Below are 72,089 nucleotides of genomic sequence, written 5' to 3'. Positions count from 1 at the left end.
TATTGCTTTATAAATGATTGAATTCTTTTAATCCTCATTACTTTATTTCCATGCAGGCAGTGAAATTTACAGTCCTTCATATATGTTCAGTAACAGAGACAGCATTAATGTGGAGAACCTGGCGCCTCCGTATAGTGGCCCGTTTTGTGGGAAAGCGAAGGTCCATACCGACTTCACCCCAAGTCCTTATGAAAAGGACTGCCTCAAACTTAGAGTAAGACTGATTCTTTACCTTAAAAACACCAATACTGAATAGATTCCTACAAAGATGTAAGGGTGTCATTAGGGCGCCGCCCTGGTGACTAATTTGAGGCACAGCAACAGTGGGAAAAATGTGCTCCTAACAACTTCTATACACGGGCTGAGCTTGTTGCTTCAACCAAGTGACAAGACCATCAAAGAATCTGACCGTACATGGGAATGACTAAATCAACCGAGATCCGGTCATTCGTCTATAGATTGGGCAGCTACTTAATTACAGAATGTAGACTAGCATCTGGTGATAGGACATAAGTAAGCATCTTATTACAGGGACTTGTATCAGAGATTTCTAGAGAGTCTTCTTAGATTTACATATTAGTCTATAATGAGATGCTTATAGAAGTAGAAACTTCATTGCCTCTATAAATTTTAATTTTTTTTTATTTGAAGAATACATTTTCAAAATAAACTGCAATTTCTTTTTAAGATTGAAATGTAAGTATCAGTGTTGATAATTTATGTTTTCCAACCATACAATTATAAATTGCTATTTATCCATTTAAATGGCAATCAGGTTAAGTGTTCTTTGCAGTCGCCAGATATATGAGAAATGGTCACATTTAAACGAAGATACAGTTAGCGGAAGATTTGTAAGTAGGAGCACAGTGCAGTGATTATTGGTGAAACCATCATTTGCATTGAATATTTCCATGTCCGTATAGAGAGCGTAAATAAATTGTTGCATTTGTCATTGATAAAATACTGTAACAGAATAATAGTTTAAGAAACAGTGAACAATCATTTCTAAAAATAGATCATACTCGGAGAGGGGGCCTTGGAGAAAAAAATGAATTGCAAAAGAGTTAATTTTGTATTACAAACTTTGTTTGAACTTGATCATACCTGTGGTTTACCTGAATACACCTATACGTACTTCTACTTGGATATCTTTCTTATGGAAGATAAAGCTGCTCCTTCTTCTTTAATTGTCTTCAGGTTGGAGACACCATTGACATCATCGAAAAACCACCGGTTGGAACGTGGACTGGAATGCTCAACAACAAGGTGGGATCGTTCAAGTTTATCTATGTTCATATTCTGCCCGAGGAGACAGAAGCCCCAAGAAAAGTCAGAACACATATGAGGAGCAAAAAATCCCAACCCAAGAGTCTGCAGGAGCTTCTGGAACGTATTAATATGCAGGTCAGACATTATTGCTGTTTCCGCTTACGTGATAGGATGTGGAGAAGCTTTTCTGTAATAGCTAATTAACATAAGCTAAGCAGTAGTTACAATTTAAATACTTTACTTTATTAACAGTTGCTTGTAGAGTGCTTACATATTACACATTGCTTTAATTCAAATCTAATCTGCTCTCTAGATAGAATCTGATGCAGATTAAAAAGTGGAGATAGATTTAGATACTTGCTTTGCAAAAATGAACTGTCATTCACATTTTGCCTGCTCAGCTAGAGAAGCACCTCCCTCCTAATATGGCGACCTGATTTGGAACTTAGAATCTATAACCCCTACCACACTGACACACACACTGCATTTCCAGCGCCCCCCACACCTGCCAGAGCTTGCCCATGCGCAGTGAAGCCCGTTGCACCAAGTGTGTAAGGTAAATATTATTATCATCATCATCCTTTGTTTATAAGGCGCCACAAAACCACCACATCCTCTTTTTGTCTATCAAAAGAAAACCCCAAATGTCCCAAAAAAAATAAAAAAAAGATATATAAATTTTCCTGGGTAGACTGGGAAGTAAAACAGTTATTACTGGTGACAGCATGTGCTTGGTTATTCTAGGAAGTAAAGTTTTAATCATGGGAAAATTGGTCATCAATTGGGTAAAACCTGCTTTGTATCAAGGTATAAGCAAAAAGACATATTTATTAATAGTAATCACCAGCCTTACTCTTGTGAATATAAGAATTGATCAAATAAGTTATGATTTCAAATGTTTATTTAATATTGCATTGCTGCTATTCTCTTGCGGGCATCATATGTAAAATATATTACCTGCTCCACTCATTAATGGACCTTTGCCTTATGAATTGGCAGTGAAGAGATTGTGACCTGATCGTGCTGCTCTATGGGATAATATTACAGATAAGCGCAAAAGTTTTTATTTCTGGTACGCATACACCCGTATAAATTTGGATTGGGTGACCTGCAATTTATGCAGAGGGGCCTATTATCTGCTATACCCTTGTTTTATGCTGTGAATTATCCACATGTTTGGTTCACTTGGGTGATGCATTGTGGTCTTTGGTTTCCTTCTCACCGGTGTTAAAGTCCCACTTTGGATTCGTGTATGATTCCATTTATATTATTGTACTACACTATTGTGCGCCTCCTCCTCCATCTTTTTTCTATAGGTATTTCCATGCCACACCGCTTGGCGAAAGGAGGATTGGCAGCCACCTGTACATGGGGAGTGTACTTTCTAAGAAGAACATAGACTTTCGTGTTGGACTGATATTTCTATACTGATTTATGCTTTAAGCGCCATACTTATATCTTATATTGTGATATATATATATATATATATATATATATATATTTTATTATTTATTTATTTAGTGGTTTAAAATGTTAATGGACACCGGTGTTAACCTGTGACAGATGTAAAATTACTGTATCATCATTATTTAAAGATTGGGAGGGAGAAGTATAAAAACATAATAAAGCGTTATAGTCTCTTGCAACAACTGTCAGATTATATGGACGTTTAGCTGCAAGAAACCAATGTTACAGTAAAGCGGAGACTAAGTGATCTATTTTGGACAGTGATTGGCCTGGAGATTTTTCAAAGGGCGTGATCTTCTATTGTATAGAGACCAGCATACGATAGGTTTGAGCCACTCAGAAACACCCTAACAGCTGAACTTCTCTTACAAAATTGTTCCAGTATATCCGTGTAAAAAACAACAGTCAGCATTTAAAACATGTGGTATACAATCCCTTTTAAAGGTAAACTATTACAGCAAATCATTTCTTGCAGTACATTCAAGCAGCAATCCCATGAAAAAGAAAGAGCAGCTGTGTTAAATAAAGCACGGTGGCAGGTTATAAGAAGAATGTTGGTATTTACCATTTTCCTTGTTGTTTCCCCTTCAGGCTGCTAGCAATGATTAATATTTCTGGACAACCATGGCAACTACAGTCACATGGCACAAGATGTAGTGAGCAGAGAGGTTTTGGAACGCCCCTCTGAGATCTGTCTGCACTATGAGATGTTGAGAGTAGTGAGCCTCTGTCTGTGTTGCAGACAGAATGTATCTGTGTCTGGCAGCCACTTTTGTTTGTCAACCAGAGAGTTTTTGGAAAGGATATAATGATTTGTAGGAGGCTCGCTTGATTAATACGTGCTGATTCTAATAATTTACTTTACAGTATATTGTAGATAATAGTATTACTGATTCCAAGGTTGGCATTTCCTAACTAGAATGCAGACCGCCAGGTTAGGACCATGTCATAGTTTATAATTGGGTTTTTTTTGTCCATAGGAACATATCGCGACCCTCATGCTGAACGGTTATGAGACCCTTGACGATTTTAAAGACCTGACTGAGAGCCACTTGGTGGAATTAAATATCACTGACCCACAGCACATTGTCAAACTCCTCACTGCGGCCGAATTCCTGCTGGATTATGGCAGTAAGAGAATCTTTATAACTGATATCGACCCAGAAATAGTGCACAATAGATTGCAAAAGATTCCCGTATCTACTGCTGTGAGCAGTAGATTTATATACATAGAGGTTAAGTTCTGTTTATTGTGATTAATACACTACTATGTGAACTATAAACACTAATATTATATTAAAGATAGTCTTGCAACATGAAATTGAACATTGCACTTTAAAAGTCTTTAAATCATATTTTGATATCTTCTTTTAACATATTAAATTTCTGTTTTCAGTAGTTTTGTAATTACAATTGTTCCAAAACCAAGAGTGAATATTTACAATAGCCCTTGGTGATCATCAACATAAGCACGGTGACTAAGTGGTTAGCACTTCTGCCTTACAGCACTGGGGTCATGGGTTCAATTCCCGACTATGTATGTTATCCCTGAGTTTGCGTGGGTTTCATCCAGGTGCTCCGGTTTCCTCCCATACTCCAAAAACATACTGCTAGGTTAATTGGCTGCTAACATATTGACCCGTGTCTGTGTTAAGGAATTTAGACTGTAAACTCAATGGGGCAGACACTGATGTGAGTGAGTTCTCTGTACAGCGCTGTGGAATTAGTGGCGCTATATAAATAAATGGCGATGATGATGATAATTATTGATGTCTTGCAGCTGGAAGCGAATCGGAAGAGGCGCCAGAGTCATCATCGAACCAAAACTCTCACCTTCCCCGAGACTCCGGCTGTTACGAGGGATCGGAGAATTTTGAAAACAGTCGGGATGAGACATATAGGAACAGCACCGAGGACACCTTCCAAAACTTATCCTTAGAAGACTCAAATATCAAGAAACATTCAGACAATGAGCAGTCTATAATGGCTAGAGAAGTAACAAACCAGGATGGATGATGACCACAATCTCCAGATTGTAAAATTAAAGACTAACTGGGTGGAAATCCAGGCATGCCATCAACAAACTAAAAAATAATGATGTCTCTGACATGGCAAAATTCTTGGATAAAAAGACCAAATACATCTCTCAATATCACAAAGTATTGTTAACTATTTTTATGTCAGTCTTAGTTTTTCAACTTTTTTCCCCCATTATTTTCTCTCATCTTTTTTGTTACTTTTTTTCTTTTTAGCTTTTGGATTCAGATGTTGCTAACATACAATGCGGTAATACAGTGCAAAATACAACTGCACAAAAACTGAAGTATTTATATCAAATACTTGGAACTTTTAATTATTTTTATATCACATTTACAAAAAAATGTCTCCGTTAGTAAAGTTTCTCCCAAGCTGAAATTGCAGCGACAATGCCTAATGGTTTTGATAAACATTCCTCTTATATTACTACTAGTTTGTTTTTCGTTAGGTTTTTAAAATTGTTGGCTTTTTTCTACATCATCTTTTTTTTTTTTTCTTTACCACCATTTGTTTGTGTGTGAATTTAAATGCAACTTCCCCTCCCACTACTAAAAATTATAATCAGGCTACCTACTGCCGAATAAGAGGATTAATAATACACATTTTACAACAGGTAATGAATGTCTGTAAGATGATTAAAACAATATTCTGAGATCAGAGATGCATCGTGATGGACAATAATACAGATATGTAGTATCAAAATGTAAACCACAGAGTAACAATTATTTCCATATTCTAGACCGCAGGGTCTAGGAACTTATTCCGTGGTTGCAACATATAATATTTTTTTAAAGCTTTAACGCATACCAAAAAAAATAAAAATTGATTTTTAGATTCTAGTATATTGCAAATCCTGAACCCCAAATGTTTAGGCCACGTTTCCCGCAGTCAACAATGTTTAGTAACAATTTATGAAACACTTGTGTCCTGCAGTAAAACATTCCTTGTTTTATTCAGTAAATCTACATTATACAAGGTTGACCTTAATTCATAGAGATATTACAACACATTGGCTGTAGCCAGCTTTGAAGTAAAGCAAGATGCCCATAGTAAGTTATATAGTTCCGTTAAGTTCCATCTGTCAGTAAGAATTACATAGACTCCGTACAAATAAGACCCCCTCCTGATACTACTACTGTAATACACTGAGAAGTAAGGATGGTCCAGGGATTTGACCACCTTGCTTACAATCTAGGACTATCCTTTTGTTGTATATGATGATTCTACCTTCAGGTCTGAATACATTTTCTACAGCATCATAGACTACCAGTAAAAAAAATATAGTAGTCAAAAAATATTTATAGAAGGATCAGGGAAAGAAAAAGGAGTTGGAAACCTGTTAATAAGTCAACAATAGTAAGTTCAGATGTAGCCCTAGCTGAGGTAGGGATGGGCAACATGCGGCCCTCCGCGTCTTCACCTGCAGCCCCAGCTCCTTCCTGCTTTATAGTCAATTTGTTTAGTACAGCTTGTAACACTTGTTTAAAATGGCTGCTGGCCCGTTATTACAGATAGGTGCCTCTTCATTTGATTAAATTTATTGTTTTATCATATTACTGAAAATAAGGGTAAAGTGTGGTCCTTTTGAAGGTTAGAGGGTCAATGCGGGCCATGAAGAGTATCAGGTTGCTTATCACTGGTCTACAGGATGAAAAGTAGAACGTAGAATATCCGTCAAAACCAGCTGCAGTGCTTGGCTGAAGAACTGACAGTCTGAGAAGTTTGAGTTAAACATAATTATGTCCTTCGCTATACGGCTTACGAATGAGAGCCATTGTGCTGGCTGGACCCTGCTAATAGATTTGTGTCCATGCAGATCTTAAAAGTGAATGTTTCTTCTCTAATAGACGCACATACATAAACAAATATGCATGTATTTCTACTAAATGTCTTCTGAATGTTTAATAAAATTGTACATAGTATGCCATTCATTGTATTTCTTCTTTCCACCGAAAACCACAAAATGAGACACAGAGAATAACATCAAGATGATCTACAAAGCTTCATAAGCAAAGACCTTGTTTCTTCTCTGTTTCAGCTGCATGCTGTTTAAATGTCTTGCATGGAACAGACTGCAGCTCATTCAGAACTTTAAAGAGGGATCATGGATCCATATGTGGATGACAAGGACCATTTATGCAGCCACGCGGGGTAAAGCAGGGTTTGTGCTTGATGGAGTATAGGCATAAGAAAATATAGCAAGATACTTACCTTCCTCGTTGAGCATATACTCTGCCTTGAGCCGGATATTGGTAGTATAGCTTTAAATTAAAATTGATAGATATTAGAAGTTGCCGATGATTTCTGCACCATAAAATGCAGACTGCAGTACTTCAAGGTGACTTCTAAATGTATCTGTTTACTAATGTAGGTGGGACATTATAATAATTCCACTAGAATAAAAATAGTATAAGAGTTATCTTGCAGAAAAGGGGTTGTACAGTTTAGAATTACTCCATCTCCAAAATACACTCAATACAGCCAATAAGAATGTTCAAATCAAATGGGGTCGATAGCAATAAATAATCTGAAAAAGAAAATACATGAAGCAAATTTAGGAGAAAGTGTTTACACCAACTTCAATGTAACAAGGAGACATGGCTTTGGGCTTATACTCTGCCTCAGCTGACTGTTACTTCATCAGTGCTGGTGGAAGAAGGTTCAAAACCTTATCAAAATGTCATCAAACATCCAATTGTAATAAATTGTACATCTTCTGACCCATACAGAGAAGGTTGAAATGGTCTTTGGTCAATCAATAAAAAAGCATGGGGTTGTGTACCCAATACCTTCTACCTTTGCCTTCTGGTCAAACCTCTACTGCAATTAAACTGATCTTCCACAGCTACAACCTGGAGCATCATATTGATAAGATCACATACTCCATTTTCTCTCAATAGTCACAAGATGTTGAATTAAGGGTAAATATCTAGGAGTTGGTAGTGTGGAAGAAATCATGGTCTGGAGGCTTCTAAAAAAAAAAAAGGAATGACCAGTATCACATTTATTTAGGAACCAAACATAAAAATCTACTTTCACATTCCCATCTTTTGAGCCTTATCCAGCTCAGGTTCATTATTAGTAGCAATTATGAAAACAACAACTAATTTATCACTTTCTTTTCACTATTATTTAAACCAAAGTACATCATTTTACTTTCATTACATAAAAGTTATACCTTCAGTCCTGTTCAGTAGGACATTTGTTAAACATCACAAATACATGAGAAAAACTCCAATATGAATATACCATATAATATATGTATCTAGAGCTTCTAAACAACCTCTATGATTCCTTAGATCATTGTGAGGCAATGTAGACAAAGTATTATATTTAAAATTACACCCCCCCCCCCCCCCCCCCTCCCTTTACTGTCCAGAATTTAGATTGGTTCCTACAGAGACATTACAGCCACTATTTACCATTGGGCGAGTTCCATTTTTTTTTTTTTTAAGCAAATCAAGCCAGAACCAGAAGTAGCCAGTTGTAAATACACAGTTATGCTAAAATATTTAGCTCAAGCTTATGATTGCTTTTCCAACATACTAGACTCATACTAGCTCCAGAGAACGGCAGAACATAAAAGAATACAATACATACTTGGAGGTTCTTGTGTCTATCAGGTATTCTACCATGTTCCACAGTATAGTAAAAGACTAATTAATATAAGGACTGCAGAAGTTGCAATATCTGTGAAAACAAACCCAGTAATTACAGAGATTAAAAGTCTTGGGGTACAGGACTGTTCTGATAGTAACCTATTTTGCCATTGTGATCTCCAATATGCACCCTGTGCACAGTAGTGGCAGGTATTAGAATCAAAAAGCTGAAATGCTCATCCAGGTACCTTACCTCAGATTTTACTCCATTCCCCATTCTGTCCTCTTCTTCCATCACCTCCCGAAAGATTTTGTAATTGTAAGTCATTAACTTGGTTTGTTTTTCTAGCCTTTTTGTGCTTGTGAAATAATTAGTAATATCCCTTAATTCTGCAAGTGGTTTTTATCTGTATTCCAACTGCAATTATGTGCAACTGGTTTTAGAAATTAGATAGTAGTCCCTATACAAAGACATTACTCATTACATCTGTAGCAGTTCCTTACGCATTCTGGATACCTGAATGCCATTCAAATGTTTTTAATTTGTTCTATGGGAAACTGTCTTAGTTGATGGATGCATCTCTTTGACCTCTAGTTTGTAATGGACTAAAATAATCAGTATACCCTATGTTCTGATTCTACAGTGTTTCTTGATTCTTCAATGGAGTTATGAAGGGGAGCAGGTGACTCCAAATCTGAGAGATACACCGTTGCGTGTTGTGGTGTAGTCAGAAATATTAATTATAATATGATGTAACTGGAGGGGGGAGATTTTGCCCAGAGGCCTCTAGACTATTTAGTCTTGCCTGTTCCTGTCTTTTAGTAGCTTCATGTAATCACTCAAAATAAGCTTTCCACTGAGAAGCAAAAATTTCAAACCACTTTTTCTCAATGACTAAAAGTACCTACCAGTCTTCTAACTACTTGCAAGTCTCAAGTAAATCATACTATACACACACACAGGCAGCTGGTGTGCCGGAGAGTGAATCTTATTACTTGTCTGCACTTCTTAATGCATAACATCAATCACACAAAAAAAATAGAAATTTCTTCAGTTGTTACTGAAGGATAACGGATAGATAAAACAGAAAGAATTTAGCCAATTGTGTAGAATTCAGATTTTACTACAAAAAAAAAAAGTTTAGAAAGTAGAAAAGCTTGAGACCTCAGCAACATGCCCCGAGCATGTAAGAATGCACATTCTTTGAGACTTATGAAAGGCCAAAACATACAGTTAGAAATATTTTGAAACTGCCATTCAATTTTTTTTCTAAATGACATATATACAAAACCGTGCCATTTATGAACATACGGTTTACATAATCAAACCACTATAAAAAAAATAAATGGACAAGTTTTACTTACCCCTCTTTCACTATATGTCTACATCCCACTTCTAACACCATGTAGTTGTGGAAGAAACCAACAGCTGGAGCCTTCTATAAAATTAGAATGATCAGAGCCACATTTATTTGCAGTCAGATATGTATCAGGGGCAACTCAGACTGCATAATTAACAGGATACATTTATCATGTTACGAATTAAGTATCATGCACACAGTTTACAAAACTTCAACTATAGGCTCAGCCCATTACAAATTCTTAAAAAAAAACAAAACAGAAAAACCCACAAAACATTGTTGTGTGTCCATTTATACTAATCTGAAGTGTATTTATATGCTATACGTAAGCAGATATTACACAATGTAGCTGGACAATTAAATCACATGTTGATACAATAATAGGATAATTCATCGCAATATAGTGTAATAAATAAAATAATTTGAGTGTTCACTCAAACTTGCAGTAGACTCAAAGAAATTGGATTGGTTTTTATGGGATTATAATATAACATTTTAGGACATTTAAACCATGCTAAAACACAGACAGACCAATGTTAAAGTATAGGCAACAATCTACTGTACTTTTCCTTATGTGGCTATGAAAATTACCACTGTGGTTCCACTCAACTTTATTAAAAGTTACTGTGTGTTACTGCATTTAAAGGAAAGAAATATTATAATGACCAAATTTTAGGCAATCCCCAGGACCTGGGCAGGTCCTTGCCACCTCCCCCTGGCCTCCTTACACTGCTAACTGCACATATTTTCAGGAGCCAAATAGTTCATTATATACTCTCCCGTGTTTTGATAAGTACATGGGAGATACATTGGGGAGATAAAGAGAATTGGGAAATATTAATCCCATTGTGGCTGGTGCCTGCTTCCATCCATGGTAAAGATTGTTAAATGTTCTTAAAGAGTAAGAAATTATTAAAATCCTCAGCAGAGTTCTGCATAAACAGATGTTTCAATGATGTGAGCTTATTTAAACCAGTAGACAAAAAAAAAAACAAGGATTCGAAGACATTACAAACAAAAGTAAAAAATACAAATTATTAGCAAAATAAAAATCTAAAATACAAAAAAAACAAAAAACCAACAACAACAAAAAACAAAACAAAACACATGAGTGAACCATACGAATATAAGTTATTTTCAATTGTCTGATGATCTTCATGGCAAAAATGAATTCATTTTTTCCATCAGTCCTTTAATGACAGCATTTAACCCACAGTAACTTATGTTTAATCAGAGCATTAAAGACACATCAATGCTATATGAATATGTTGAAAATCGGCAAAGTATCCAAATTGTCACACAGCATTAAATCTGGTCAATGTCAGTGAAGTAAACTACAACGTGCTTTCATTATTACATGAATAGCCCTCTCAATTACAATGCCCCAATAAATTTGTCTAGACATAACATAATTCTTATGGCATATATATTACACCCCCGTTAAATATTTGTAAAAATAACAAATTAATAATTAATTCTCCAAATACTAAATATTAATTTGATCTGCAAATATGTGAATCCCATACTGCTAACATAATTAAAAATATAGTGTGTACAATATATATATATATATATATATATATATGTTAAAATTATATTAATGTGAAATATTCAATACTCATTGCTGATAATATTTAATTTAGTTTACCTTTTCATATAAAATAAGGAGTGTTCTCTATTAATACTACTCTTATTAAATGTATTACAGTGTAGCAACATATTTATAGTTTAGTATGTTAACACGGAGGGGTTCAAATATTGTTCAAAGTCTCTGGCGTCATATGGACTTTCTACTAATACAACAGTGGCCTTTTATTTATTTTTTATATAGACTTTAAAATGTGATACTGTCAAGAAAAAAACCAAAACAAAAACACCCTTCTAATTAGTGATGAGTGTGTTTCCTCTAGTATTTAGTAGAGATGCTCAAACAGACCGTTTTGATTTTAGAACCATTTTAAGGAACTGGTTCTAAAAAAAAAATCACTGGAATTTCTCAAATTTTAGTGCCATTTAAAAAAATGAAAAAAATAAATAAAAAATAAATAAATCTGTTTGACAGTGGTCAATTTGAATGTGAAATATTTTATGGACTGCATTTTATAGACAGTAATGTTCTTAGACTAATAAAAATGTATTAAAAATGTTAGCTTTTAAAAAAAATAAATAAATTATAAAACACTCGCTTTAATGAAAACAGTGAATCTTGAACATTAATGGCAAACTTCAAGAATCACAGTTTAACCCTGGGTCTATCGACTATTGTGACGCAAACACATTCAGGGCCCTAAAACCTGTGAAATTAGATAGATTTTCAAAACTAGTCAACATTAATAGAGCATCTTCAGTATTTAGCAAGGATAGCATTAATTAAAAACCAATAACACTGGGAGTGTGGTGAGAAATAATAAAAAATAAATAAATAAACAGTGTTCACCTTAACAAGAGGAAAAAAAGGAGTCACTTAGACATCGCGTATTTGCTTATGGCTATTTTCTTTATTGAGTCAATAAAATAGCTTTATGTGGTTATTGTATGTTCATTTAAAGTGTTTGAAGACTACGGCCAGTAGCAGTTTTTGCAATAGATGAATATATGAACACAAAGGATTAATAGTTGTACAAAGCCCTTATCCTTTCAGGTCATGAGGAGTTTAGTGAACTGAGATGGTATATGGGAAGTATCCAATGCAGCTCATGACACATAGTCACCTCGCCCCTGGAGGTCAGGGGGGAGACACCTGAATTGCAACAAAAATGTTCCATAAATGTTCAATAATCAACTCATGGAACATAATACCTGAGAGAAAAGAACCAAAAATAATGCTTCCCAAAAGCAGGAATCCAAGTCTTGCAGGATCGTAGAGTCTCTTGTGTAAGCCACGTATATTTCTAGAAAGGTTTTAGTATTATCGCCATCATTATTTCAAAGTGTATACTCTAACTAGCATCTCCTATTAACGCATCACAGGAAGAAATAATGGCAGCCTAAATCATTATAGCATGTAGTATTATAGTATATATCTTTAATTTTCCATCATGAGTTGGAGAATAATGGTGCCTCAGCCATGAATGGTTCACAATTGCAGAGGAGTTGAATCTATTTGGAGTCTACAAGCCGCAAAGCTAATGATCCAAGTTAAATAAGGGAGGAACCACAGCCAATAACAAAAGATAATGATTCATGGATTCAACATACAGCAATATCTCTAATGGCGAGAGGATTTTATTATTGCAATGATTGATAACCCTTCTGGTTGAGTGTACGGAGGTTTGTAAAATGATATACCACATGTTTATACTCTTAATACTAACCTTGATCAAGAACTGAAATGATTTGGTGCCTTCATGAGAAAGTTTATGAGTGGTCTCATGTAGGCAAAAAAAATGGTTTTCCATACTATAGTATGGCAAACGGACTGTTACGGTTGACCTCAAAGTTATGAAGCCAATAAAAGAATAAAAGTAATTCAGGCAAATTCAACCTTCAGAATAAATACTTCATGGAGCACGTTTTAAACAAGTCTTCAAGGAATGAACAAACCAGAAGCAAGGATGATCACAGAAGAACCATTTTAATTGGCAACCCTAACTGGTTAATCTGTATGCAACAGAGGACCCAGATGCTGAGAATTAGCCTATTACTCATGTAATTTGAACCCTTCCACCTGGCTTCACAGAAGTCTATAGAATGTCAGGTATTTATTGACTAGAGGCCATGTGCGTTCATCCTTGAAAACAAGTTTGAAAACCAGGAGACTGCTGCAAATTCCATTTTACAGGGAAGATTAGAGGGAGACCTTTCAACTCTCCCAAAATTAAAAAAAAAAAATCCACAAATTTTATTTTTCAATCCAGGGAAATGTGCAAGCAACACAATTTAGCAACACTCTTAGTGTGTCCATATAGCTATACTACAGGGTGTTATGACAAAAAAAACAAAAAAACAAAAAAAACACTGTATGAACAAGTAATAAATTATAAAAAAAAAAAAAAACTTCCATTTTAAACACTCTGTATAGTCTTAAAATAGTAATGTAGAACAGCAGCAATAACTTATCTGCACTTCATTAGACATTCCAAAACATCCTCAAAAGAAACAACAAAAAAGAAAAAAACAGGAACTTGACAGGCCCCTACTGAGCCTACTGCTACCTATAGTTCTGTTAATTGCAAGACCACAATCTACATCTCGAGAATGATTGACTTGGGAATGAATAAAAAAATGACCTCACATCACATGAACGAACATCAACTTCATGATTAGTTGGTAAATGAAGTAAAAAGGGGGATATGAGCTAGAGAGCAAGATAATACAAGTCATCTTATTGTTGGCAGAGAGATAATTACAATGTGGACTAATCTTGTTCAAAATTACTTAAAACATTAGCCCTTCCCCTCGGGGAGGAAGTGGAGACAGATTTTGGGGCCAGAAGCGTTGTCCTTTCAGCCGATTGCTTATAGGCATGGCAAGTAGAATAAAAAGCAATGCATATTTTCATTTAAAGTGCCAGTCATGTGACACAGTTGCCCCTGTCAACAGTCCTTCATAGCACCCCCTCCTTTATCTGGAGAGAGATTGTCTGCATTCGCTGTTCATCAGGGGTTGGTGCAGAATACTACTGTAGTTACAATTTGAAGAACCAGCTCCCAAAAAGAAAACAAGACATGGTTACTACAGACCAGTAAGGCTGACTTCTTGCTTCGTAGCACTCTCCCAGGTAAGGTCATTGGCATACTTGACTAGCACCTGACGTCTTTCATTGAGCACTTTTCCATATTGATAAAGATGAATCTCCATCTCACAAGACATCACCTTTATAATTAACACAAGCAAATACTAAAGAAATACGGCATATAGGGCCAGCTGTCACGTTCCCGTTGTTCCATAAATCTGTCACATGATCCTCTTTGCATCGAGAACTCTTTGAATGCATTTACTTTTCTGTATCCGGTCTTCCATCAGAATCTTTGGGGACCTGAACAGACATTTCCAAAGCATTCGGTTCTTTGTGGTCATCTTGCACCGTAGGCTTTTCATGAGATTCGGTAGGCATTAGTGGGACAACAGCCACCTTTAAATGAAAACAAAATAAAAAAAAGTGATTTTCTCAAATGTTTGACAACGCCAAAACTTTTCTGAGTGGGTTAAAAGTTGTTATCAAGAAAAGAATAAGGATCGGTATTTGAATTGAGATTGTGGAGTATAAAATATACAAGCGATCTCCATTTTCACTCTGCGTTAATGCAACAAAAATACTTTAGTAGTTTAGGATACAAGAGGAATCTCGTTACAAATAACATAGGTGTCCAAAATATGAACAGTGAATCATTTTATCATTATAATCCATGAAAAATAAAAAGGTAGTATGAATATATAATCGTGCTAATTTTACAGGGTTGCTCCTATCTTTTAGAAGAGTATTTTTGAAGACTTTTGCACATGGGCACTTCTCTGTTCAACTGACCTTCATTGCATTCAGCCACCACAAAATGCAGCTAGAGCACAACCTCAAAATTGAAGACATTGTTATTTGTGGAGATGGCCGGTTTGTACCATTAGCTTTCAGGGCCCGTTCAGTAGTAGATCAATGCAGGAATTCTGTGCATACTCTGCACTGATCGGCCATTCAGCATGGACGTTCAGAGCTGGTGTGTGCAAACCACCTTTAATCCAGGGGGAACAATGTTTTCTATTTTGAGGATGTCCTAGTTGTATCTTGATTGCTTCTCAGACTGATAGAACACAAGTGCAGAGACAGCACTCACAGGCTATAAAAATGGATTCCATTAAGACTTGGTCCCATCTACCCTCTTACCATTTCTGAGATCAATTCCCCTTCACCACCCAAAAAAAGCCTCATTCAACCCAAGCATGCTTCAGTTAAGTTGAGAAGCCCATCCAAGCCAAGGCTGACATCTGGTTTATTTTCTCTATAGCAGTTCGGCTATCAATGCAAATAATTTTTTTTTCATAATGTTCTTATCCGACATGGTCTAATTTTACATACATTTATGAACTAAGACCACCAACATATTAAGTTTTACCCCAAAGCCTGTTGACCTTATTTTTAGTTGGTGGAGTTTTCCATCTGGCCGCTAGAGAATCATTTAGGCAAGTTCAAACTCCATTATCTGCAATCCCAGCTGCCCAAAGATTTGCACAAACCTTTTCCCCTTTCCAATTCATGAGCAGGACAACGATGCCCTCTGGGTCACAGCTGTGTTTAGAGATTCTTTAAAAAAGTGTGCACATTATATACTATTAGCAGCAGTTTACAAGAGGTGGAAAACCATGCAAGGAAAAAAAAAAAGAAAAAATAATAATAATATATATATATATATATATATATATATATATATATATATATATATATATATATATATATATATATATATATATATATATATATATATATATATATATATATATATATATATATATATATATATATTCCCCATCAGTTGGTGGTTGTATCCCACTGCACGCACCATTAACCTATTTTTATACAGCCATCCCATCTACACCACTGGGCCCACTTTAACATAGTTTACAGTCATAAATATAATTTTAGACCTTATGGAGTAAAACTGAACATTTTAACATGTAAACAGTAATTGTGGGTTCAAATCCCACTGACAAACTGATAAAAAAAACAAAAAAAAAAAACACCACACACAAAACACACCACCATACCCTTCCAAAACACCAGCACACACAAAAGTGCAAACTAGACAGAGGATCTTTCTTACAGTGAAATTCTTTGAGCCCATTGTGAAAGCCTGTTCGGACAGTTATAATTATTTGTAATTACACTCACAGAATCATGCTGTGTACTGCGATTTTCTTGTTCGGTTTGTCCCGGAAGACTCACTGGATCCTGAACAATGCCTCTTCTATCAAGCACGCTGCAATGAGATAAAACAGGTAGTATTAGAACAAGCATCTGATGATTACTTCTGTTGCTGATTTGGCCTTTAAGACATTCTTTTCCTACCCAATTTTCTAGGAGGAAGAGAAAAGTTCTCAGGTCTTAGTTATCTAGATGATAAATGCAGAACAAGGACTACTCAATACAATTAGTGCAGAGAAACATAGGAATATAATTTATCCTGCACCAAGAATCTTGTTACATGTTTGATTGAGGAATAGGAGAAATTAAATATGTACCAACCACACAGAAGCCAAAATGTAAAAATAGATGGCTGAATACTTGTTCCAGTTTACCATGAATGTCTTTTAAATACTGATCACAGAATATGAACATATTGACAAGTTACAGACTATTGCACAGTATCCATCTGTAATATTTGGCTGTGAGTATTAGACTATTATAACCTGCAGGAGAGCAAAACGGCAGTCCTGCAGCATTATAGTTCCAGACACATAGCTCCTCCTCCAGAAACTGGAAAGGAGGCAGGCCGGCGTGCAAGCACTTGCATGCATTACAACAATAGAAGGATGGTCTGTCTGGGTTTCTTTGTCAAGTTCAGCAGGGGATGGTAGGAGCAGAAAAAGGATGAAGAGATTTAGGGCATGCAGTTTTCAGCATTGTTACTACAGGTCCTCCAACTAGTTCAGTGCATATCAATTGGTTGTAAATCTCTTTTAAGAAACTCGCCCACTAAAGTGAGGTTATTCATATTGTTACTAATTAGCTCTAAAACTTGAGAAGGTTGAAGAACTCAAACAACATTTTCCAAACAGCCCTCCACTTCCAGCAGAAGTAGAACTGTGAAGGTCCCTTGCCTCAGATCCATTTAGTTTAGCAAATTCTCACTGCCGAAAGTGCCTGCACCAATCCGCTCTCTCTCTCTCCTTCTCACCGGCCTATAGCCGGGACAAATTGTCCAACATGGAGCTGCTCCTTAAACAAGATCCATATAATTAGATAAAACCTGGGCTCTGATGAATTAGAATATTTGGTCTTCAGAAAACCCCTACGGTTTGCAACTAAATTCCGGTTTTTAGAACAAGGATTTCAGAATGAAGGGTTATATGCAGTTACAAGTTTTGGGAGCTAGTGTTTATCTACATGGTGGACTTTAGACCTATACATTCGTATTTCCTGGTTGCAATCTACGTTGTAGGTTTGTACTTGGTCATTTTTTTATGCTGGTCAATAAATCCACTCCACATTGATTTTGCACCTGATGTACATTAGTTCCACCACAGGTTTACCGGTTAGCTTTCTACATCACATAATTGTAAAACCAAACGAGCCTGTTAGCCAAGATGAACCATTCGAAATACTTTATCAATTATTAGGGATCAAACTATGCAGGGAAAGTTTCGTCACAGTGATTGGATAATCTGGACGTTTTTGACCTGTGTCCGACAGTAATGTGCTGGGACAACTTTTGTAAGATTCTGCTAGAACATAATACTTTGTTGGCAGAGGACAATTAGTGAGCAGGTCGGTCACAAGCTGTTAGACAGATAGAAGTTTTGGCAGCATTTGGTGAGCGGACCATTCACCCTAAAGACAAAAACGATTTTGTCCTAAACTAAAAGCAAAATTGACTGGTTATTATTCAGACAAAACTACAAGATCAATGTTTATGTAGCTTTAATCTGCTTCCAAAGGCTTCCTGCTGGAAATACAAACTGCAATATTAAATACTATTCTCTTAAATTCTAAAGTAATAAATCCACTGCATAATACTTTTTAATAAATACTGCGCTTTTGAATACCTTTAAGTTACCCTATAAAACAATACCATTTAAACATCTACGGATTGCAATGGGCTGTAAAACGATGCTGGTTTGGTGCGTATACAGTAAGATTTATAGCCAGACCCTCTCTTGGAACCCTGCAAATTGTTGCCAGCTTAGTCGGTTAGGACAATTCAATACACAAGTATAAACAAATGAGTATTGCTTTCAAGAGAAGCCGCCGAGTTGATGTAAGCACTTAGATTTATTTATTTTTTTAATAAATGTTTTATGCTTTCACCAAGATTCCAGTAAGAAAATAATCAGAGCTGTTAATGATTAGGGTGCCGGTTACATGGAATAGATTCGTTACTCAGGACACGGTCATTACCAGCTGCGTGAGCCAGCATCACCTCATAATTAAAGGCTCCCATGTATATTTGATATCACCACTTTTTCTTCATTTAAACATTTTCCTTCAGAGGTTTATTTTACACAGAATTAAGGCTGGTGATGCACCTTCAGTAACGCAACTCAAGACAATTTGACATATTATAGGAAAAGTTAGTGTAAAAGTTCAATATAATTCTCTTCCAAATAAAGCATTCATTTCATGGTAGGCAGCTGGGTAACAGTTACTAGGGGTAGCAGAGGGAGGAAGAGGCAGGCCAGTTCTGAGCTAGGCAATCCCAGCAGATTTGCCAGATTGGATGAAGATACTGTGGAAGGCAGTTCAGAATTGGTAGAGTTGGATGACACTGCTTCCTCTAGCAACCAGGGGAATGGTCTCTCCAGCACAAAGGGGACCAAAGTTACTCAGGGACCCAGGCAGATTGTGGTGGTAGGGGATTCAATTATTAGGAAGGTAGATAGGGCAATCTGTTACCGGGACCGTGCATGCCGAACAGTGTGTTGTCTCCCGGGTGCTCGGGCTCGGCATATTGCGGATCGGGTGGACAGATTGTTGGGAGGGGCTGGGAATGACCCAGCGGTTTTGGTGCATGTTGGCACCAATGACCGAGTTAGAGGAAGAAGGGGTGTCCTAAAGAATGATTTCAGGGACATAGGTCGCAAACTTAAGGCAAGGACATCCAAGGTAGTATTTTCGGAAATACTACCTGTGCCACGCGCTAGTCCAGGGAGGCAGCGGGAGATTAGGGAGGTTAATGCGTGGCTAAAAGATTGGTGTAGGAAGGAGGGTTTTGGATTCTTAGAGCACTGGGCTGATTTCTCGGTCAGTTGCCATCTTTATTGTCGTGATGGATTGCACCTGAATGAGGAGGGGGCTGCAGTGCTAGGGGAGAGGATGGTTAGAAGGTTGGAGGAGATTTTAAACTAGGCTCCGGGGGGGAGGGGCAAGCAAGTATTTATGGGATAGACATTGAGAGTAGTAAGGAGGAATTTAACAAGAGTAAAGGGGGTGGAGAGGGGGGAAAGGGAAGCATAGCCGATAAGGAGCGGCCCTTTTTAAAGCAAAAAGAAATACCTAAGTGAGCCAATAGACTTAAGTGTATGCTTGCAAATGCAAGAAGCCTGACAGGTAAAATGGGGGAGTTAGAACTAGTAGCAATGAATGAGCAGTATGATATTATAGGTATTACTGAGACCTGGTGGGATGATACACATGACTGGGCAGTCAACTTGGAAGGCTATTCTCTCTTCAGGAGGGATAGGGTAAATAAAAGGGGAGGAGGAGTATGTCTTTATATTAAGCCAGAATTAAAACCAAGTATTCAGGAAGTTATATATGAGAATATTGGTGATAATATAGAGGCATTGTGGGTGGAAATATCCAGCGGAGGAAAAAGTTCAGAGAAGTTTCTGATAGGGATATGCTATAAACCGCCAGATATTAGTACGATTGAGGAAGCCCAACTTCTACAGCAAATTGAAAAGGCTACACAACTAGGTCAAATTTTAATTATGGGGGATTTTAATTATCCGGACATTGATTGGAGTACTGAGACCTGCGGTACAGCTAGGGGAAATAGGTTTCTGAGCACGCTAAAAGACCATTACATGTCCCAATTAGTTGAGGAACCAACTAGGAACCGGACTATACTGGACTTAGTAATAACAAACAATGTAGACGTAATATCAAATATTCAAGTAAAGGAGCACTTGGGAAACAGTGATCATAATATGGTCTCATTTGAAATTAGTTTCCAGAAACAACAGTATAAGGGATCAACTAGGACTTTAAACTTTAAAAAGGCAAATTTTAATATGCTAAAGGAGTCTATAAAGAGCATAGACTGGGACAAAGCCTTTGAAGGAAAAAATACGGAAGAAATGTGGGCTGTCTTTAAAATGTTGTTGGAAACATACACGTATAAGTTCATTCCTATGGGAAATAAATGTAAAAGAATTAAGTCTAAACCAATGTGGCTAAATAAAAAGGTAAGGGAAGAAATGCAAAGGAAGAAGCGTGCATTTAAATTGTTTAAGTCTGAAGGGTCAGAGGAGTCCTTCCATAGGTACAAGGAATGTAATAAAACATGCAAAAAGGAAATTAGATTGGCTAAATTAGAAAATGAAAGGCACGTTGCAAAAGAAAGTAAGACAAACCCCAAAAAGTTTTTTAAGTATATAAATGGCAAAAGGATTAAAAAAGATAATATAGGACCACTAAGAAGTGAGATGGGTGAATTGATAAATGATACTAAGGAAAAAGCAGAGATATTAAACACGTTCTTTTCTTCAGTATTTGCCAGAGAGGAACAAATGGCAGGAGTAATACATAAAAATGGAAATGAAACCATGCCATTAATTAATACTTGGTTGTCAGAGGAAGAAGTCCAAAGGCGACTGAAGAATATTAAGATAAATAAAGCTCCAGGTCCAGATGGCATACACCCAAGGGTCCTTATGGAATTAAACTCGGAAATAGCTAGACCGCTATTCTTAATTTTCAGAGATTCAATCTCATCAGGCTCAGTACCAAGGGATTGGCGAATAGCAGATGTGGTGCCGTTGTTTAAAAAGGGGACGAGATCACAACCAGGGAATTATAGACCTGTAAGCCTGACATCAATAGTGGGGAAACTACTGGAAGGTATTTTAAGGGACAGTATTCAGGATTACTTGGTACGCAATAAAATTATTAGTGGGAATCAACATGGATTTGTGAGGGATAGGTCATGTCAAACTAATCTAATTAGTTTCTACGAGGAAGTTAGTGGGAACTTAGACCAGGGCAGGACAGTAGATGTGGTCTACTTAGATTTTGCAAAGGCCTTTGATACAGTGCCACACAAGAGGTTGGTTTACAAAATAAGGGAACTGGGTCTAGAAATCAAAATTTGTACTTGGATCGAAAACTGGTTAGAGAATAGGGAACAGAGAGTTGTGATAAATGGAACATTTTCTAATTGGTCAAAGGTCTTAAGTGGAGTTCCTCAAGGTTCCGTGCTGGGACCACTCCTTTTTAATATATTTATTAATGACCTTGGTGATGGTTTAGAGAGTAAAGTTTCTATTTTTGCAGATGACACTAAACTCTGTAAGGTAATAAAATCAGAGCAAGATGTAGCTTCTCTACAGAGGGACTTAAATAAACTGGAGGATTGGGCGGCTAAATGGAATATGAGGTTTAACACAGATAAATGTAAGGTTATGCATTCAGGGATCAAAAACAAGAACGCAATCTATAAATTAAATGGAATTAATTTGGGAGAATCTATAATGGAAAAGGATTTGGGAGTGCTCGTAGACAGTAGACTTAGCAATAGTGCTCAATGTCAAGCAGCAGCTGCAAGGGCAAACAAAGTATTGGCATGCATAAAAAGGGGCATAGATGCAAGGGAAGACAGTGTAATTTTGCCACTGTATAAATCATTGGTAAGACCTCATCTTGAATATGCAGTACAGTTCTGGGCACCACTCTATAAAAAAGATAATTTGGAACTAGAAAGGGTTCAGAGAAGGGCGACAAAATTGATAAAGGGTATGGAGTCATTAAGTTATGAGGAAAGGTTAGCCAGTTTAGGCATGTTTACTTTAGAAAAGAGGCGTCTAAGGGGATATATGATTACTATGTACAAATACATTAGGGGTCAATACAGAGAGCTTTCATGGGAACTTTTTACCCCAAGGACCATACACAGGACACGTGGTCATCCCCTAAGGTTAGAGGAGAGGAAATTTCACAACCAGCAAAGGAAGGGGTTCTTTACAGTAAGGGCAGTCAAGATATGGAATTCATTGCCAGGGAAGGTTGTGATGGCAGATTCAATAGATATGTTTAAGAAAGGGTTAGACAAATTTTTAGCGGAAAGGTGTATCCAGGGATACGACCGTTAATTTAAAATAAAGGATAGTAGTGGATATAGGGTAAAAATTGGATTGCAATATTGAGTCTGGGGGGATTTTCAAAATTGAAACAGATGGGCGGTTGCCTACTCCGGATTAATTTCAAATATAAGTGCAGGATCGCAGGAGATCCAAAATAGGTTGAACTTGATGGACTGGTGTCTTTTTTCAACCTCATCAACTATGTAACTATGTAACTATTTTACTGCCTCTGCTCAAGTTAGGGGGTATTTTCACAATGCATCAAATGTTGCTCTTATGAGGGTGAGGAGGCTCCAAACATTCTATAGTCTGACTATTCAGTTGCTGGGTAAATTTTAGATTAAGGAAAAAAAAGAAAAAAAAAAAAAAGTGTTTGTGCTGATGCATGAAACAAAATTATGAAATTTGGTTTTGTTCCCATCCCTTATTTTTATAAGATATCTAAAAATCTGTAACACAATTTCAGATTGTTCTTGAAAGGACAAGTACCAGACCAAAATGAACGATCTTGCTACAAGTCACGTTTGCATAGCTGGGAGCAAAATTGATTCCCATAGCGGTACCTTCAAGATGTTTGAAAACTAAACCACCAAGAAAGAGAAAATAAGTTGGCACCAATATATAATTTATGCTGGTACTTCCTGGTCATTAAAAATCCAGCGATTGCCTCAGAGAGGGAGCATATTATACATATTTTACAATATCCAACAGTGATAAGAAAGCAATAGGTGTATTTTATGCTCTAAGTTCTAGATGAGCACCCAGTTTAAGTTAGACAGGCAAATTATTGGAACTCCTGTATTACTACTACACATCACAGAAGCCCTGTATAACTACTGATCATGCCTGGTGTTCTGTACAGTACCTCGGCTGAACCGGTCCACATAGCACTTCACAGCAGTTCTTCGCTAGATTGCCGTGATTGTAGGGGTTCTGGACACGGTTTTTACCAGTCCAGGATCCTTTAATCTGGAAAAGATATAAACGTTTCCATCAGGATGGGAATATTGTGCAAATGTTATACAAATACCCTCTCATTCAGGGCGTAGGCACCTGTAAGTTAACCAGCTCAATGCAGCAACTTTCAAAAAAAAAAAAAAAAAAAAAAAAAAGGAGTAAGAAAGTATTTCTCTGAAAGCCTTCCAACTTTGTCCAATCAGATATTAGACTACAATTCCCACAATCCTCACTTCCAACATTCTAGTTTGATGTATGGCAGCCATACCATTCTGAAAAATGACAGGTTCTCACCTCAATGTCTGTATATATGGGTGGGGGGGGGGGGGGGGTCACTGAAATGCAGCAATAATTTACAATGTTTTTAATGTCTAGGGAACTTACTGTATAAGAAATCTGCTTTATACATACTGCTTTAGAAATCCTCCACTTGGCCTAACAGAAAGCGGTAACACCTACTAGCTGACACTATTGAGATGGGCAGACTTGTGTATAGTTAGTTCTGAGAAGCAGAAGTTAATTATAGTGGCTGTTCGGTCACTTTGTCAGACACGACCTCCGCTGCTTCCTATAGTGACTATGAGGAGCTCTGCTAAACAATTTATTGCCCACCTTAATATTCAAATGTGGCCAATACACAAGTCTGCCCTTCTCAACATTGTGAGTGTCATACATTATATGGACGACAACTAAATATGTTTCACCTTATCTTATTAGCTAGTAGTGTTTTACGGCTTTTCACGGCACCAAGTGGATGATTTTCAAGGCAGTCCAACTTAATATGTATAATTTTATGGGAACTTTACATATCCATTAAATAATGTCTTACAACATTATTCCCACTGTTAACGCAGTACCTGGTGACCCTCTCTCACACCCTTACCCACTGACTCTCCAGTGAATGTCCACGAGGAGACCATTAGGAAACCAGCTAGCGCTACAGAGAGCAGGTATGTGGTCATAATTGTCAGTTTCCCTCACCACCCCCTCTGCTCTAATCAAAGTGTGTATTAATCAGATAAATCACCAGTACTTCACAGCGTTCATTAGACGAGTGAAGTCACATGCATCCTCTTATTACACATCACCCGCTGGTTTTTACTTGTTGCCCCACATCAGTCAGTACTGGCTTATGGTTTGTTCGGGGGAAAAAAAAAAAAAAAAGTCACAGCTCACTAAAGATGAGCCCAGGGTCCCCCCTGATAATGGTCATGCATTGCCCACAATCCAAATTCTGGCCGCAATGAGAAGGACACTGGAGACAGTCAGGGAAGAAGAGAAAATCCAGGGGTCTTGGTGGATATATTCTCTCTCCACTATATGTCCTCTACTCCCTCAATCAAATGTGCACTGTTCGGTCACTGCAGCGATTATATGAAAAGCACATCAGTGGAGGTACAGCGGGCATGTTTTAGCCGAATTGTATAGGTGGCCGTAAAGAGCACCTAAGGACCACTTTCACACCTTCAACCTAAAATTGTTTTTTTGTTGTTGTATTTACATGTCCGTCTATGGCCCTTACTAAACACATTGTTTCTTGGACTTCCTCCAGTTTAAGGCCTTTATAATTATTTCGTTTTATGGCCCTTGGATATGGCAGGGAAATGTCCTGTGGACAATGGAGCAGAGCTGACCTGTGTTCTATCTGGGGCAGAAAGATAAAGTTAAGTAACTGGAGCTCACTGAAAACCCAATAAATAAAACAATAAAGAAAAAAAAATGGACCCGACAAACAGAAGGGAAGTATACAAATAAAACTACAAGTACTCACATCTTCATTGGTCGTCTGGTTGAGAGACACCAAGAATGTGTGAAATCCAGTTAAACCCACCACAGACCAGAGTGTGAAGAAGCAGATGAAGACTTCTAGGACAGTGGAGGGTGAGTTAAGGAGCTGAAACAAATTAAACTATAAAGACCTAGGGCCTGCTTCATTAAGGATCTTAACTTGAGAAACTTCTTATTTCAGTCTCCTGGACAAAACCATGTTACAATGCAAGGGGTGCAAATTAGTATTCTGTTTTCCACATAAGTTAAATACTGACTGTTTTTTCATGTAGCACACAAATACTTGATAGCTTATTTGTACACTGAAATTTAAAGTTGATATTTGTGTGCTACATGAAAAAACAGTCAGTATTTAACTTATGTGGAAAACAGAATACTAATTTGCACCCCTTGCATTGTAACATGGTTTTGTCCAGGAGACTGAAATAAGAAGTTTCTTAAGTTAAGATCCTTAATGAATCAGGCTCCTAGTTATGCTACTTGTAATAGTTATTAGAACAAACATTATCTAATGTTGGAGTAGAAAATCTCAGAGTAACCAATCACAAGTTTGTTTTCGTTGTCTAGATCCATCAAAGTTATTGGCGGATTGTTCCCTACGAGATGTGTAATCTGCTTATTTATCACATGTATCATAACAACATTTCACCATGTGGGAAATAGAACTCAACCCGGTCAAAAATAAGTGTCACAGTGCAAATCTGAAGACTGGGTACATGCAGAATATATTGAAGTGATAAAGCACAGGCTTCTTGTTAAAGCTGCTCTACCAACGACCATATTTTTTTTCCCCCTATTACATGCTTCCCCCCCCCCCCCCCCCATCCAGGGACTTCCACAGCCAATCATATTCCTCTCACAACCCCAGGTAAAATTGCAAGGGGTGTGTCCAATCACAAACACAATCAAGAGAATTAAGGCTGGCACTGGTCCTGCCACTCATAGGCACACACACCCATGCCATTACACTACATTTATAATAAATCCTCATTATTTATGCACACAAATAAGTTGTGCGAATGTCATTTTATAGAGAGATGTGTCAGACACCATAATTCCTGCATCAATTTGACCAGATCCTCACATCTCTGCTGTGTGTGCTTGGGAGACCCTGCACATTCTACTATATAACTTTTCATGCTGGGAGTTCCCTCTTTCCTCTGATCATTAAGACAGGTCACTACTTCCCACAACATCGCCACACACCTCCCCTAAATTAATCTGTGCTGCTGTGAACATTTTGTTGAACTGATTCTGGAAAAGTAGGAGTAACTGAAGAATAAATACAATTAGGTGCCCTGATAAATAAATATAACAAACAAATACAACAAAACCGACTCTAAACACTGTCCAACCGTTTATCCACATAATTTTTTTTAGATAATAAAAAGGATATGTTCCCGGACTTTCTTTTATTGTATTCAGGAAGCCAATTTTTAAGGAATCTACAAAAGAAAGAGAATGTTACACTTGAATCTGCCAGACGGTGCCAACACTCAGTGCAGTGGATGCAAAAGAAAGAGCACTGGACGAGCACTGCAAAATACCTGGGTCAACGGATCCCCTTTACAGGCTGCCTTTCCAAGAACATCAGTACCGCCAGCAATGGCCGCTCTCACACGGCAATTCACTTAAAATATTTCAAAAGACCCAGCAAAATAAAAGATAAAAAAACTCACTCAGGGTGACATAGACAATGTTGAAGGTGAAGATGTAGATTGTCAGAAGGGATAAGGAGAGTATGAAGAGGTAGAAGTATCTATAATTCCTCTTCCCAACACAGTTCCCCACCCAAGGACAGTGATGGTCGAAACGCTCTGAAAAAGGAGGTGGATATATTTTGGTTAATAGACGTAAACATTACAGTCTCTGAAAAGACACAATCAGTTTACATAAACCTATGAAATAAAGGAAACAGGAGGTCTTCTCGGTCATAGAAGGAATAGGACATAAGTAGATGTTCTAGCAATAACAGAAGATACCTCACCAGTGCTGGCTTCAGTTTAAATGTACGTCTGTAGGAATGAGATGTGTGGATAGACAGCAATTGCCATTGGAGAAACTTAAAAGGACCGATGCATTATGGGCCAAGAAATGGCAGCACATGAGTGGACATGAGTCACAGTTAACCAATCACGTACCCACCCCTATACTGCACACATGCTGACCTTCAAATGCTCCAATTAAAGATCTCCTAGGATAATAGCTGTCAAATACAACAAATGGGTTTCACCTGAGAAGGTCCAACCATAATATGGATATTAGAAGTCACTGAGGAGCTCTGGGCCATACAATACAGACAGTTTTTATACAGGTTGCAGAAATCCGAGGGGACTTCCCATATCCGTAATTATTCACAGAAGGGGATGCAGTATTTCTTGAAATACACAGGTTTTCTGGTGACATCACAACTCACCTTTTATACAGATAATACCAGAGTTTATACTATTTACATATTAAGATTGTGAACACGACACAGAATCAATGAATGACTCATACATGTATTATCTTGCAAGCTGCAGGCTCTGTAACAGTATATAGGTATATAGACTATTCCCTGGAGGACTGCAGAATATACATAGTGTATATACCAGTCTCTGCACTCACCTACACAGTTATCACAGATACTGCAGTGCGACGCACGGGGAGGACGAAAGATTTTGCAGGTGTAGCAGTATTTCAGCTTCACTATCTGATTGTTGATTTGGACGTTTTTGATACGGGGAGGCGGCCGTTGCCCCTGCGGAACGTTTCCATTGGCTGCCTCTGAAATACAAAATTAATCAGAATGTAGAGAGGGTTGACGCCTTATCTCTTGAAGCATACTTACATTGTACAGGTGGCAAATGTAAATCATTACTAAAAAAATAAATAAAAAATAAAAATAAAAAAAATTACTCGTCTTACTAAATCTAGGACCCACTGGAGGTTTTGGGGACCTCCTGACAAAAAAAACAAAAATAAAAACTAAAAAAAAAAAAACACAACACACAGGACATTTTGTGAGCAAAAGATTGTGAATCCCAAGGTAGCCTCGTACCCCATTCCTGGGCAAATACAAGCGTTTTATAAAAATGCAAAAATCATTTTCTGTAAAGCTTAGCAGCTGATTAAAACGAGTGTGCCATTATAGTTGGGTGGGAGATGAAGGGTTAAAAATTTGGGCACAGGCCTGTAACGTTGTATTTCAGAGATTGCAGTAACCAGTTCTGTCCTGCAAGTGTCAGAGTTTTAAGTCATACAATATATAATATACATAAATATATATTTATATGTTGATTTGATGGACACATGGTTCATGTTTCCCAGGCAGCGATATGGAAATTGACTTCCAGAAGTTTATCCATATTAGAAATATGGGTCGATGCTCAGACATAAACCTTCAAACCCAGATATTGGCCGTATAAACCCAAAGGCAGGGAGTTATTTATATACTCTACTTCTAAATGTATTCCATTATAGAGATTTATTATACTGTATAATGTTGTGACCGTACTTGAAAAATCAGAAAGATTATTGGGAAAAATTAGAACTATTAGAAGTCTAAACCCAGACTCACAAAAGAATATTTATTCTTGGGGTAGAAATCAAACAAGAAAGATAAATAAATGCTTTAGGTTTCCTTGTGTTTTTAAAGACAGAGACATTAAAAAGATCTTTGTTTCTAATTTTGGATGATACAAACTTCAAGTTGGTGGAATTATTATGAATTTTATCTTGGTCATCTTTATTCTTTGTATTAATGAACATTAAAAATAATATATTTTTAGCCACAGTTACAAATAAAATTTGATGGAGAAGCAAAGTGGGCAAATAACTTCCACTGAACTTGTGTTTCTAGGATTGCAACATATAAATTAGTGTTAAGTATCTAACTGCGGAGCACGCCGACGTTTATATAAATAAAGGTTAAACATATAATAAGTATATAGGACTTTGATGCATAGCATAATAAAACGAAGAAAGGAATTTTGAACCTGAAAATCTTGAGATTAGATAACGTACGCATGACATTACCCTTTAAAGGAAGGCGTATGATATCCAATTCCAATCAGACTGAATCATATAAACATGACCTTCGCTGGGCATAAAAATGAGATAATCACTGTGTTGGTAAAGTCAGAAGGTACAAACACACACACACACACACACACACACACACCTCCCTCTCTGTGTTGGCGTTTTGATTTTTAGACTGCTGTCAGAGATTACCTTTTATTATTGTTGGTTAGTAAAATGCAGTATTTCAGGATCGACGGGACACGAGAACAGATTTCTTTCATTTTCTAAACGGCACCTAATAATATCATTGTTTCATGCTCTCTGAAGTGTGTTTAAATAATGGGCTTTTTGCGCAGTTAGAAAACTTGAACTCCCAGATACAACCTCTAAAACTTTCATATCTGGACATCTCACAATCTTCTCAACTTCTAAGATTAACGATAACATGAAATCTAATTTTCACGACTGCATCGATTAATCTAGCATATATAGGAATACCCCAATCATCCCCATTAACCTCCCCCCCCCCAATCAGCGCTCAACAGCGATAAAACCATGGACAAAAGTAGCCAAGAAACTCCCCAGAGGAAGGACACGTTATGCTCTCCTTGTGCACTGTGCCGTCTGGTTATAAAGGACCCTTTGGGTTGAAGCGATCGTTAGATATGAAAGACTTGTTATTAGTTTGGGGGCTTTTTTTGTTTTCAAACACTTCAATCTGATCTCTATCAGGGGCAAACGCAGGATTTGAAGAGGGGGGGTTTCCCCACCAAGATGCCAGTGGGCGTGACCAGCATGCATGGGGGTGTGGCTATAATTTTAGATAGTGCTTGGTGGCTCTCCAACTATTCCTATACCTATAATATACATGGGCAATGCTGTGTGTACTACTGTTAGGTGCACACAGCTCTCCCTTTTCGAGCGCAGCTGTGTGAAACGGGAGCAGGGTCCAGCCACCTCAATTATACTGTGCCCCAGGCTTGGAGGGGGTTTTTCCGGGCACTAGGAAACCCTCCATCGCTTTGCCTATCAAAAGGTAGAACACCTCCAATGTAAAAATAATCCACCCCAATTAGAGCTAGATGGAATGGACACATTTAGCAAAATCACTTCTGAATACTCTTTCGGACGGTTCAATGTGTCATAACGTATATTAAATGATAGAATTGTTAGAATTGAAAATCAAGTATTCCCAAATCCTAACCCTGAAACCAGCAGGCCGTTGTGTAACTCACATTGAAAGGATATCAAAACAAACTGGACACTTTCACGGAATCCTCACAAATGTTACCATGCCGGCATCAGAATTCTAAGGGGTACATTTATCCCAAAATCGCGATTACGACCATAAGGCTGGCATTTACTTCCGCAATTTATTACAATATTATCTTAAGATTTGACTTTTCCTCTAACTCATGTACAGGGGAACTGAAAACACAGATTTGTGTTTCTGTTCCACTTGGCGAAAGGAGTTTAAAGACTTACCGTATATACTCGAGGATAAGCCAACCCGAATATCAGCCGAGGACCGCAGAAAACTCATTGACTCGAGTATAAGCCGAGCGGGGGCTTTTCAGCAGAAAAAATGTGCCTAAAAACTCGGTTTATATACGAGTATATATGGTACTTTTTTTTTTTAAATAATTGTCTAATGAAGGTTCTCCAATGGCCAGGGGTAGCCCTGCTAACACTACAGCAGTGGGTGTATTCTTGGACAACTGAGCAAATTGATATCAGACAGAGCTCACCTACATGTAAATAATTAGTCCTAATGCTGGCACTGTGGGGTGGGGGGCACCCAAACCCAAATTTAACAAAACATCTGATGTAAAATTTTCCAACACACTAGAACAGTATCGATTCATTCAACAAAGGAAAATTTACAAAACGGTTCCGTGAATATTCACCTTATGACATTTTGCCAGAACTGCCTTTATCTCTACTGAAGATTTTTTTCAGTTTAAATAGGGAATTCCTTCTCCCCCTCCAACAAGTCCAAATTCTGCACTAAAGTTAAACACATCATTCAGCCCTCTGGTCCCTTCTCATATGTCTTACCGATTTCCATTTCAATGAAAGCCGCCTCATCTGGCAACGCCCGCGGTATTACCCCGGGGTCACTGAAGCTTGTCCGCAGCAGGGTGGCTATGGAAAAGAGGAAGAGGACCACTGCGAAGACTGGGATGGCCGGGGACAGCTGTACGGCCAAGTAGCGGCATCTGCGCAGGGAACAGAGGAAGTTTATCATTAGCGCTGCAGAGCGAACACTTAACAAAATTCTCTGTGTTGTCTGTTTGGAACTTGGCATCATACTGCATTTATGAAGCCATTAACTTGACAGCATAAGGTTTACAAAACATGCCAAAAGTTAGGATTTCCAGGTATAAAACTATTTTGCATATACACCTTTTTGAAAGTTACCAGCTACGTTAAACCAGTCACAACAAGATATTTCCACAGCCATAACAAATAGAGGAGGTTGTTGTTAGTTTTACAATCTGATGTCTCAGAACTATTTTTTTTTTTTCTAACACATCACCCAAGTGATCTGTGTTATGACACACACACACACACACACACACACACACACACACACCATGGTCTGTCCCGCAACATGGAAATATTTAGCAAAATCAGTTAGCTGTGCATGTGAATCGGGGCTGAATCTGGCTCCCTCAACCGATTCCAGGCTGGTATTGTCAGGTAACCAGAATTAGGTGGATAAATGGTCATTTGTTATAAGTGGTAAATTTATCAAAGAGACTGAAAAATAAAAATGGAGGTGTTGCCCAGGGGAACCAATCAGATTACAGCTAATATTTATCCATTACATTCTAGAACATGATTGCTAGAATACGATTGGCTTCTATGGGCAACACCTCCACTTTTCCCATTTCAGAAGGCGTGATAAAATATTCTAACGTTGATATAGTTTTCCTGTCATGTCGGGGTCCCTGCCTTTAATTGCCACCATGACTTTTATCATGCTGCCATCGCCCGCTCCGTTTTGTACTCCTCTACATTATTCCCCATTTTAGGCTGCAAGTGGCTTCTAGCGGCTTTCTTCGGATGAATACTGGTGCCCCAAAACTAAAACCTCTTCACGCACAACGTGCGCCCCCTTGTAACTCTTTTCTGTGTCTATAGGAACTTGCATATCAATTTAAAGGCAATATTCTTACTAGGAGACCATTTATTACATAGGGTTTCTAAACACTGCTCTAACATAGTAATCAAATGATCTGGTGTTTACAAGCCAGTCCTGCTTTAAAATAGATTTATTAGGTCTATAAAATTCATTCTAAAATCTGCTTTCACCGACTAAAATCCCCATCGTACCAGACAGGCTGCATTTTTGCTCTGGGTGTAACTTCTTGAAGGGGAGGGAGGATTTGAGAAGTTTAATGCAAAATAATTATTATTTACATTGGAGGTTAAGAAATGTGTATCATTACACTCTTGCTGTGCCCTTCCGATGTTAGACAGAGTATAATTATATTATATATATTACACACAGACACTTGGCTGTTCTGTCATATTTTTAGACATTTCTAGACCAGACCCAGTGGCTTTATGATGCCATATCTCCTATTTTGTTAGGACCATCCTGATTCATGGGCATTGAAAGAGGTGGGGCTTATGGTATAGTGGGTGGGGCTTCACCATCGGTATGAAGATGCAGTGCTTGTGTGATTTGAGGGTGTGTGGTTTGCGTGGATCAGGTTTATTTGCCCCAATTTTATCTGGATAATTGTTGGGAAATATGTTCTGTTACACATCCCTTGCCCCCAAGGGATGTGTGATAGAACCTGCCTTTCCCCTTACTGTATTGTAAGAGGAAGGGAAAGCCAAACATTGGAAACTCTACTCAACAGTGAGTGTTGCATCCAGACTTGCTATGTAAACTCCAATAGGGAATGTAAAAATAAATAGATTTAGAGTATCCTTAATCCATCTTAAAGAAAACAAAGACTTCCAATTTGGCAAGAATGAAATTATGTAAAATGTGAAAAACTCACTCGAAAGCAAAAAACAGTGAACATGTGCCCAAGATGAGCAGAAGAGTCAGGTAGAAGATCCCTTTCTGTCTGGCCATCATCACTCGGCCGTCGCAGCAGAACGTGTTCTTCCCAGGAAGCTTCTCCCATTTCCGAGTCACCTTCTTCCGCACCATCATGACCGACATGGCTCCACCGGTAGAGTTGGGACCTTCTCAGTAGACCGTCACCTTTACTCCTTTGGTGATGCTATCCAAGGCTTTTCCACACTAGCCAAGCTGAGCAGGGCAACATATTAGACCAACGTAGCGACCTGTACACAAATGACAAAAAAATAAAGAAATGTTGGCAACGTTTCCTTGGACAGTTTGCAGATAACCAACATGATCCTGGTCAGGATAAACTACTGCTCAGCTTTCAGATCGGTGGTCCCTTGTTTTTATTATCGTCTTAAATACTTTTCAGCATAAGTGCAACTTTTGCACTTAAAAAAAAAAAAAAAAAAAGAAGGACTATGCAGCCACCCTGAACATACAGTGAGACCCCCACTGTAAAATGTACCCTCCCAACGAGTTTCCCTCATTTAAATAATCTTGAGCTGCAAAACGAGGATTTTGTTTTTGCATGTTGGTGCCCAAACTGGAGCACTCGTGCCCATGCTTATGGGTCATCAGTATGGAACAGGAGAAACTTCTATTGTTATATTCTTAAATAGGTAAGCGCATGACTATGTGGGTCAAGACTGTGGCGACAGCTGGGGTGCAAAATACCTGCGATCCCGGGTGAGCTGGGCGTACATTAATGTTCCTCGCTGAGTGCGCGGCTCAAATATTGCCAACTTTTAAAAAGTGAGATTTGGAACAAGATATTTTAATCAGCTTAAATGACTGACTATTCGCTGAGCCGACAATACCCCACGAATGTGCAAAGAGCCTCTTTCTTCCCGTAAAAATGACCCGATTACCAGGGCATCAGTCTACACCTTCAATGGGATGCCATTGGCACCAGAAAATGTATATGCTTAATCGCATTGATGGGCGCAAGTCTGCCAATGTAAAACAAACATTAAAAACTAAAAGTGTGACAAAGTTCCAGCGTCTATACTTGCCTTCGGGATTGTGCCTGTCATGACGCAATTTGTTACAAATCGTATAATAATAATAATAGGCACGTGCAGGGGCAAACGCAGGGTTTGTAGAGGGGGTTTTCCACACCACTCCGTCAGCGGGCGTGACTAGAATGCATGGGGGCGTGGTTATAATTTTAGACAGTGCTTGGCTGCTCTCCAACTCTTCCTATCCCCTTAATATACATGGGCAATGCTGCGTGCACTACTGTTAGGTGCACACAGCTCTCCCTTTTCAAGCAGAGCCGTGTGAAGCAGGAGCAGGGTCCAGCCACCTCAATTATACAGTGCCCTAGACTTGGAGGGGGTTTTCCAGGCACTAGGAAATTCCCCCTCGGTTTGCCTATGGCATGTTACTTTGTCCTCCCCTCTGGTAGTAAAATCAGGCAATCAGGATTCATTACCAAGCCTCATTAAAGACTTGCCGCACACGTACATGTTCTACCGTTAATAAATTACATTTTGCAAGTCTCAGACCTTTCTTTTACTCAGCAATTATTTGCTCTACAGAACACACATTGTTTAGAATAACCAACGCTTCAGTATCAATATCTCATTGAGGAAGAGGTTATAGACAAAATTATAGAAGATCATATTTTCTAGGACAAACCATTCTATTTACAGCACAAAAGGCTCAACCATAAAAAAGGAGAATGTCACTCTGTAACCAGTATGAAAAGCAGCATTTTCAACATCAATTGGCCTAAAATACAATCTTTACTGTAGACTTTAAATAAGCAGAATAAAAGACATTATCAGCCGATCCAATCAATTGCACATTGGTTTGAGAACACAAAAAAAAACCAGAACGGTTATTTTTACATTTGTAGCAACTTATTCTACAATCTTCTTTGAAAACTACAGTGTGGGCAGAAAATAGGTCATACAGCACATAGGAATACATAGATCTTTCTTTAGCTCACGCAGACGAAGCCACCCACCGCTTCTCCCTTTAGGAATGCCAGAGGTTATTATTCCTGCAAGATCCCTCTATCTCGGATCCAGCTCGAAGGTCGAGGAAGTGGAGGTTGCACAAGATCTCGAGTAATTACAGTATCTCCGACTTGTAACACACATATAGCAATCGGTTTAATAAGTAATATGGAACTTGACATTAGAAACGATCATTTAAGTTTGACATTAGACTGACGGCAATAAATCATTAGACGCCGTTTGTTCATCGGTTGCTTTAAACCATTTTTCCTTTTTAAGAGGGAAAAGCCATAGGAATAGGATTTAATGGTATTTTCTGGGGCATTATACAGAAGCTTTCAAAAGATGATTGCACCCAACTATGTCTGCCAAATTATGCCGCCAATCCAGTCTTTTTTCAGACAGTCAGTGTGTTGCCCACCAACAACTGAGCAATTTTATTAGGAAATTAGGAGTCTACAATTTTGCAAATGAAAATATACAAGCTATGCAGAAATTATATTGTAATCCTAGATATTGCTGGTCATTGTTAGGTTTGATGCTGGCGTTGATTGCTCAACATACTAGATTATATACAACCCAAACGATCAGAATAATACAATCAGTCTAAGCCCAGCTCAATATATTTAACTATACCACACTAATCTGTGGTCCATTGAAAACAAAATAAAGGAAGCATTCACCAAGTGACGTCATTATTTCCTAGTCAAATACAGATTGGTCCAGCCCACAAGACGGCCATATCCACTCTATACAGGCAGATACGTAGTCCGGTGGAGTTGTTGACTTATGGGAAGGAAAGAAAAGACTGAGGAAAGTAACAAAATGACAGGAAATTGGGGCTAAGCTCCATCCTATCCCATCTACCAATCAGATGATATAAAATTAATCTAAAACATTCACCAAACCCACATATGGCAGAATTTATTATGACAAGTGAAACCGCCCACATAGAGGCAGGCAGTTCATCCAGTCATCAAACAACCAGATAATTAGCATTATTTATTTATAAGGCACCACGGATTCTGCAGCGACGGACAATCGCACAAATACAGATAGGACATAACTAATACAGTGACCAAAATCACAAATACATGAGGCAGTTACTCATAAGTAGCACAGAAGAGTGAGTAATACTGTGGGTACTCACACAGAATAGAACAAAAGACAGGACAAGGATATATGAAGGAGACAGACATGAGACAATAACTAGAGAGGACCCTGCCCCTGAGAGCTTACATTCTAGAGGGAGGGGGGAGTGAGAGAGTAGGAGTAACTGGGATAAAATGGAGATAGTGGGCAAGGAAAGAGAAGGTAATGGACAAGAAGGTCAAGAGGGGGCAGGATAAGAGACCATGAAGAGTTGAGCGTTGAAGGAGCTATTGAAGGATTTTAGGTTGGGGGATAGTCTGGTGAAGGAGTTCCAATGATGGGAGGCAGCACAGGAAAAGTATAGGAGAAAAGAGTGGGGATGAGGCAATGAGGTGCGTAGGGTAGAGGCAGAACAAAAAAGAAAACCAAGACAGTAGGTGACAAATTAGATCAATCTGGACCTTGAGAGGTGTGGTGTGGTGATTCTAGGCATGAATGGGGTATGTTCTGTGGATATTGAAAACCACAGCATTCCTAAGAGGTTTGCAGCAAAAACAGAACTGAACCTCAAGAAATACTATTAACTAAATCGCGTCTATCACTTGTAAATGCATATAATAGACAGTTTGAGGTAAGCTCTCTGTGAAGGCCACAAGCAATATCAGCAAGAGGGGCATCACCACTGCCTGCTTGCTCATGTTTCAAAAACTGGGGAAGACATAGCAAAGAGATTACAGTAATCAAGATGGGAATGTCTAAGATCCTGAATGAGAGTTTGGGAGAAACCTAGACCAGGTTATAGTTCTCTATGTTTCTCTGGAGGGGGCCACAAGATTAAGCCATTTGGATGATCTAAGGGGAAGAAACCATGATGAATCCTAGACATGGTGAAAATTATCAATTATCTGTAATATGGATTTTGATGGGGATCTGTGTACCGACGGAGATTGCTTGGGTGGAATAATGGGCAATTCAGGTTTGAACACACTTATTTTGAGAGGTCGTAGCTTGAGCTTGTAGATGGTAAAGAGAAGAGGGGCCATAACACAACCCTGGCATACACGATAGCAGATGAGGATATAGGTGGTAGGTCAATAGTACCAAACACATTGTTTTCATGGTCATACCCCAATAAACATGTTTATGAGAATTGATCAACAGCAGTTCAATGATCCCTATGCTACATGATTTACATACAGGGCCTGAGTCATTAAGGAAAGAAAGGCAAAAAAATAATAATAAATATTCTCCTGGACAAAACCATGTTACAATGCAAGGGGTGCAAATTAGTTTATTATATTGCACATAAGTTAAATACTGGCTGCTTTTCATGCAGCACACAAATACTTGATAGCTTTATTTTTACACTGAAATTTAAAGTTGATCTAGGACATGTCCTACCCAAACTATAAATCTGTCCTCACATTTTAAAATTTACCTCCCCCTCCAAAGCAACATGGTTTTGCCCAGGTGCAAAGTTACTCCTTTTTTATTTAACAAGCTATATGGTGGTAAGCGGAAGACTGGTCATTAACAAGCAAGGTTGGGTGGGATGAGTGTAACTTTCCTCAGAACTATATGTCTGATAAAGTTAGAGGTCGTTTTCATTGTGTTATAAGCAATGTGGACAGCGGCCATCAAAGTCACGAACAACGGGATCAAATTTGCAGGTATTTAGAAAACAGAACGAAACCACTGAGGTATTGTATTTCCTTAGTTACTTTAATTATGTTAGGAATAGCGAACAGTTTGGCTAGATGGGTGCATCATTATAGCAATATAAACTTATATTATAAACTACCTTTATAATGGAAGAAGTTTGCTAGTGACCATTTGAAGCACTGAAAAGGGAGAGTGCAATAAAGATTAAAGGATTAGGAAATTCTCTGGCATTAAATCTGATTTTTTAATATATGCGCCTTACGTTTTAAAAGCAACTTAAATGAATTAGGTTTGTTTCAATTTAATTTTTTTTTACTTACTTTACTTAGGGAAATCATCAGATCACAATTTGCACGCTAGCTCTGCTGTTCTAAACCTACAAATCAAGGCAGTAGAAAGCTATTTTCTTACTTTCCTTCCCCCCCCCCACCCCTCTCAACTGTTCCCAGCCTGCTAAACCTCTTGCAGTCCTGAATAGAAAGCCAACATATCTGAGAATAGATCCCATCAAACCACAGCAAGCGGGGGCTGCATGAGAGAACATGGAAAAATCAACTTCCTTGTAAAACCACAAAAAGCATCAAACGAAAAACCTACAGAAAAAAAAAATGATATATAATACGCTTGTAAAATAAGCTCTCTGTATAGAACAACGTTTTATAACAAGTTTACAAAAAAAAAAAAAAAAAAAAAAAAAACATGGAAAGTAAAAATCAGAATATAAAAATAAAATAATCAGCATGATCTGTATTTAATGTAAATTAGCAATAAAATATTTTTTAGATACGTTTCGAAACAATTTTCTACTATTCCTAGCAACAAGTCGCTTTGCGAAATTAACCCCCCCCCCCTCCGGGATTAAGAAACATTTTTAATGATCTCTGTCTATAGCAGACGCATCTGTTTCCTATGGGATCCTATAGGGAGTAATTAGTGACGTTAATAAAATATCTCATAATCATTAGAGGTGCAGTATAACCTGGGTTATCTCTATTAATTTGTTGATTAAAAAAAATATTTGAGCATTTGGGGATTATAACGTTATTTTGTTTTAATAGTTACAGGTTTATTTAACAAAGATGTTGTACTGGGTGTGTGTGAAAAAGGCAAATAAAGTGTCAGATACTGGGCTGTGAGTCACTCACTACACCGACTTCAAAATATGTATCATACAAGAGTTACTAATATATCTGCCTTAAATGGAACCTTTAAATAAAGAATCGCCTTAGATAGAAAAAAAAACCTCAATCTATAATATAATACCCTTGACATATCTAACATTAAAGTGTATCTTAAGGATTTTTAGAGGGATTCTAATTAAAATATAATAGAAAGTGACCAAAACTGGAAACACTCAAGATTTTCATGGGCTCTCTTCGCAGGATTTCATACATAAATAAGATCAGGGGTGTAGTAAATGGAGGGGGGATGGTTGACCCCCTCATGATTTCTGCTGGCTGGGCAAAGACTGTGCCCCCCCATGAACTTGTACACAAAAGCCTTCGTGCTACTTTCTGAAGTCATGGTATCTGTTCTAAACTGTGAAACTTTTTTAAAAATGATAAATTGTCTTAGCATACCTACCAAATGTTTTTAATATATTTCCTCAGTATAGATTTAATACAGATTGATTGATTTGTTTATTTTAAAAAATCTGAGTGTTCTGTTCATAAACATTTAATAAATAACCTGTATTTATGATGAACAACTATTCACTCTACTTTTACCCTGAATTTTGTGCGGTGCGTCTAGTAACAAACATGAGATATTGCAATTTAAATGTATAGCACAGACCATAAGCAGTGAGGCGGTGACTATAGATTTAAAAATACTCCCAATCAAATGAGATAAGGCCATCAACGAAATCTGAATAAAAACTAGATTAAGGACTAGGAAAAAAAAAAATCTAAATTTTTAAGATGAACAATTGATTTTATCCACCTAACAGCAATTGTACTAATTGGTGAATAATATTAATAATAATAATATTTATTTAATCATGTATAAATACATTTTTGGCCAACCCCTGAAACACTGGCAAAAATGAACATAGGATTGGGTATATCTGCAGTCACTGTTACATCCGTCGTAAAACGAGATACCAAATGCAAGGGGCAGCACGGTGGCTCAGTGGTTAGCGCTTCTGCCTTAAAGCACTGGGGTCATGAGTTAGATTCCCAACCACGGCCTTATCTGTGTGGAGTTTGCATGTTCTCCCCGTGTTTGCGTGGGTTTCCACCGGGTGCTCCGGTTTCCTCCCACACTCCAAAAACATAATGGTAGGTTAATTGACTGCTATCAAATTTGACGTGTGTGTGTGTGTGTGTGTGGTGTGTGTGTATATATGGAATTTAGACTGTAAGCCCCAATGGGGCAGGGACTGATGTGAGTGAGTTCTCTGTAGAGCGCTGCAGAATTATTGGCGCTATATAAATAAAATGATGATGATAATAAAGGGGCTTAAAGCCCTCGCCCTTTTGCCCTCCCCCCATGAAAATTTTGTTCCTGCATCTCTGCATAAGATACACAAACACAGGTCCAATGTAAATTAAATATACTGTAATTTGTAGTAGTGCAGTTCACTGGTGTAAAAGACATTCACGTGTGGTACAAGTGGCAGACATCTCAGATACTATGACTGTAGCCCTCTGGGTGTCCATTCCATCACTATATTCTATCATATCATATTACAGTATAAAAAAACATGCACACGATTAAAGGAGGGGATTTTCTAACTTGAAGAGTAAATATAGACAGCACAAATGGACACAGTCATTTACTTGCAACATTGTTTCAGTAAAATGTGTTACTGGCACTTTAACAACGTTACCATGTTGCAGTAGAACAGGTCTACGGAGGTGTCTCATGTAGGTCACTCCTGGGTGTTTTCTATCTTTAGAACAACCTGTATAGATGTTCAACATCTGATGAAAGATAAGAATTCACCAACACGCCCATCCTGCTGTCATATCGTTCACACATCACATTGTACAGCGTTAGACTTTTTTATATTCATGACTAAATGCATCAAATTTAACTACATACAACGATACAAATCAAATGTCAAAAAAAATGAAGATAAAACACAAAAGACAAACACAGATACTGCAAAAAATAAAACAAATAAACAATTCTAATATGTAGGATGAGAGGCACATCTATCGCTCCCAGCAAAAATAATAATTTAAACATCGGCATCCATTGTAGCGTTCTCACTTGTGTATAACTGCTGCAGGCAGTCAGATCACAAAATAAAAACCCGCTGGAGATGAAATATATTAAATAATGGCTATACTGGGCTTGTATAACTTCCTGGAGCTGAGTGATCAGGGGCACTCAGAAACGTGTAACCAGACACTAGATACAGCGCTTCGGCTGCCACACAGAATTTGTAGCTCAGGGACAATCATCATCATCAATTTATATAGCTCCACTGATTCCGTAGCGCTGTACAGGGAACTCATTTGCATCAGTCCCTGCCGCATTGGAGCTTACAGTCTAAATTCTCTAACATACACACACAGAGACCAAGAGAGAGACTAGGGTCAATTTTGTTAGCAGCCAATTAACCTACTAGTATGTTTTTGGACCCATCATGGACCCTTTTCACAGGGCAGATTGGGAAATGGACAGTGCGCTGTTGCGTCCCTCATACTATTGCTAAGCAGTAACAGGAGTTCCGAGCACACGTTACACAATACTATGAATCTACTATTAAATGCCAGAGCGAGAGATATCATCTTCATTAACGTTTATTTGTTTTCCAGACATTATGGACTCACTCACATCAGTCCCTGCCCATTGGAGCTTACAGTCTAGATTCCCTACAACAAACATACAAATACAATTGGGTCCATTTTGTCAAAAAATCAAATCAATCTACCAGTATGTTTTTGGGCTGTGAGAGGAAGCCTGAGCACCCGGAGGAAAAACATTTAAAATACACACTATACAGATAAGACTCTGGCTGAAATCAAACCCATGAATCCAGCAATGTGAGGCAGCAATACTAACCAGTGTGCCACCCTGTGTGGGTGGGGGGCTGAGGGGGTTCCGATTGCTAGCTCTCCCCTGATTAGTCAATTCTAGGCATGGCCACAACCACAATTATATTCCATAGCTGCCAAACTACAGTATTTGGAGATCAATATTATACCTCAATAAGATTGTCAGGAGCGCTCAGGAAGGTTATGGGGAAGAGAAGTCAAACAATGACAATTCTACTGACCGATGAGTTCAGCCAACCAGCTTACCACACCACTATAGAAACGAATTATATATATATATATCTATCTATCTATCTATCTATCTATCTCAATATTTATATTACATAAAAGGGAACATAAAATTGGCATTAAAGGCATCATGAATTTATATAGCGCCACTAGTGCCACAGCGCTGTACAGAGAACTCATTCACATCAGTCCCTGCCCCATTGGAGCTTACAGTCTAAATTCCCTAACACACACACACAGACTATGGTCAATTTTCATAGCAGCCAATTAACCAACCATGTATATGGTCAGTTCCAGTATGTAAATGTGTATTGTAAGCAACTACAGACACCACCAGCTCTACAAAATAAACCTTTTCCGCAGTACCAGGTTTCTGCAGTTCTAGTTTATCACGGTTCAGTACAAACTGCAACTCTATTTATTGACACACAAAGCAGTAACGTTAGCTTGTCCTGGCTAAATATTTATCTACTCCATGGAAACTATAAGCAGTATCTGGACTCAGGTTTCAGAGCGAGAATTGATTCTTGCATGGAAAATGCGAACGTCTGCCATTAAAAATAAAAAAAATATTTATCATCTGGACACACAAACAAACATATTAAAAAAAAATAAGCATCATAACCTTGTAACTACAGTTACATTCTCATTGCTAGTTTGGTTCTGCTGGTAAATGCTGCGTGTGGATTAAGGTTGGATGCTATAAAGCTAGATGAACGTAAATATTTTGTTTATTTTGCTTCATTTACAGTAAACGCAGGCATTAAAGAAACCAGGGGGTAAATGTATCAAGCTGAGAGTTTTCCCGCAAGTTTGAAAAACCAATCAGATTCTAGTTATCATTTAATAGTACATTCTACAAAATGACAGCTAGAATCTGATTAGTTGCTATAGGCAACATCTCCAATTTTCAAACCCGCCGGCAAACTCTCAGCTTGATACATTCACCATTTATAGAAAAATTTAAACCTAATGAAGGAGACATCTGTGATATTGTAATAAAGCTATGCAACTTAAAAATGCCTAAGCCATGCGAATGCATAAACTATATATACCCAATTTAGGAATATCACACCCGAAATAAAGTCTGGTGGAGACTCAAGCGGTACATGCACCAAGATCTGGCCACTTAGCCACGGCACGTGTCAATGGTCGATGGATGCCTAACTTGGCCATACATATAGGTGGTCACGTGGGACAGATCCTGCCAGCTGGCGCTCAGGTCAGCTATGGGCTGACCAAATGCTCTCCCGTCACCTACATAAAGAAAGGACCATTTATCCTGAAAGGGAAGTTGCTATAAGCTAGTGTTATATTAGCATTTTTAAAACATCATCATCATCATCATCAGCTATTTATATAGTGACACTAATTCCTCAGCGCTGTACAGAGAACTCACTCACATCAGTCCCTGCACCATTGGAGCTTACAGTCTAAATTCCCTAACATACACACACATACAGGTGAATTTAATAGCAGCCAATTAACCTACCAGTATGTTTTTGGGGTGTGGGAGGAAACCGGAGCACCCGGAGGAAACCCACGCAAACACGGGGAGAACATACAAACTCCACACAGATAAGGCCATGGTCAGGAATTGAACTCATAACCCCAGTGCTGTGAGGCAGAAGTGCTAACCACTGAGCCACCGTGCTGCCCACAACTTAATCCCAACCAGAATGAACAATACAGAATGTTCGGTGTAATATTGTTATAGAATTTCTACAGCTTATGCATTCTAGTGCAACAGGGAAACAGGATCTGATTAAGGGTTCAGGCTGCCCTGGGCTAATATGCTCGTTGCGCCCCCTCGCCAGGCTAATACATGGTAGGTAAAAGCAAAGTTGTCCTTAATTTAAAATCCGGCTTCCTTCACCCCCCCCCCCCCCCCCCCCACTCCACCAATGTTTATGTTCCAATATTTTTGAAACACTGCGCCACTATTTGAAAAGACCAATGCAGACTTGTTACTCATTTCTATGTCATTAAAATCAGAACTGTATTGGAAAATGGAGGCATGACCGAGCGCTACGGAGGGTGAAGATGTGGAGGGCAGGGGGAGGGGACTGTCACCCCTGCCACCATGCTGGTCTCCCCTACTCGCTAATCCTCAAGCGCCCATCCACGGATGGCTCGTGGTCTTCAGCCTTCATCATGGGAATACGTCAAGATTAAAACCTTACTACATATTTCTTTCATGTTTTCTTTTTCCCTTGGAGAGCAACTATTCTCTTAGATTTATAGTAAATTCAGCCCCTACCTCTCCCTGATACAATTTTGAACCCCCATAAATTTTATGAGCCAAAATGTGACCACAGTCAGTCAACAGAACTACTGATGAAAATCACAGATACCTAAAATTTATCAAGAAGCTCCCAGAACTAGGGCTTCACCATAACGAAGACATTTATATTTATTTCAGACTTCTTGCCAGTAGTTTATCAAAAACCAACATATGTAGCCTTATGGATTCTGAAATGTCTGATAACCGGGAACCTCAGTGAACACAGAGTTAATAGACAATATTAAACAGATTATCCATCTATATTAGATGCAATGTCAGACACCTTCCTGTTATACTAAGGAAAGTAACATAATACATTGGATAACATTTATTATAACCATTAGATTACCACTGCTGGGAGACACAAGTGCTTATCCCATTTATATTTGCTTAGAGTCTACAAACTTAAGGAAGAAGTTTACAATGTAAATGAGACCTATATAGACAGTGTATTCTTCCCTGTTTCACACGATTATAATGTAACACATTGGACTTGGCCGCGATACATGAGAACCTCCCATGCATGAAGCAGGTGAGAAAAATTCACAGACGGACTATAATTAATAGTTACACAGGTGGAATTCCATTGTACTAGATTCAGGAGCAGAACACACAATCTAGTACCCACAGCTTGAAGCCTGGAAGAGATTTTTTTTTTTTAGTTAACTGCCATAAGAAATTAAAGGCTGCTGCCAAAATGACGCTTAAATTGATTTAGGATCTGGAAACTTGGAAATGTATTCTGCTGAGAAAACAGGTTCACAAGAGAGTCATCTATCTGCCACAACACAGACTGAACCCCTAACACATCCCATCATGAAGATCATGGCCATAGTATTTTCTTACTCATATTATGGAACTTTATTTTTTGCATTTTTTTTTTTTACAAGGCTAAATCTGTACTATATGATGTATTCTGAAGTATGCAAATTACATCACAGTCATCTAGGAAAATTTCATAGACCTGAATTGAGCAGTTTCAACTGATGCTGAACTATGTCCCTATGGCTTGCTTTGCATCATGGGAAATAGAGCTCTACTAAAACTGAAACACTTATTAATTGTTTGAATTTACTGTTATATAATGTTGACTTTTCATTAAATCAAAGCCAACATGATATATTGTGTACAAATATATACATTCTTTGGAAAAATAAAGTACATTCAACTAAAATGTAATTGAACAATGGCTGTTATATAACAGTAACTAACCATTGTCCTGGAGTTTACAAACAGTGTTATAAATATATATCTTTCAGTGTAACAGTTGAAGAATATTAAATTAACATTCCAGATAACTTATGCTGCAATGCTTTTGGAATTGAATGCACAGCTTAAAAGTCCTAAATTCTGCCCACGGAAACAACTGTAGGAACACAGAATAAGCCAGTAATGTTATTTAATAGGTGCCCAGTCTATGCCCTTCAATCATAAGCGGCCATTCTCTGTGCACATATGGAGTTACACTGTACACACATCACACCTAACAGCCAGCAGGGAGCCAGCACAAGATATACCGTATATAGAGAGGCAAGCCACAATTTAAAAAAACACCACCATACATATTAATCTGTATTTTGGAAATAAGGCCCCCCTTCTCAAACAGTGAATAGGTAGTGAACCTCTTTAATGTAGTAAATATCTTCCTAAATACTATAATAGTATGGTACATCCCTCCCAATGTAGCACAGCAAGCATCAGTGCCCTACATCCTAAACTCACCCCCCCCCCCCCCTCCCCTCCTCCCTATACATTAAGTGTCAGACCCCTCTACTGTACAAGAATGGGTATAGGCTATATACTGCAACTGCAGGACAGGGGCTATAGTGCAGTGCAAGACCACTAACATCTTCCGTATATTGGATGCAAGACCACCACTCCCTTTTCTGCTGAATCTCGGATATAGAGCCCCCTGATATCCCCTTCTATGGACCACAGAAGACCAGACCCTCCACTGACACAGTATATGAGAAACAGCCTATCCCTTGTCCCGCAGACACCCTCAAACCCTCATGTCTGGGGGCAAATAGTAGCAAAGCCTTGGAATACCTAGAGGCCAAAGAAGACAGATAATGTGCTATAGGGGGTGGAGGAGGAGGGAGCCTCCAACAAGCAAGAGATGTCCCACCCCAATCCCTTTGTCACACACTGCACAGCACAATGTAGCATTTCCAGAAACCCATGCCTCCCCCATGCTGATCTACCTACAGCTCATGTATGTCATCCATACCCCCCCTCCCCATACTCACACACACACACAGACTGGCTTTGACCTTTACATAGGGTCCATCTGCTCCCCTGATGGTCTGCACTGATTGACAAGATCTCCTATTGTCTTCCTGTGAGCTGGATCCCTGAGATCTCCAGCAGATCACACCCTGCACTGCTATAGTCTGACATGTTACATTGTATCACATCAGCCTTGTTACATTGTATCACTGAGCCCTGATACAATGTATCACACAGCTCTGTTACATTCTATCACACCCCCTCATTGTCCCAGTACCTGCAGATCCAGCCCGCATCCAGGGGGTGAGACCCAGGGCCGCTATCTACCAGATCAGGGACATCCTGCTCATTGTCCCCCGTTTCCTCTCCCTGCTCCGGGGAATCTCGGCTTCTTTAATTTCACCCCTTTGACGTCACGAGCTGGAGAACGACGTCTCATCCATTGGTCCGCCCTGTCCCCAATCCCGCCCCCGAACCCCGTTCAACCCTCTGATTGGTGCAGTTTTGTGCCAGTCGCCCGGCCCAACTAATCCGCTGGGTCCTAGTGCCCGGTCCGGTTCCTCAGACGCCTTCCAGTCAAAGTCTATCACGTGTGAACTATATAAATGATAAGCAGAATATTATCTCTGCTGTTACTGGAGCTATGTGGGCGGGGGAGGGAGAGGAATAGACAGGCCTGCCTAGACCAAAGAGCTTACAAGCTGCTGGATCCTACTTATGCACTGCAGTGACTGTGGCCAGCATGCATTTCACTTAGTCACTGACATGTTTATGCAAAGGTCATAAATCTGTACAGTTTACTCTGCAATTTACTGGATTGTAAACTCCTTAGAAGAAGAAGGCAGCATAATACAATACATGGTAATACTGTATATTATTATCTCTTACAATTGGGGGATAGATGCAAATGGCCATTTACAATGTGGGCATTTGTGTAGGATCATCATCATCATCATCATCATTTATTTATATAGCGCCAGCAAATTCCGTAGCGATTTACAATCATCATTTATATATAGCGCCACAAATTCTGCAGCGCTGCACAGAGAACTCACTCAAATCAGTCCCTGCCCTGTTGGAGCTTACAGTCTAAATACCCTAACATACATACACACAGACACAGAGAGTCTAGGGTCAATTTTTTAATAGCAGCCAATTAACCTACTAATATGTTTTTGGAGTGTGGGAGGAAACTGGAGCACCCTGAGGAAACCCACACAAACACGGGGACAACATACAAACTCCACACAGATAAGGCCATGGTCAGGAATTGAACTCATGACCCCAGTGCTGTGAGGCAGAAGTGCTAACCACTGAGCCACCGTGCTGCAAGCGTTTGCATCTTCTGATGGGAGTTGCTGGCTGAAACTGAGCAGATTGTAATGCACTTTGCTGGCTGCCATAAGGAAAACTTATATACCTCTAATTCCTCATGCTTAATGAAAAAACAAGATTTTGGGTTGTGCTGAGAGATATTTAAAGCTGTATTCCCATGGGAGTGCTGTTTGTTCGACGTTTTATATTGGCGCCTGAAAGGGGTTGTGGCTGCAGGAACCAACAGCAATTCATAAAGTCTGTGCTTGCAGTTTGCAGCTTCATATTGGTCCAGTAGACCACACCTCCTCTGCACAGTAGACCACACCTCCTCTGCACAGTAGACCACACCTCCTCTGCACAGTAGACCACACCTCCTCTGCACAGTAGACCACACCTTTTCTGCACAGTAGACCACACCTCCTCTGCACAGTAGACCACACCTTCTCTGCACAGTAGACAACACCTTCTCTGCACAGTAGACCACACCTTCTCTGCACAGTAGACCACACCTCCTCTGCACAGTAGACCACACCTTCTCTGCACAGTAGACCACACCTCCTCTGCACAGCAGACCACACCTCCTCTGCAGCATCGCACAACCACAAGTGCCAACCTGGGCTCTGTAAAAACAATGGAACTCTCTGGCGACGGGAGTAGTTGGTAGTATTTTACACCGTACCCTGGAATACAGCCTAAAATAAAGAATGGAGACTAGAGATGAGCGAAGTGGTGACAAAATTGTGTGCAACGCAATTTTTTGCGGCGGAACAGGTAATTTTTCAGAGGTGTGAAACTCCAGTGATGTAACCTTCAAGTTCCGCTTTTGCTTCTGCGGAATGTTATTCCGCACTGTATTTGTAAATCTGCATTTTGCGGAACCCATATTCTATGAATAAAACGGAACCAAAAATGCACAATCCTTTCTGCTGTGTGTTGTGGTTGGTGCAGGATTGGGAACACTAAAGGACAAATTCCGCCAGCAAAATACGCAGTAATTTCACAGTCAGATGCAAAATTAGGTCAAAATGGAACAGTGCGTAGATTTTACAGAACATGGAGTAAACGTATCAAGCTGCGGTTTTGCATTTCCAGCAATTTCTCGGGCGATTTTAAACCCACCGATGCATTAAACGGCAATTTGAAAATCGCCAGAGTTTTGCATGTAAAACTTGCAACCAATCAGAAATGAATATTGGTTTGCAAATGGTGAGTTTTAGCTAAACACGGGCAACTCTGCTAAACACGGGCGAGTTTGAAATCGCCGCAAATCGCGAGAGATGAACAGCGATTTTGAAGATAGGACTAAAAATCGCTACTTAATACATATGGCGATTTTCCGTTTCAAATCGCCGGTTATCTCTTGCGATGTACGGCGATTTTAAATTGGTGAAAAAAATCAGAGCTGGATACATTTTACCCCAGGAGTGGAAAGTATGTTGGCCATTGATGTGATAAAAGACAAGATCATATATAGACGCAGGCAACCAGCGCTGTGAGATCTAGGACTTCTGCTCCATCTGCACTTCCCCAGGCAGCCAGATACATGTCTGCGTTATTGCAATCGAGCAGTCAGAGTATATTTGCATCTATTAACAAGTATATGGAAACAGTCTCATGTGCCTTGACCTGACTGTTTGGCTGTGCTTCCCAGGAGTTAGGGCAATCGGCTCGGCCCCCGTGCTTAGGGTCTCTCGGGATGGCCTGACCAAGCTTCCACCTGGAGGGAGGTATACTGGCACATGTTCCCTTCCTCCTGCATGTGTATGTCAGGGCTGTAACTATAGCTGTGCAATAGAGCTGACCGCCCAGGGCGCAACGCTGAAGGGGGGGGGGGGGTGCAGTTTAAGACTATTTTAGGTTCATTTGGTTGAAGTTTAGGGCTAGGGGAGGCGGCATTTTTCTTTCTCTACCCAGGCGCTAAAATTTTAAGTTACGTCGGTTCTTGGCAGCTGTGCCTATACACGCCCATGTCTGAGCCTTATACATTACAGCAGGATCTGTTTGATAACATCACTGCGTTGCGCCCTGCGTGAATCCCTAAGATTCCAGACATTTACGGCTCTGGGGGAGGATGACGAGGGGCACGAGGAGGAACGGCAGGGAGGCATGGGAACACAAGATGGGAAAGACATGGCAGAAGCACCGAGACACATGGGGAGATAAGAAGTTTATAGGACACAGAAAACAAGTGGCGGAAAAGCGGAAGGGGAGTTCAATTCCCGACCATGTCCTTATCTGTGTGGAGCTTGTATGTTCTCCCCATGTTTGCGTGGGTTTCCTCCGGGTGCTCCGGTTTCCTCCCACACTCAAAAACATACTAGTAGGTTAATTGTCTGCTCTCAAAATTGACCCTAGTCTCTCTCTCTCTCTCTCTGTCCCTGTGTGTTAGGGAATTTAGACTGTAAGCTCCAATGGGGCAGGGACTGATGTAAGTGAGTTCTCTGTACAGCGCAGCGGAATCAGTGGCGCTATATAAATAAATGGTGATGATGATGATGATGAGATACAGACACGTGGGAAGATGAGAGAAGGTCAGTGACACAGATTGGGGGGAAACAAGGGGCAGTCATCCAAAAACCTATGGGGGAGCAAAGGGGTTAGTGACCCATAGACACATGGGGTCGACAAGTAACAGAGACGTATGAGGGAGACAAGGGGGGGGGTGATCCAGAGAGAGAGAGAGAGAGAGAGAGAGAATGTGCGAGAGAGAGAGTTCATGGTCTACTAAATTGTAATAGATAATTGTGCTTCTGCATTGATTCTAGTTTTGTTCCACATTTAGTAACTTTTGTTAGCATTTTTCAATGGATGAAAACATTTGTAAAAGCGAAAAAAAAACCAACATTAGTGGCTGTCTAGTTACAACAACCACAAAGCCCCCTCCCAGCTGTCACTCACTGCGGACACACCTGCTGCTACTCTCTGCGGACACACCTGCTGCTCCTTCAGAGACCGTACCATGGCCTGGAGGTGGTGGAGAGGAGAGGACTTTGGTTAGGGTCAGGAGAACAAATTCAGGAGCCTCATAAAAATGTGTTTTTTTTTGACACAAGATCAAAATATGTCTGCACTTATCTATTCTTGGGGCTAGATTTACTAAGCTGCGGGTTTGAAAAAGAAAGCTAGAATCTGATTGGTTGCTATAGGCAACATCCCCACTTTTTTAAACCCGCAGCTTAGTAAATCTAGCCCTTGGTCTTTATTTATGAATTTCAGCATTTCCACAATTTTGGACTATAACTGACTAACCTTTTCTGTGTCTATTTCACCAGCAACTCTGAATGTAAATTTAGAAAATACACCATAACATGGGCAGGAATGGGTCTCTCCGGTTAATTTGGATAATTCTGACTACTGGTAAAGCTTATTCTGTCAGTATTCCAAGGAATCGCAATCAGGTTGAAGTTTTATAGGGCAAATTGTGTCTTATGCTTCCGCTGTTCTCTGTTTATAAGTTGCAGACTCAGGCGGCTCTTTTTCAATAAACTTCTATTAATATAGATTTGTTTTGTTTACTGGGAGGAAGCAGTGTTAATACTCTCATAGCCACGAGCTAGTTGTGAACACACCGACGTTTTGTTTTCTCTGATACATTTCCTTTCCTTGCTCTACGGATGACTGAAGACTTTGTATAAGATTTTCTTTCTACAACACATTACAGACTACAGTCTTCACCGCCTACAATGTCATCTCCTATCTGTGTCTCATTCGTATCCATCTTCAGTCATTGACTCCCATCGTAGATACTAGTCTGACAGCCACTCATCCCTGCCTTGGTTACCTCATAAAATGGGTGGAGAAGTTTACAAATACCAGCTGCCAACGCCTTGGGTGAAAAATACATTTATTTATATACCGCTACTAATTCCACAGCGCTGTACAGAGAACTCACTCACATCAGTCCCTGCCCCATTGGGGCTTACAGTCTAAATTCCCTAATACACACACACAGACAGACTTGGATCAATTTTGTTAGCAGCCAATTAACCTACTAGTATGTTTTTGGAGTGTGGGAGGAAACCGGAGCACCTGGAGGAAACCCACGCAAACATGGGGAGAACATTCAAACTCCTCACAGATAAGGCCTTGGTCGGGAATTGAACTCATGACCCCAGTGCTGTAAGGCAGAAGTGCTAACCACTGAGCAACCGTGCTGCCCGAACATAACATTGTTTTCTGTGCTCATGAAGTCTCTGAGGCATAGCCTTCGGAGGTGGCAAGCGGTTGTTGAGAACAATAAGAGCGTAAGTTTAGCAGGCCCCCTGGAGATGCCACCTAATGAGACTTGGACCCCGGGCCCTTACGAGGAGTATCTTTGGTTGGTACTGGAAGCCTGGTGTTAAGCTACGCAATGATGATGATATCAACCGTAACACTAACTACCCCAGGGGTGGGCAATAGACGGATGCCGCCAGCGAGTCATTGAGCCATCCCCTGCAGCCCGTCAGTCAGCTGCTCCTGATCTTATCAGAACGGGGGCAGCCGAAGTCCGCATCATGTGACTTCTTCTGTCCTGCGCCTCCCATGAGGTAGTGCTAAGCTGGTCAAGTCTAAGGGTTCATCCCCCTGAATTATGACACAAGGATGATGATGACAGTGATGATAATTATATATCGTTTGTGATGAACTTGTGGATCTGTGGTTTGACCTTGTTTTGGACCCCCTAGAATCACCCACAGAGACAGAGATGTACTGACCCTGTACTGACCCCCATAGTCATTCCGCCACATGTCGCTTGTCGTATGATTCTGGCTACAAACCAAGAGTGAACGCTCTATGTTGGTAACAACTGGGACATTTAAAGTGTTTATTGCTTTACTTGAACAATAATATTGGTACTTGTCACCTCAGTTCTCCCCTCTAACTGAGACTATACCTTGAGTGCGGAAGCAAAACGAGGTTTCTATGCTGTGTGAGGAGTCTCATTTTACTGGCAGTGATCTGAAAAGTGCATCTGCTCTGACAAGTCCAAAGTTTAACAAAAGTTCACAGTTCATCACAATCAAGTAGGAAAACACGGAATATCTACTTTTTTTTATATTACGGTTTCTTTAAATGCTTTTGATTTCTTTTTGTACTCATCTTTTTCAAATCTACTTGAAAATAATACTTTGTTGTTGTAATTAGTCTATGTGTAGTCTACTATGAATAATATTAATACTATTAGTACTAGACACTGCATTAATTACTTCTACTTGACTAAAACGCAGAACTTTTTTTTTGCAGTCTGTATCCCCATATAGTGTAAGTAAATTGCAGTCACTGGTCCTGATTCATGCTGAGAAATAAAGTCCCTTTGTGTAGCGTATCTTGTATGAAATATCTTTGCACTTACTCAGATACAGTCCGTACTTCAAACAGACTACATAGTAACAACATTTCTCGGGATAAAAGGCAATACGTAAAACATTGGAGGTAATATGGGAAAAAAACAAAGCATTTAAACTGTTAAGTTTAGGGACTGATTATGGTATTTAGTAACATATGTAAAAAGTAAACCAGGTTAGCAAAGACTAAAGCTGAAAAGTAGATTGCACAATATTGCAAGTCTAATCCCAAAACATTTCTCTTGGGCAGACAATTTGCCATGATCAGTACTCACCTGAGCCAGCGTGACGTGTGTATGACAAAGGGTTAATCAAAAACAACCACCTGGTCTGTCTAATATGATTAAATCCTTCCCTATCTATGCCACACACTAGCTTTGCATCACAAATGATGCCACCACCAAGGTTTTTTATAAAGAGCTGACGCTCTTATTTAGGAAGCCTTAGATTCTCCCAAAGAACTAATCTAGTACAATTTACCTTAATCAAAGATAACATAAACCACAATGTTCTCCCCTGTTTCAACTATGTAGCGTTTGGAGCAAACTGTTGCGTGAATTCGCAAGAACTTATTAAGTGTAATTTAATATGGAAAATACATCCACAACACAACATAAAACAGCGAAAAAGTAACAGAAATAGTTGCAGAAGATAAAGAGAAAATTGATATTTTTAATATATTTTTTTCATCTGTATTAGCAATAATGCCAGGGGTGGTAATAGCCCTTACTCGCCATTAAATATTACTTGTCTATCACAGGAGGAGGTGCAGATATGCCTATAGAAGATTTAAGCTCCTATTTATTAAATATCGTAAAGCCCTATTGCAAACAGCGATGAAAGATATAATGTGTCATACTTATCGTGGTCCCTCTAGGAACAAATTGTGTACATCTTACATGGTATTTTATTTTATTTCCTTTCTAGATGGGCTTTCATGAAGAAGAATCCTTATGGAAATTATGTATAATAAAAAAGTTAAACCAGGGGTTTGGGGGAGTTTTTATTTCATTTTATACAGTGTGTGTGTAAATGTCTTTTTTCTAAAAGATATTATTGTTGAACTACATGTTGCAGTGGGCCCTGAACTCCAGGGCATGCTGTCACTTGTGGTTCCATAGCACCAGCATGTCACGAATGGGGGTCTTAGTCCTGTTTACACCACTTGGCGGTACCTTATCACCGTACATCTCCCTCCTGGTCGAATGCAACATTCTATCTTGGGACAAACATGACTTCTGTCTACAGTAATGGAGGCTGACATCTTGGGTGAGACATTTTCTAAAGATCCTGCTGAGTCTGAACACCTGATCTGATCCACCAATTAGCTTCCTCTGCAGACTATAAGAGTCTCCTCCTGCACTCAGCTAATTGCTAGTGCAACACTTTCCTGGTTCCAGAGGACCACAGTTGTTGTTTGTTTGCTGCTTCATCCTGCCTGCTGTATACATATCTCAACCATCCACCCTTAGTGTGAACTCAGCTTCATCCTGTTTGCTGCTTCATTCCGCCTGCTGCACACAGATTTCAACCATTTACCCTCTGAGTGAATTCAGCTTCTGCTGTTATATGGACTTCAACCATTTACCCTCTGAGTGAGTTTAGATTCATCCTGTTGCTGTTATATGGATTTCAATCCATTAACCCTTTGTGCGAATTTAGCTTCATCCTGGTGCTGTTATATGGACTTCAAACCATTAACTGTTTGTGTGAATTCAGCTTCATTCTGCCTGCTCATGTTCAGGTTCCAGCTGTTATCTTTTGTGTGGATCCTCCTCTCATCAATCTCTTCCTGTCTCTCCTACTGGCTATCTGGGGTAGTAGGTTGTTGTTCTGAGTCATCCACTTTCTGGAGCCATCTCTGTGTCTCGAGATACTGACTTCCAGTTCCAGGCCTAGCTCAGGCTCTGAGTTGTCCAGGGCCAGTTCTGTTCATGAGGTTGCCACCCCCTGTATATTTCCTGCCTGATTTCTGAGTCTTCCCAGTCCCAGTTGTGGTACTATATTCCTCTGAGTTCTTGGAGGTACTGAGTCTCTGGTTGTGGGGTCAGCTCCTCCCTGTTCCCATGTCCAGGTTCCAATCCATCAGGTCCAGATTACAGTCATCTATTTCAGTACAGAGTCCAGTCCAGCATTCCTCCTCCTAACGTCTGGTATACAGGAATAGAGGTACCCCTATGAGCAAGACATTCATCCGGTCTCTCAGTTTCCACTAAATTCCTGTCACAGCTAGCCCCAAGGGTCTCAAGACGGATCCCAGAAACCCTATTGCCGTGACACAGCATGCCCAAGCAAGCAATGGCTGCAATGGTTTGCTGGATCTAGGGGATTTAGGGGCTTCAGCCCCATGCTGAATTGGATGGGTCTGGTTTCCCTTATGGCAAGGGGACCCCATAGACGACTGGTGCAGTGTCACATACCAGACCCTATGGCCGACTTACTGGGGTCTCCTGTGTTGGCTAATAACAACTACTACTGTCAGTCTCATCTCGTACCCAACCGGAGGACCGCAACCTGCGGGAAGAAGCAGCGAAGCCCAAACTTCTTTGCGGGGGTCACAGGCAAAATCCTTCATCTTGTTAGACTGTGCACTTCTGTGGTGGGTGGAGTCAAACCAGCTAAACTGCCGGGGGTCCAACCGTCCCTGTGAATTCTGTGACAGTGCTCAGCTGGAGGGTCTGGTGCAAGACAGACCCAACACTGACTGTCCCTCTACATTAGTAGCAACCCTCACAGGCCGTTGGATTGGTGCTGGTTATACATTTTCGGGGATATGTCTTTTTAAAAAAAATGTATTTATCTGATTGCCATTTTGGGAGTCAGGAAGTAAATGTTTTCATCCTGTAACTCTAAATTGGCAACTGCGACACTGGTGTTTTTTTCTGTCTTTCTCTGGATCAACAAAATTAGTTTTTATGAATGGTTAATCTTGAACCTGTGTCTTTATTACCACCTCACTAGCTTTGTAGCTATGTAACATGCCATCAAATCCAGAAATTATGCAGATTCCACGGACTTAAAAACCATGATTGCTAAAGCTAAAACACAGTTGTTGTCGGTGCATGTCCTAAACACTGCATATCTGTGTGTATCTAGCAAAATGTAAACATGAGGTATTGGTTCTAATTTTGATGAAAACATGTAAGCCTGCATCCCAGCGTCAAGGGCACCTCATTATATGCAGGTCCTACACTAACATATGTGCTTCAAACACCATTAAATTGCAGTTAAAATCCGATGCATCCACCTCCCAGGTATATAGATCTGTGTATTTGTTTTGTATACATATAGGGCATTTACATTACAATGCTGCTGGTACCATGTGTAATATGAGATTAATCGTGCACTTGCTATTTTCCGGTCTGTTTTTGTTTCATAATACTATTTCTAAAGCTATCATTTTTTCACTTTAAGTAGAGTATTCTAGGATGAATGCTGCTGTACTTTTTTTCCTCTGCCTAATATTTACAGCATTGGTAGTTTGTGGCGATAGCCTTAGTTGGTTTGGAATTTTACAAACATTTAGAGGTAAATGTATCAATCGGAGGTTACTTAAAACCACTGATTCTCTGTGGTTTGCTGTCATTATTTAAAACTGCAATTTTATTAAAGGCAAAACCCTTTTTTTTTTTTAAGCAGGGGATCTATTGGGGTGGACCCTTCTGTCGTGCTTACCGTGTTCCACCGACCCTGCGTGCATCCTTAAAAATCTCCCCATAACTTTTATCTGGAATAGATGGGACAAGCTGCTGTATTCTTCCTTACAGTTGCCTCTAAGTTTAAAGTTTCCTGTAATCCACATTCTTCTACAGTGAACAATAATTTAAATTTTTATTACTCAAAACTACCTTTAGGAAATTTTATTTTCCTAGAATTAAGAACAAGATTCATATATGTAGTAACAATACAGTATATTCCTATAACTTCCTCTGTCCAAAATGAAGCCACAGGGCTCCTATGGACTTCATGTCACGCAAATAATGATAGTACTAAGGACACCCTATAAAACCTATCAGGGTACAAGCAAACGCAAATTGTGCTGCATTTGTTCAATGATCCGTATCAATGGTGCCCAAGACCACAATAGTTTCCGTTGTTTTCCCCCATCTGTAATGACTAGTTGGACTTACTGAACTTTTGTCTTTTGTGTAACCTAATGACAGCGAAGGCATGTAATTTAATGACTGTGTAATTGTGTCTTAATCACACTAGCGCCTGAGCCTCTGAATCTGCTTTTGTTAATCGGAAGACATGGTAACTGGTGTCTAAATTGCATTTTCAAATAAGATTTTGCTTTGATGAACACTTTGTTGCATTTTTCATAATAGATTTGTTCCATGGGGCTGGCAGAACGCCTCTCAGATAGAAGCCTTAATTAACTGTACTGCCGGATTTCAATAAATCATCTTATCACTAAATAACCTTTCTGTGGCCGTTCTTGGATAATAAATGAGGATTAACAAAGACGATAACAAGCTATACAGTACTGGAAATACACAGGTTACCATCAGCCATAAAATAATATAATCTAACACCCTGCATTCATAGTCCCAGGATTATTACTACAAGTTATTTATAGCATACCCACATATTACGCAGCGCGGTGCAATCAGAGAATATTTACTCAGTCACCATAGTCTTTACCCCAGTGGAGTTTGCAATCTAATTTTCCTACCACATTAGAGCCAATTTAATTAGAAGCCAATTAACCTTCCAGCGTGTATTTGGATCCTGGATCACCTGGAGACCGCTTACACTAACACAGGGAAAACATATATGTTCCACGCAGATTACATCACGGTCGGATTTGCAGCAAGGAAACAATGCTGACCAGTGTGCCACTCTGCTGTGCATTTCTGGTTATTTCTGAAGGAGCAGAAATAGACTTCTGGATGGTGACACGAGCCGTGATTGGACGGTGACACAGGCTGAGATTGGGAGGGATTCTGGGAAAAGATTAAGAGCGTGTGTCATGTTATGGAATTGCAATGATCTGTTGGAGACACAGTGATGCTGCCTGACATCTGGGAAGACTCAGAACATTACATCCGCTGCCGGCTGTTGAAGTATGAAATATGCCAAACCGAAATAAAGAAATGCAGTGGAAGAAAAGCTTAATCATCATCAATCTCTCTGTGCACATATGGGAAGTGATTTACCATTGCACACTCCACTTCCTGAGCAAATAATTCAGACTACACAGAGAGTGTAATAGAGCTGAGAAGGATGAAGGGACATTTCTTTTACTCTCATATAATATGAAGGCAGCTTTTATTACAATGATTCTGTCTATTTTTTGTAATTGTTCTTGTAAATGTGATTATGAACTAGTAGATATTACACACTTTCCTGCTTTTTGGTCCTCCCTAAAAGAGACCCCCGGAGGTGAGTTCCAAAGGGCATGGGGTGGGGGTGTCGGTGACTGTGTCATAGCGCAGAGGTGGTTGGAACTGTGATTATGGAAATTGCATTATCAGAAACCGCCCGTGAGGCCTAATTTATTCAAATAATAAAGCATTTTTTCAACGATTTTCTTCTCTTATTGCCTTCCTGAGAAAGAGATAACAGAACAACTTTTGCATTGTTGAATAGGTTTCACTCTGCAGAGGCTCAGGGAGGCTGTCATTACTATATTGTAGTCAATGAACCTTATAAATAGGGTGAGACAATAGATAGCCCTAGTGCCCTATCTGCTGAGCCACTCTGTCAGTCTCTACATTGGTTGCCTGTATTTCAACGAATCCAATATAAAATTCTTCTACTAACATACAAGGCCATCAACAAAATTGCACCGACATACATTTCCTCACTTGTCTCGAAATATCTCCCTACTCGACACCTCCGTTCTGCACAAGATCTACGTCTCTCTTCCACTCTCATCACATCCTCCCATTCTCGGTTACAGGATTTTTTCCGGGCTGCACCTACTTTGTGGAATTCCCTCCCTCGCACAGTAAGACTTTCCTCGAGTCTCCAAACCTTCAAGCGTTCACTGAAAACCCACCTCTTCAGACAAGGTTATGATATTCCTCAACCATCATCTTAATTTCCCTAGATTACCCTATTACCATCCTCTACACTGCTAACGCAAGACAACAACCTTCTGACCAACATTGCAACACACACAGCCCACTCAGTACTTTTACCTTTGCAGTCTGGCTGGTCCATTGTGCAATATGATGTAGCACATGCCCTTGTGTTTCTAACTCCCATTGTCCTATAGATTGTAAGCTTTCGAGCAGGGTTCTCTTACCTCTCTGTCTGTATGTATTACCCAGTATTGTCTTATTAATGTTTGTTCCCAATTGTAAAGCGCTACGGAATTTGCTGGCGCTATATAAATAAATGTTGATGATGATGATTGCCATATTCACAAAATACATACATGGCGTACTTACGGCATGAGCAGAAGACATTGTAAATGTGATTAGAGAGATTTGTTATGTATTCTGGAGAAAATGGAGAGATACCCATTTCATAGTTAACTATCCCCGCTTGGCCCATTCCATAATCATCTGACCCCCGCTTGGCCCATTCCATAATCATCTGAACCCTGCTCGGCTGATTCCATAATCATCTATCCCTTGCTCGGCTGATTCCATAATCATCTGTCCTCTGCTTGGCCCATTCCATAATCATCTATCCCCCGCTTGGCCCATTCCATAATCATCTATCCCCCGCTTGGCCCATTCCATAATCATCTATCCCCCACTTGGCCCATTCCATAATCATCTGTCCCCCGCTCGGCTGATTCCATAATCATCTGTCCCCCGCTTGGCCGATTGCCATAATCATCTAATCCCCGCTCGGCTGATTCCATAAGCATCTGTCCCAAGCTCGGCTGTTTCCATAATCATCTGTCCCCCGCTCGGCTGATTCCATAATCATCTGTCCCCCGTTCGACCGATTCAATAATCATCTGTCCCCCGCTCGGCTGATTCCATAATCATCTGTCCCCCACTTGGCCGATTGCCATAATCATCTATCCCCCGTTCGGCCGATTCAATAATCATCTGTCCCAAGCTCTGCTGTTTCCACAATCATCTGTCCCCCGCTCAGCTGATTCCATAATCATCTGTCCCCCGCTCGGCTGATTCCATAATCATCTGTCCCCCGCTCGGCTGATTCCATAATCATCTGTCCCCCGCTCGGCTGATTCCATAATCATCTGTCCCCCGCTCGGCGGATTCCATAATCATCTGTCCCCCGCTCGGCTGATTCCATAATCATCTGTCCCCCGTTCGGCCGATTCAATAATCATTTGTCCCCCGCTCGGCTGATTCCATAAACATCTGTCCCCCGCTTGGCTGATTCCATAATCATCTGTCCCCCGTTCGGCCGATTCAATAATCATTTGTCTGTAATTCCAGGGGTCTGTGCTGAAAGAAAATACTAGAACCCACTAGAATTGTGGTGTTCACTTATAGTGACCCTCTTTCCCATAGAATATTACATGCAAGTAGTATCTTATCTGTGTTATGAGCAACCGGACTGACAGCCGGGACGTCACATCCGGACCTCAGCATCATGGCCACTGGCAGAGCAACCGCGACGCTCTCTGCACTGCGCCACGCCCGGCAAGCTGACAGGCGGGTTTGTATGTGCACTAAAGGAATATTTATTAACCGTGTCCTGTGACTGATTATTGCAGCTTAGGTGGTCTGCTTGTGATTGGTCCATTCATGTATTTAAGACAGGGAGGTCTTAACCTCTCTGCCGGTTATAGCGCTTGTGCCACATGTTGGCTGACCTGCTCCAGTTTTCTGTGGAAACTCTGTCCGAATTCTGATTGATTTGTGTTGTGACCCCTGGCTTGTTTGTGGCTCCTGCTTCAACTCTGATCTCTGCCCCCCTGACCTTTGGCTTCGTCTCGTTGGATTATCCCTTCTTGCTACTTGCCTTGACCTTTTTGGCCTATCCCAGACTAACCTACTCGCTACTGACCCACGACCTTTGACCTATACCTGATTTCTGTCTGCCGAGTCTCGTTATTTTCCTCTTACTTCTGCACTACAGTAGCCGGACAACTTTTACTTCGCTAGAGTTATGACCAGGGGGCATCTGAGTACCTGCGAGCACCACTAGCACTACGGGAAAGGATGCTGCTGTGGGTAAAGACCTCTTACCATCAATTCTAAAGTTTATGCCAGTGGCCATTAGCCGTAACATTCTGCAGTGCCCTCTTGTGGTAGAACAGAAGTATAACATATAGACACGATAATTCATTCACAATTAGTTAAGTCCAGAAATCACTGACATTGGCTGGGGGTTGCGAGTCAGTGACATCATGTCCAAAAGAAGCAATGGTTCAGGTCCCAGCAACATATTTGCAGGAAAGCAGCAAGCATAGAACGTTATCTGGTCTAAACACCATGCTCAATAGGTAGCATCGTGGTCATAATCCGATCTCAGTCTGAAGTAAACGGCAGTGATATAATACGGTTAAATCCAAACACAGTATTTAAGTAAATGGCAGCCATGTAGTATAATCAAATCCAGAACACAAGGAACAAACTTCCTTTAGCAGGAGACAGATCTCTGGAACAGAACCTGTAACTAACGCTGATGGTTGTGAGCTGCAGAATTATAAGACTAAGAGCCAAATGCGCTCGTAACTGCTGGAGAATGATGTTAACTGGGACACTGCTGGAATGGCCACAGCTCATAACACCACCTCTGGTGGGAGTATGTACTGCACCAAACTTCAAAAAGACCAGATTCTTAGTCCTGACAGTACTCCCCAATGAAGAGGAGTCAAGGGACCCCTAAAATATGGTTTTCAGGAAACAATTTGTGAAAAAATATTTCTTCAACCTATCAGCATGAAGGTCTTTTAATCGTTTAGCTGCTTCAATATACTGGAGGAGTGTAATTAGGTGCACGTACCATAGAGTACATACTTTACATAGGCAAATGTAGTTATATATCAGGTAGGAATGATGTATGGCTCTGATCAATGTTCGCAGTCGGCAACAGTGGCTCAGTGGTCAGTACAATCATCTGTCCCTCGCTGCGTCCATTCTAAACTGTCACCCTCTCCTGGAGTGATTGGTTTACAGAAATTTACAGAAAATAAATGTTGATGATGATGATGATGATGGACATGGAGTTGTGTAATTACCTCCCTCTCTTTGCTAAATGATTGGCATCAGGCCCTCTTTCTCCACACAATACTACCACAGGCTCTGATAAGTAGTCCCAGGTTTCGAAAATTTGTTGTCCCTGGAAATATCCCTATTTTTCAGTATTGAACAACTGTTCCTTTTGTCTACAGGTTAGATGATATTCTTAAATCCATTCTTATCCTCTGGGCCTTATTAGTGGATATTTATTGAGGGGTAGGTATTATTATTATCCTGTATTTGTTAGGTGCCACAAGAGTTCCGCAGCGCCGTACACAGCACAAACAGTAGACTAAACAGGGTGAAACATTACTGAACAATAAACAAAAAATACCAATACTTCAGAAGCTCCAGGCAGGCTAACGCAGTAAAGACGGAGCAGAAGAGCAGGTATGGAGACAGGAGGGAAGAGGGCCCTGCTCAAAAGGGCTTACATCCTAAGGGAGGGTAAACAGAACTCAGGCACAAAGGGAGCCAGTTGAAGTATGGGGGAGAGAAAATGGGGGGCGGGAGGAGACGGGGAGAACGAGCGGAGGAGATGAGGGGATTAGGTGGAAGGTTGGTAGGCTTTGAGGAACAGGTGAGTTTTAAGTGCACGGGAGAAGTCTTGGATTCTGAAATGGGAAGAAGTGATCAGAGCGGAGGAGAGGTGACGGTCATTGGCCGAGCGCAGAGAGTGGGCAGGAGTGTGAATGGGGAGGAGGTTAGAGATATAGGGGTAGTAGACTGAGAGAGGGCCTTGTAAGTGATGGTCAGGAGTTTGAAAGACCAGTGTAAGGCAAGGTAGAGAGGGGAGGCAGAGGAGGAGCAGCATGAAAGGAAGCTGAGTCTTGTAGCCGCATTGAGTATAGAGCGGAGGGGGAGAGATGGGAGTGGGAGAGGCTGGTAAGGAGGTGGTTGCAATAATAAAGGCGGGAGATGATGAGTGCATGGATGATAGTTTTGGTGGCATTCTGAGAGAGGAAGGGACGGATGCGGGCAATGTTGCGGAGTTGGAAGCGACAGGCTTGGGCAAGGGATTGAATGTGGGGGCAAAAGAGAGAGAGGAGTTGAGGGTAACACCCAGGCAGCAGAGTTGGGTGACAGAGGAGATGGTGGAGTTGTTAATGATAGAGAGGTCATAGTGGGATGGGAGTCTGGGCTGGGGAAAGACAATGGGCCTGAGTCATTAAGGCAAGCAAAGGAGTAAATGTTCTCTGGGACAAACCATGTTACAATGCAAGGGGTGCAAATCAGTTTATTATTTTGTACATAAGTTAAATACTGGCTGTTTTTTCATCTAGCACACAAATACTTGCTAACTTTATTATTACATTGAAATATAAAGATGATCTAGGACATGCCCTATCCAACTATAAATCTGCCTCACATTTTAAATTTACCTCCCCCTCCAATACAACATGGTTTTGCCCAGGTGCAAATGTTACTCCTTTTTTATGCTTTCCTCTCCTTAATGACTCAGGCCCAATGAGTTCAGTTTTAGAGATGTTAATTTTGAGAAAACGCGCGGACATCCAGGAGGAGATGGCTGAGAGGCAGTCGGATACACGAGGGAGGAGGGTGGAGGAAAGATCGGGCGAAGAGATGTAGAGTTGAATATCATCAGCATAAAGGTGATACTGAAGACCGAAGGAGGAGATGAGAGCACCAAGGGAGGAAGTATAGAGCGAAAAGAGTAGAGGGCCGAGAACAGAGCCCTGAGGGACTGCAACAGGGAGAGGGGAGGGGGTAGAGGAGGAACCAGATGTGGATACACAGAAGGAGCAGTTAGCGAGGTATGAGGTGAACCAGGCGAGGACAGACCCAGAGAGGCCAAGAGAGAGAAGAGTTTGCAGCAGGAGGGGGTGGTCAACGGTGTCGAAGGCCGCAGAGAGGTCGAGGAGGATGAGTAGAAAGAAGTGACCCCGGGATTTGGCTGATAGTAGATCATTAGTAACTTAGGACAGGGCAGTTTTGGTGGAGGGGAGGGGGCGGTAACCGGATTGAAGAGGGTCGAGGAGGGAATTGTCCGAGAGGTGTCTGGTGAGGCGGCTGCAGACAATCTGCTTAAGTAGTTTGGAGGCATAGGGGAGCTCTGCCTCCACCCCCTCCCCTCTCTCGGTTGGAGTCCCCCAGGGCTCTGTTCTTGGATCCCTACTATTCTCCCTCTACACTTCCTCCCTCGGGACTCTCATCTCTTCCTACGGTCTTCAGTATCACCTCTATGCTGACGACATTCAGCTCTTTGTATCTTCTCCTGATCTCTCGCCCACTCTCCTCTCCCGTGTATCTGACTGCCTCTCTGCCATCTCCTCCTGGATGTCCTTGCGCTTTCTCAAAATTAATATCTCAAAAACTGAACTAATTGTCTTCCCTCCCCCCAGGCTCCCCTCTCACCACAACCTCTCTATCGTGGTTAATAATACAACCATCTCCTCTGTCACCCAGCTCCGTTGCCTGGGTGTCACCCTTGACTGCTCTCTCTCCTCTTTGTCCCCCACATCCAATCTCTAGCCCAAACCTGCCGCTTCCAGCTGCGTAACATTGCCCGCATCCGGCCCTTCCTCTCACAAGATGCCACCAAAGCCATCATCCACGCTCTCATCATCTCCCGATTCGACTACTGCAACCTTCTCCTTACTGGCCTCCCCCTCTCCCACCTCGCCCCCCTTCGATAATAATACGGTCCGGGGCTCCGGCTATGGGAGGGGCTGCGCTACCAGTTTATACGAGGCTTTATAACGTTGAAGTTTTCCAAATATACAGAAAAAAAACAGACACAAAGAATGATAACTTCATGGCACAAACACATTGAATTATAGATGTTTTTATGTTTCATTCTGCCCCGTCCCCACCTGATCTATTTTTCCCCAATGTGATAGTGCACCCACCTGCTAGGGGATTTGTCCACCCCCTTCGCTTCTGTCCCTGTTGCCTTCTTCTCGTTACACCTCCACCGCTGATTACCAAATATTTTTTTGAATCTTATGTTAAAGCATTTAGATATGATTCTGCAATGACATCTATGTCAGTGATCATGTTTCCTTTATATTGATTGTTCATATTGCTGGGAATCGGCAAGTGAATATGACTATATTCTGGTGATTATGTAAATATTTATTACTAGTATTATTATTATTATTATTAATAATAATAATAATAATAATAATAATAATAATAATAATAAATAATTAATAATATTATTATTATTATTTATTACTTTCTCAAAATCATGAGATTGTACATATGTTTAATTGTGGGGCTTTATATCTGAGCAGCACCCCTTGAATATTTCGCGAGTGACACTTGAAGACTTCTCATATCTGGCTGTAAGTTCGAGCGCCATCGTGTGGTGAGACGAGAGTATAGCATCCTGTTCTAGATTTTTTTTCTAGCTGACATTGCTGCACGTCACGTGGGATGCGTCACGTGGTCACTGTGGGCAGTGGGAACCGGTCAGAGCGCGACAGTACTGGCAGCGGAGGAAGCGCAGCGCTTTACGGCACATCTTTCTCACGTGTTGGGAAGCGAGTGAGGAGTTGTGTGAACACTCGGAGAGGAGGGTGAGTGTGAGTGAGGTCTTGGAGTGGAAGAGGAGGGTGAGTGTGAGTGAGTGAGGGCTTGGAGTGGAAGAGAAGGGTGAGTGAGGGCTTGGAGTGGAAGAGGAGGGTGAGTTAGGGCTTGGAGTGGAAGAGAAGGGTGAGTGAGGGCTTGGAGTGGAAGAGGAGGGTGAGTGAGGGCTTGGAGTGGAAGAGAAGGGTTAGGACTCAGTGTTTGCAACAGGCTTAGTCATCCTGATGCAACTGATGTGGAACTACAAATCGCAGCATGCCCAGCCAGGCTGTTATATCACTAATTGTTGCTGTAGGTAATGTTGGGAGTTGTAGTTTCTCAGCGGCCGGTCAGGTACATTCATTACTCAGGTTACAGAGCAAGTGTCAGATGATACAATGTTACCTCTGATTAATACTGATACAGAGAGGAATGTGGGAACGTTGGGGGATCACAGGGAGAGAGTGAGACAAACGCGAGGGGTTCACAGGTAGAGAGTGAGTGGAACGCGGGGGAAGAACAGGTTGGGAAAGAGGAACGCGGGGGAAGAACAGGTAGAGAGTGAGTGGAACGCGGGGGAAGAACAGTTTGGGAGAGAGGAACGTGGGGGGGAGAACAGGTTGGGAGAGAGGAACGTGCGGGGGGGGGGACAGGTTGGGAGAGAGGAACGCGGTGGCAGAACAGGGGGGGAGAGAACAGGGGGAGAGGAACGCGGTGGAAGAACAGGGAGGGAGAGAGGAACGCGGGGGGAGAACAGGGAGGGAGAGAGGAACGCGGGGGGAGAACACGGAGGGAGAGAGGAACGCGGTGGAAGAACAGGTTGGGAGAGAGGAACGCAGTTGCAGAACAGGGAGGGAGAGTGGAACGTGAGGGGAGAACAGGGAGGGAGAGAGGGACGCGGGGGAGAACAGGTTGGGAGAGAGGAACGCGGGGGGAGAACAGGTTGGGAGGGAGGAACGCGGTGGCAGAACAGGGAGGGGGAGAGGAACGCGGGGGGAAACAGGAAGGGAGGGAGGGACGCGGGGGGGGGGGGGGAGAACAGAGCGAGAAGAACGCTGGGGGGATTATAGGGAGAGAGCGTGAGAGGAACGCGGGGGAGGTCACAGAGAGAGCGAGAGAAATGCGGAGGGTTCACAGGGAAAGCAAGAGGAACGTGGTGGGATCACAGGGAGAGTGGAACGCGGGGGAGCAGAGAGAGAGAGTGGAATGTGGGGGGATCACAGAGAGGGGAACATGCAGGGATCGGGGGGGGGGACGACAGGGCGGTAGAGAGGAACACCGGGGCAGCACAGGGAGGGAAAGGGGAACGTGGCGGGTTCACAGAGAGAGAGCGAACCGCGGGGGGAGCACAGAGACAGAGAGGAATGTAGCCAATTATGGACATATGTACTAGGGGATCTACAGACTGGCAGACAGGAGTAATATTGTTGATTGTTAGTGTTTTCCAGTATCTGTCTCCTGACCCAGACCACAATGGATGAAGAGGAAGATCTTTTTGTCACAGAGTATCCTGTGAGCGCCAGTGATAATGAGGTAGGGACTGTACGTCATAGAGACAATCTGACATTTTTAGCCATGTTATAAAGAACAGACCTTCGCAGAATCTCAGGCGGGTCAGGATGGAGTGATTGACGTGCGTGGTGTAATGTTGCGCACAGACACAGCTCCGTTTATATAAATATTTCGTAGTGGCTGGCTGTACACACTACTGGATCCAGATAAGTTCTGTACCAATACAAGGCTACACAGATCTATGACACTTAATAGCTGTTAATTGCATATAGATAAAGGACAATTAAACTACAAAATTGAAATTTTAGATCTGAACCATGGAGGCAAAATAGACTGTTCAGCACTGACACTCCTGTAAAGTGTTTCCTTTCCGCTCTGGTTGGGAAATAACTTAATCTGCTCCCACATTTTTAGGACATTGTCCTGGTGGGGCCTGACGCTGGTCAAAAATCTTATTCCACAGACGTCTAAGTTACTGTGACATCACTGGTCCCGCCCTCATGTGTGAATCAACTAAAACACACAGTGTATTACTGCACAGCAAGTCTGCAAAGTCGTCAGTCAAACTATGCCTGCCCAGCTGTAGAAACACCTCCCACCTAACATGGCGTCCTCCAGCAGAGTCGTTAGCCTGGTGGACATACCTAGTTTTCAGTTATTTCCTGTTCAGTACATTATATGGCTCATTAATACACAGCATTTAACGTATGTTATACAGTAGTTTCACCTCCTAAATATCTAATATTAGCTTCAAGCATCTGCTTCAAAACCCTACTTAAAACACATTAACATTCGGAGTGCTTCAGTCCGTTGGGTTTGGTAGAGGACGTTTGCTGGGCCTTTTGCTTGCTCAGCTTTGGACGACCTAACGCGGTGTCAGTCGGGGTAATAGATACGTCTCCTCTGCTTACTGTGCTGTCTTTATTATTACTGATTATATTCCCAGGTAAAGATCAGATTTCAAGGTGCTGAATTCTGTCTGTGAAATGTCTGTGCTGAGATTTCACTGTCTCAGGATTAAATATAAATTTGCAATTTACTGACGCTGGTAGGTCCGTGTCACATTGTGTTGTCATTGTTAGACCGGACTGTGTGATAGGAATAAATGTGTTTGTATGAATTCGGCCTTTGCTTTTAGTAATCTATTAGAAGATTAGAGTTTACTTGCATTTTGCCTGTTGTACGTCCATTGTTCCTGGATTTTAAGTCCATGAAAATTTCCTTATTAACTCGCTAGGAAATCCCGCAGTGAGTTCACTGGTTCCTGATGTCCTCATAAAACTCAATTCCCATGTTATCTACTGTCTGTGTGTAGGAAATAGATGAGTAACTTACGACCCCCATTTGTCCATTGTTCTGGGACTCTTAAGTGTCGGTGGACAATTCTGGGACCCCGAAATAATGTATTGCATGTCTGTCAATAAGGGGACCCCCAAAAAGAGATTGCAGACCTCCGAGAACGTTGTTAGATGATTTAGAGGTTTTTTTTACTTGGTTCCATATGCAGTGGTTTTTGGAAAGTTAAAGCAACACTTCTCTTTCCTCAGGAGGACAGTGACAATGAGCGTAAGCACCAGCAGCTGCTGGATACCATCTCCTCTCTGGATGGAAAGAGAAGGTCTGTTCCATCACCTCTGTTTCCCGCTGTTACAATACCCGGCTCTTCCGTCCTCTGGCGGCGGCTGTCCTGTCCTCCATCTTTAAATTGTCCTTTCCCTTCCCAGGAGGAAGTTGGCTGAGCGGACGGAGGCCGGTCTCCAGGTGTCCGAATTTGGCATCAGCTCCGAAGGTTGGATCCGTTTTTTATTCCTCTATTTTCCATTTACAGCTGCCAAGTATTAGATTGTAATGTGTTATAAATGTGTGTACAGTTATCAGTCATCAATCAGAGATCCTCTTATTATACATCCTCGTTGTCACTGTCCATAATAGTAAGATGTAACTGTCTTATATAAATTGTAGGTGGGTTTATAGGTTGTCATCCTCCTTCACATTAATTTAATTGGCTTGTTTTTATGCCTTCCCGCACTTTTAATTACATCCGTTGCTGTTTAGCTTCCTCCTGTGCTTCACAATCTTGCCTCTATATCATCTGGAATTATTGTTTCATCTCCGTTGCCCTGAGTTACAGCACGGGCTAGTATCTGCTTCCTGCATTGGATGCAATTGTATCAGCTTTGTGTCATAGTCCAGGTAACAAATAAACAGCTTGCCTGATGATATAACAGCACGACTGAAGAGCACCAGCAGAAAAGCCATGTATTTAGTGAGAGTATCGGGAGGGAATATACAGACCGGTACATTAAATTAATTTCCAGGTGGAAAATCCGATAAATGGTTAGAACAGCCATATAGTATAAAAATGGGGTACTTAAATAATTCATTTTCCTCCTCTGTACCCCTTACAGATCCCAAACCCTTGTTTCTAACCCTCATGAAATGTGATACATTAATGATACAATAGTTAATCGTTAAACACCAAAACCAAACTTCTTTCAGTTTATAATCTTTGTTGTATTTATGGCACAGTGTTGTTATTCCCAATGTTGTGTCCGATTGTCTTGTTTATGCTGAAAAGTTTGGGTGATTGACGAGTGGATCCCAGGTTAGGATTTCTGCTCACAATATACTGTTCTCCCTTCTCAGGTGCCGGTGAGAAGATCGACCTCTCCGATCTCATTCAACCCATCAAGAAAAGCACCTCGTTCAAGGAGGTGAAGAAGCAATTGAACAAGCTGAATGAGAAGAAGAGTGTGGAGCTTCCTCTCAGCAAGGAGGAGTCACAGAAGGTGCGTGGGGGATATATCTGTCTGCCGAGTATCACGTGTTCTCCCCCCGGGCTGTAGGAGTAGGACAAACCTGCCCATACGTGACGTATACGGTACTTTGAGACATAAAATGTATTCACGCGTTTCGGTTTTTTTTTTATTCCAACAGATACAAAGAATCGTGTCTTACCAAAGCACCTCTGCAGAGGTGGCCAAATGGGATCACATCGTGCGGCAGAACCGGGCGGCGGAGCAGCTGGTCTTCCCGCTCAACCAAGAGTCACTGAAGCCCGCTCCCATCGAGGAGGTGATGACGGGGTGGAGCAAAGTGAGTGACGCCATTAACAGAATAGCGCTTATTGCGCATATGTGCTGATACCTTGGGCAGTCGGACATCCGCTCTCAGTAATCTAACTGCACTTGTCTCATCCAAGCGGATCCTTCCCTCTATCATACACACGCATAGTACTAATGTCCTCACACATCACACACACTGAGAATGTCCCCAATAATTATAAAACGCACACAAATTAACAACAATCGCTCCACTACCCAACATCACACACATTGTGAGCCTAAACATACAGATTTACAGAAGTCTCTATATTGTAATGTCTAGGCGCTAATATGAGGATAATAAATGACTTGTCTCTGACTCGCTGCATGTTGTGGAACTATATAGCTCAGCATGCCTCGATCAATGTGCAGCTACCCATCTAGAAGGATGGGACTTGTAGTTCTACAAGGAAGACCCACGGGTTGCCTACCTCTCCCCTTTACTGTAAGCCCACGCGGTCTGGTGTATCTCTGACGAGCTGTGTAAACCAGTGAAACGTTTTAGAGATTTCACATTTGTTATAAAACAGACCGGTCATTATTATCAGAGATCACGTGATCTATAGTCTGACTTATCCGTGTAATTCCCGGCTGTTGCTTCAACTTCCTCTGCGGTGTAACGTTGGTCAAGGTTATATTATGTAACGTTGTCCCTGTTTATTGTGAAAATAATTTGTGCGATGGGTGTTCATGGCTCGGTGCCGTTCCGTCACTCTGCAGGCAGTCACACCGCTGGAGATAGAGATATTCAATGTCCTCCATAAAAACAAACAACCGATACTGGATCCGATACTGACCCCGGTGGAAGAGGCGTCGCTGAAGGCCATGAGTCTGGAGGAGGTGAGTCCTAAAATAAAAAGGGACTCAGTTTGTTTTCTTTATGATCAGATGAGCAGTTGTTTGAATTAATTTTTTGGGCTCTACCTGAGAATCAGAAATTTGTGGATCAGTGTTATGGTTGGGGTTTAGCTGGTTTTGTCTAAATTAGGGATGGGCAAATCCTGATCACCATGGAATAACACAACCTGACATCCCACTAACGCCCCCCAGCCGCCTTGAAGGTGTGCTATAATTGCCCTTTACAATGCAACTACTGGGAACAATTTCTGCGATGATGGTTTCTACTGCTTAGACCAGTGGTCAGGGAACAGGGGTAAATTACCCCAAATGGTAAAAATGAAATTCCTGG

At 40.5% G+C, this 72,089-nt stretch overlaps 3 protein-coding genes across 3 annotated transcripts in view; 2 read left to right on the top strand and 1 right to left on the bottom strand.

Annotated features, from left to right (window-relative positions):
* Positions 1 to 6,700, top strand: part of SASH3 (SAM and SH3 domain containing 3) — a 26,572-nt gene extending 19,872 nt beyond the window's left edge. Inside the window, exons 5-8 of the mRNA XM_075186240.1 lie at positions 57 to 214; positions 1,198 to 1,404; positions 3,717 to 3,867; positions 4,517 to 6,700. Of these exons, the coding sequence (XP_075042341.1) occupies positions 57 to 214; positions 1,198 to 1,404; positions 3,717 to 3,867; positions 4,517 to 4,752 (752 nt within the window). The 3' untranslated portion in view covers positions 4,753 to 6,700. The remainder of the gene's footprint in view (positions 1 to 56; positions 215 to 1,197; positions 1,405 to 3,716; positions 3,868 to 4,516) is intronic.
* A 6,855-nt stretch (positions 6,701 to 13,555) lies between these two features.
* ZDHHC9 (zDHHC palmitoyltransferase 9) lies at positions 13,556 to 47,416 on the bottom strand. The gene is made up of 10 exons (XM_075186238.1): positions 47,265 to 47,416; positions 33,448 to 33,739; positions 31,487 to 31,647; positions 28,034 to 28,192; positions 27,106 to 27,243; positions 26,825 to 26,871; positions 25,410 to 25,514; positions 23,547 to 23,650; positions 16,554 to 16,641; positions 13,556 to 14,807 (listed from the first exon to the last, which is right to left on the bottom strand). The coding sequence occupies exons 2-10, from the start codon at positions 33,612 to 33,614 to the stop codon at positions 14,670 to 14,672; spliced, it is 1,107 nt and encodes a 368-aa protein (XP_075042339.1). The 5' UTR covers positions 33,615 to 33,739; positions 47,265 to 47,416; the 3' UTR covers positions 13,556 to 14,669.
* An 18,762-nt stretch (positions 47,417 to 66,178) lies between these two features.
* UTP14A (UTP14A small subunit processome component) overlaps positions 66,179 to 72,089 on the top strand; it is a 17,729-nt gene continuing 11,818 nt past the window's right edge. The window contains exons 1-7 of the mRNA XM_075186237.1: positions 66,179 to 66,295; positions 67,723 to 67,817; positions 69,344 to 69,414; positions 69,521 to 69,585; positions 70,443 to 70,585; positions 70,734 to 70,892; positions 71,621 to 71,740. Of these exons, the coding sequence (XP_075042338.1) occupies positions 67,758 to 67,817; positions 69,344 to 69,414; positions 69,521 to 69,585; positions 70,443 to 70,585; positions 70,734 to 70,892; positions 71,621 to 71,740 (618 nt within the window). The 5' untranslated portion in view covers positions 66,179 to 66,295; positions 67,723 to 67,757. The remainder of the gene's footprint in view (positions 66,296 to 67,722; positions 67,818 to 69,343; positions 69,415 to 69,520; positions 69,586 to 70,442; positions 70,586 to 70,733; positions 70,893 to 71,620; positions 71,741 to 72,089) is intronic.

The sequence above is a fragment of the Mixophyes fleayi genome, chromosome 9, assembly GCF_038048845.1.
Source record: "Mixophyes fleayi isolate aMixFle1 chromosome 9, aMixFle1.hap1, whole genome shotgun sequence".
Lineage (NCBI taxonomy): Eukaryota > Metazoa > Chordata > Amphibia > Anura > Limnodynastidae > Mixophyes > Mixophyes fleayi.
Note: the sequence above shows the minus strand (reverse complement) of the source record. Positions and strands in the feature narration are given on the sequence as shown.

Excerpts from the sequence above, each read along its gene's own strand:
- ZDHHC9 (XM_075186238.1), bottom strand. The coding sequence starts at position 33,614 with ATGTCGGTCATGATGGTGCGGAAGAAGGTGACTCGGAAATGGGAGAAG. Across the intron at positions 28,193-31,486 it reads TTTCATTGAAATGGAAATCG|AGGCAGCCAATGGAAACGTT; the intron begins GTAAGACATATG and ends TTTGTATTTCAG. Across the intron at positions 25,515-26,824 it reads CAATAAAAGAAAGTCCGGGA|ACTGTCCTAGAAGTCTTCAT; the intron begins ACATATCCTTTT and ends AACTCACCCTCC.